Source organism: Ranitomeya variabilis, chromosome 4 (assembly GCF_051348905.1).
Source record: "Ranitomeya variabilis isolate aRanVar5 chromosome 4, aRanVar5.hap1, whole genome shotgun sequence".
NCBI lineage: Eukaryota > Metazoa > Chordata > Amphibia > Anura > Dendrobatidae > Ranitomeya > Ranitomeya variabilis.
The window spans coordinates 388,167,269-388,231,735 of NC_135235.1; the positions used below are offsets into that span (position 1 = coordinate 388,167,269).

General features: G+C 42.6%; 1 protein-coding gene across 1 annotated transcript; it reads left to right on the plus strand.

The window, feature by feature from the left end:
* The first annotated feature begins 26,228 nt into the window (after positions 1-26,228).
* LOC143764861 (gastrula zinc finger protein XlCGF66.1-like) lies at positions 26,229-59,505 on the plus strand. Its single transcript, XM_077250910.1, has 7 exons — positions 26,229-26,763; positions 37,085-37,222; positions 39,128-39,310; positions 39,390-39,513; positions 39,893-39,987; positions 40,106-40,217; positions 55,264-59,505. Exons 2-7 carry the CDS (start codon positions 37,145-37,147, stop codon positions 56,037-56,039), a joined length of 1,368 nt encoding a protein of 455 aa, XP_077107025.1. The 5' UTR covers positions 26,229-26,763; positions 37,085-37,144; the 3' UTR covers positions 56,040-59,505.
* Positions 59,506-64,467: the final 4,962 nt, after the last annotated feature.

Consider the following 64,467-nt stretch of genomic DNA (forward strand, 5'->3'; position numbering starts at 1 on the left):
AATCACCCATTTTCACAGATTTGAATAAGTAACAGCTATTTTTAAGGGGTTAAATGCCTTTGTGCCACTAATCTAACACCTGATTTACATACCTACTGATGCCCCACATGAAATCCATGTCACTCCAGCCTGGCACAAATGGGTTCTGGGCATTAAAACTGGCATCAAAGTACTCAAATCACCAATTTTCATAGATTTGAATAAGTAACAGCTATTTTTGAGGGGTTAAATGCCTTTGTGCCACTAATCTAACACCTGATTTACATACCTACTGGTACCCCACATGAAATCCATGTCACTGCAGCCTGGCACAAATGGGTTCTGGGCATCAGAACTGGCATCAAAGTGGGCAAATTGCACATTTTCACAGATTTGAATAAGTAACAGCTATTTTTAAGGGGTTAAATGCCTTTGTGCCACTAATCTAACACCTGATTTACATACCTACTGATGCCCCACATGAAATCCATGTCACTCCAGCCTGGCACAAATGGGTTCTGGGCATCAAAACTGGCATCAAAGTGGACAAATCACCCATTTTCACAGATTTGAATAAGTAACAGCTATTTTTAAGGGGTTAAATGCCTTTGTGCCACTAATCTAACACCTGATTTACATACCTACTGATGCCCCACATGAAATCCATGTCACTCCAGCATGGCACAAATGGGTTCCGGGCATCAGAACTGGCATCAAAGTGGGCAAATTGCACATTTTCACAGATTTGAATAAGTAACAGCTATTTTTAAGGGGTTAAATGCCTTTGTGCCACTAATCTAACACCTGATTTACATACCTACTGATGCCCCACATGAAATCCATGTCACTCCAGCCTGGCACAAATGGGTTCTGGGCATCAAAACTGGCATCAAAGTGGACAAATCACCCATTTTCACAGATTTGAATAAGTAACAGCTATTTTTAAGAGGTTAAATGCCTTTGTGCCACTGATTTAACACCTGATTAACATACCTAATGATGCCCCACATGAAATCCATGTCACTCCAGCCTGGCACAAATGGGTTCTGGGCATCAAAACTGGCATCAAAGTACTCAAATCACCAATTTTCATAGATTTGAATAAGTAACAGCTATTTTTGAGGGGTTAAATGCCTTTGTGCCACTAATCTAACACCTGATTTACATACCTACTGATGCCCCACATGAAATCCATGTCACTCCAGCCTGGCACAAATGGGTTCTGGGCATCAAAACTGGCATCAAAGTGGACAAATCACCCATTTTCACAGATTTGAATAAGTAACAGCTATTTTTAAGAGGTTAAATGCCTTTGTGCCACTGATTTAACACCTGATTAACATACCTAATGATGCCCCACATGAAATGCATGTCAATACAGCCTGGCACAAATGGGTTCTGGGCATCAAAACTGGCATCAAAGTACTCAAATCACCAATTTTCATAGATTTGAATAAGTAACAGCTATTTTTGAGGGGTTAAATGCCTTTGTGCCACTAATCTAACACCTGATTTACATACCTACTGATGCCCCACATGAAATCCATGTCACTCCAGCCTGGCACAAATGGGTTCTGGGCATCAAAACTGGCATCAAAGTGGACAAATCACCCATTTTCACAGATTTGAATAAGTAACAGCTATTTTTAAGAGGTTAAATGCCTTTGTGCCACTAATCTAACACCTGATTTACATACCTACTGATGCCCCACATGAAATCCATGTCACTTTAGCCTGGCACAAATGGGTTCTGGGCATCAGAACTGGCATCAAAGTGGGCAAATCACCCATTTTCACAGATTTGAATAAGTAACAGCTATTTTTAAGGGGTTAAATGCCTTTGTGCCACTAATCTAACACCTGATTTACATACCTACTGGTACCCCACATGAAATCCATGTCACTGCAGCCTGGCACAAATGGGTTCTGGGCATCAGAGCTGGCATCAAAGTGGGCAAATTGCACATTTTCACAGATTTGAATAAGTAACAGCTATTTTTAAGGGGTTAAATGCCTTTGTGCCACTAATCTAACACCTGATTTACATACCTACTGATGCCCCACATGAAATCCATGTCACTCCAGCCTGGCACAAATGGGTTCTGGGCATCAAAACTGGCATCACAGTGAGCAAATCACCAATTTTCATAGATTTGAATAAGTAACAGCTATTTTTGAGGGGTTAAATGCCTTTGTGCCACTAATCTAACACCTGATTTACATACCTACTGATGCCCCACATGAAATCCATGTCACTCCAGCCTGGCACAAATGGGTTCTGGGCATCAGAACTGGCATCAAAGTGGGCAAATCACCCATTTTCACAGATTTGAATAAGTAACAGCTATTTTTAAGGGGTTAAATGCCTTTGTGCCACTAATCTAACACCTGATTTACATACCTACTGATGCCCCACATGAAATCCATGTCACTCCAGCCTGGCACAAATGGGTTCTGGGCATCAAAACTGGCATCAAAGTGGACAAATCACCCATTTTCACAGATTTGAATAAGTAACAGCTATTTTTAAGAGGTTAAATGCCTTTGTGCCACTGATTTAACACCTGATTAACATACCTAATGATGCCCCACATGAAATGCATGTCAATACAGCCTGGCACAAATGGGTTCTGGGCATCAAAACTGGCATCAAAGTACTCAAATCACCAATTTTCATAGATTTGAATAAGTAACAGCTATTTTTGAGGGGTTAAATGCCTTTGTGCCACTAATCTAACACCTGATTTACATACCTACTGATGCCCCACATGAAATCCATGTCACTCCAGCCTGGCACAAATGGGTTCTGGGCATCAAAACTGGCATCAAAGTGGACAAATCACCCATTTTCACAGATTTGAATAAGTAACAGCTATTTTTAAGAGGTTAAATGCCTTTGTGCCACTAATCTAACACCTGATTTACATACCTACTGATGCCCCACATGAAATCCATGTCACTTTAGCCTGGCACAAATGGGTTCTGGGCATCAGAACTGGCATCAAAGTGGGCAAATCACCCATTTTCACAGATTTGAATAAGTAACAGCTATTTTTAAGGGGTTAAATGCCTTTGTGCCACTAATCTAACACCTGATTTACATACCTTCTGGTACCCCACATGAAATCCATGTCACTGCAGCCTGGCACAAATGGGTTCTGGGCATCAAAACTGGCATCAAAGTGAGCAAATCACCAATTTTCATAGATTTGAATAAGTAACAGCTATTTTTGAGGGGTTAAATGCCTTTGTGCCACTAATCTAACACCTGATTTACATACCTACTGATGCCCCACATGAAATCCATGTCACTCCAGCCTGGCACAAATGGGTTCTGGGCATCAGAACTGGCATCAAAGTGGGCAAATCACCCATTTTCACAGATTTGAATAAGTAACAGCTATTTTTAAGGGGTTAAATGCCTTTGTGCCACTAATCTAACACCTGATTTACATACCTACTGATGCCCCACATGAAATCCATGTCACTCCAGCCTGGCACAAATGGGTTCTGGGCATCAAAACTGGCATCACAGTGAGCAAATCACCAATTTTCATAGATTTGAATAAGTAACAGCTATTTTTGAGGGGTTAAATGCCTTTGTGCCACTAATCTAACACCTGATTTACATACCTACTGATGCCCCACATGAAATCCATGTCACTCCAGCCTGGCACAAATGGGTTCTGGGCATCAGAACTGGCATCAAAGTGGGCAAATCACCCATTTTCACAGATTTGAATAAGTAACAGCTATTTTTAAGGGGTTAAATGCCTTTGTGCCACTAATCTAACACCTGATTTACATACCTACTGATGCCCCACATGAAATCCATGTCACTCCAGCCTGGCACAAATGGGTTCTGGGCATCAAAACTGGCATCAAAGTGGACAAATCACCCATTTTCACAGATTTGAATAAGTAACAGCTATTTTTAAGAGGTTAAATGCCTTTGTGCCACTGATTTAACACCTGATTAACATACCTAATGATGCCCCACATGAAATGCATGTCAATACAGCCTGGCACAAATGGGTTCTGGGCATCAAAACTGGCATCAAAGTACTCAAATCACCAATTTTCATAGATTTGAATAAGTAACAGCTATTTTTGAGGGGTTAAATGCCTTTGTGCCACTAATCTAACACCTGATTTACATACCTACTGATGCCCCACATGAAATCCATGTCACTCCAGCCTGGCACAAATGGGTTCTGGGCATCAAAACTGGCATCAAAGTGGACAAATCACCCATTTTCACAGATTTGAATAAGTAACAGCTATTTTTAAGAGGTTAAATGCCTTTGTGCCACTAATCTAACACCTGATTTACATACCTACTGATGCCCCACATGAAATCCATGTCACTTTAGCCTGGCACAAATGGGTTCTGGGCATCAGAACTGGCATCAAAGTGGGCAAATCACCCATTTTCACAGATTTGAATAAGTAACAGCTATTTTTAAGGGGTTAAATGCCTTTGTGCCACTAATCTAACACCTGATTTACATACCTTCTGGTACCCCACATGAAATCCATGTCACTGCAGCCTGGCACAAATGGGTTCTGGGCATCAGAACTGGCATCAAAGTGGGCAAATTGCACATTTTCACAGATTTGAATAAGTAACAGCTATTTTTAAGGGGTTAAATGCCTTTGTGCCACTGATTTAACACCTGATTAACATACCTAATGATGCCCCACATGAAATGCATGTCAATACAGCCTGGCACAAATGGGTTCTGGGCATCAAAACTGGCATCAAAGTACTCAAATCACCAATTTTCATAGATTTGAATAAGTAACAGCTATTTTTGAGGGGTTAAATGCCTTTGTGCCACTAATCTAACACCTGATTTACATACCTACTGATGCCCCACATGAAATCCATGTCACTCCAGCCTGGCACAAATGGGTTCTGGGCATCAAAACTGGCATCAAAGTGGACAAATCACCCATTTTCACAGATTTGAATAAGTAACAGCTATTTTTAAGAGGTTAAATGCCTTTGTGCCACTAATCTAACACCTGATTTACATACCTACTGATGCCCCACATGAAATCCATGTCACTTTAGCCTGGCACAAATGGGTTCTGGGCATCAGAACTGGCATCAAAGTGGGCAAATCACCCATTTTCACAGATTTGAATAAGTAACAGCTATTTTTAAGGGGTTAAATGCCTTTGTGCCACTAATCTAACACCTGATTTACATACCTTCTGGTACCCCACATGAAATCCATGTCACTGCAGCCTGGCACAAATGGGTTCTGGGCATCAGAACTGGCATCAAAGTGGGCAAATTGCACATTTTCACAGATTTGAATAAGTAACAGCTATTTTTAAGGGGTTAAATGCCTTTGTGCCACTAATCTAACACCTGATTTACATACCTACTGATGCCCCACATGAAATCCATGTCACTCCAGCCTGGCACAAATGGGTTCTGGGCATCAAAACTGGCATCAAAGTGAGCAAATCACCAATTTTCATAGATTTGAATAAGTAACAGCTATTTTTGAGGGGTTAAATGCCTTTGTGCCACTAATCTATCACCTGATTTACATACCTACTGATGCCCCACATGAAATCCATGTCACTCCAGCCTGGCACAAATGGGTTCTGGGCATCAGAACTGGCATCAAAGTGGGCAAATCACCCATTTTCATAGATTTGAATAAGTAACAGCTATTTTTAAGGGGTTAAATGCCTTTGTGCCACTAATCTAACACCTGATTTACATACCTACTAGTACGCCACATGAAATCCATGTCACTGCAGCCTGGCACAAATGGGTTCTGGGCATCAGAACTGGCATCAAAGTGGGCAAATCACCCATTTTCACAGATTTGAATAAGTAACAGCTATTTTTAAAAGGTTAAATGCCTTTGTGCCACTAATCTAACACCTGATTTACATACCTACTGATGCCCCACATGAAATCCATGTCACTCCAGCCTGGCACAAATGGGTTCTGGGCATCAGAACTGGCATCAAAGTGGGCAAATCACCCATTTTCACAGATTTGAATAAGTAACAGCTATTTTTAAGGGGTTAAATGCCTTTGTGCCACTAATCTAACACCTGATTTACATACCTACTGATGCCCCACATGAAATCCATGTCACTCCAGCCTGGCACAAATGGGTTCTGGGCATCAAAACTGGCATCAAAGTGAGCAAATCACCAATTTTCATAGATTTGAATAAGTAACAGCTATTTTTGAGGGGTTAAATGCCTTTGTGCCACTAATCTAACACCTGATTTACATACCTACTGATGCCCCACATGAAATCCATGTCACTCCAGCCTGGCACAAATGGGTTCTGGGCATCAGAACTGGCATCAAAGTGGGCAAATCACCCATTTTCACAGATTTGAATAAGTAACAGCTATTTTTAAGGGGTTAAATGCCTTTGTGCCACTAATCTAACACCTGATTTACATACCTACTGGTACGCCACATGAAATCCATGTCACTGCAGCCTGGCACAAATGGGTTCTGGGCATCAGAACTGGCATCAAAGTGGGCAAATCACCCATTTTCACAGATTTGAATAAGTAACAGCTATTTTTGAGGGGTTAAATGCCTTTGTGCCACTAATCTAACACCTGATTTACATACCTACTGATGCCCCACATGAAATCCATGTCACTCCAGCCTGGCACAAATGGGTTCTGGGCATCAAAACTGGCATCAAAGTGGACAAATCACCCATTTTCACAGATTTGAATAAGTAACAGCTATTTTTAAGAGGTTAAATGCCTTTGTGCCACTGATTTAACACCTGATTAACATACCTAATGATGCCCCACATGAAATGCATGTCAATACAGCCTGGCACAAATGGGTTCTGGGCATCAAAACTGGCATCAAAGTACTCAAATCACCAATTTTCATAGATTTGAATAAGTAACAGCTATTTTTGAGGGGTTAAATGCCTTTGTGCCACTAATCTAACACCTGATTTACATACCTACTGATGCCCCACATGAAATCCATGTCACTCCAGCCTGGCACAAATGGGTTCTGGGCATCAAAACTGGCATCAAAGTGGACAAATCACCCATTTTCACAGATTTGAATAAGTAACAGCTATTTTTAAGAGGTTAAATGCCTTTGTGCCACTAATCTAACACCTGATTTACATACCTACTGATGCCCCACATGAAATCCATGTCACTTTAGCCTGGCACAAATGGGTTCTGGGCATCAGAACTGGCATCAAAGTGGGCAAATCACCCATTTTCACAGATTTGAATAAGTAACAGCTATTTTTAAGGGGTTAAATGCCTTTGTGCCACTAATCTAACACCTGATTTACATACCTACTGGTACCCCACATGAAATCCATGTCACTGCAGCCTGGCACAAATGGATTCTGGGCATCAGAACTGGCATCAAAGTGGGCAAATCACCCATTTTCACAGATTTGAATAAGTAACAGCTATTTTTAAGGGGTTAAATGCCTTTGTGCCACTAATCTAACACCTGATTTACATACCTACTGGTACGCCACATGAAAATCCATGTCACTGCAGCCTGGCACAAATGGGTTCTGGGCATCAGAACTGGCATCAAAGTGGGCAAATCACCCATTTTCACAGATTTGAATAAGTAACAGCTATTTTTAAGGGGTTAAATGCCTTTGTGCCACTAATCTAACACCTGATTTACATACCTACTGATGCCCCACATGAAATCCATGTCACTCCAGCCTGGCACAAATGGGTTCTGGGCATCAGAACTGGCATCAAAGTGGGCAAATCACCCATTTCCACATATTTGAATAAGTAACAGCTATTTTTAAGGGGTTAAATGCCTTTGTGCCACTAATCTAACACCTGATTTACATACCTACTGATGCCCCACATGAAATCCATGTCACTCCAGCCTGGCACAAATGGGTTCTGGGCATCAAAACTGGCATCAAAGTGGACAAATCACCCATTTTCACAGATTTGAATAAGTAACAGCTATTTTTAAGAGGTTAAATGCCTTTGTGCCACTGATTTAACACCTGATTAACATACCTAATGATGCCCCACATGAAATCCATGTCACTCCAGCCTGGCACAAATGGGTTCTGGGCATCAAAACTGGCATCAAAGTACTCAAATCACCAATTTTCATAGATTTGAATAAGTAACAGCTATTTTTGAGGGGTTAAATGCCTTTGTGCCACTAATCTAACACCTGATTTACATACCTACTGATGCCCCACATGAAATCCATGTCACTCCAGCCTGGCACAAATGGGTTCTGGGCATCAAAACTGGCATCAAAGTGGACAAATCACCCATTTTCACAGATTTGAATAAGTAACAGCTATTTTTAAGAGGTTAAATGCCTTTGTGCCACTGATTTAACACCTGATTAACATACCTAATGATGCCCCACATGAAATGCATGTCAATACAGCCTGGCACAAATGGGTTCTGGGCATCAAAACTGGCATCAAAGTACTCAAATCACCAATTTTCATAGATTTGAATAAGTAACAGCTATTTTTGAGGGGTTAAATGCCTTTGTGCCACTAATCTAACACCTGATTTACATACCTACTGATGCCCCACATGAAATCCATGTCACTCCAGCCTGGCACAAATGGGTTCTGGGCATCAAAACTGGCATCAAAGTGGACAAATCACCCATTTTCACAGATTTGAATAAGTAACAGCTATTTTTAAGAGGTTAAATGCCTTTGTGCCACTGATATAACACCTGATTTATATACCTACTGATGCCCCACATGAAATCCATGTCACTCCAGCCTGGCACAAATGGGTTCTGGGCATCAGAACTGGCATCAAAGTGGGCAAATTGCACATTTTCACAGATTTGAATAAGTAACAGCTATTTTTAAGGGGTTAAATGCCTTTGTGCCACTGATCTAACACCTGATTTACATACCTACTGATGCCCCACATGAAATCCATGTCACTTAAGCCTGGCACAAATGGGTTCTGGGCATCAAAACTGGCATCAAAGTGGGCAAATCGCCCATTTTCACAGATTTGAATAAGTAACAGCTATTTTTAAGGGGTTAAATGCCTTTGTGCCACTGATATAACACCTGATTTACATACCTACTGATGCCCCACATGAAATCCATGTCACTCCAGCCTGGCACAAATGGGTTCTGGGCATCAGAACTGGCATCAAAGTGGGCAAATTGCAAATTTTCACAGATTTGAATAAGTAACAGCTATTTTTAAGGGGTTAAATGCCTTTGTGCCACTAATCTAACACCTGATTTACATACCTACTGATGCCCCACATGAAATCCATGTCACTCCAGCCTGGCACACATGGGTTCTGGGCATCAAAACTGGCATCAAAGTGGACAAATCACCCATTTTCACAGATTTGAATAAGTAACAGCTATTTTTAAGAGGTTAAATGCCTTTGTGCCACTGATTTAACACCTGATTAACATACCTAATGATGCCCCACATGAAATGCATGTCAATACAGCCTGGCACAAATGGGTTCTGGGCATCAAAACTGGCATCAAAGTACTCAAATCACCAATTTTCATAGATTTGAATAAGTAACAGCTATTTTTTGAGGGGTTAAATGCCTTTGTGCCACTGATATAACACCTGATTTACATACCTACTGATGCCCCACATGAAATCCATGTCACTCCAGCCTGGCACAAATGGGTTCTGGGCATCAGAACTGGCATCAAAGTGGGCAAATTGCACATTTTCACAGATTTGAATAAGTAACAGCTATTTTTAAGGGGTTAAATGCCTTTGTGCCACTGATTTAACACCTGATTTACATATTTACTGATGCCCCACATGAAATCCATGTCACTCCAGCATGGCACAAATGGGTTCTGGGCATCAGAACTGGCATCAAAGTGGGCAAATCGCCCATTTTCACAGATTTGAATAAGTAACTGATGTTTTTAAGGGGTTAATTGCCTTTGGGCCACTGATCTGACACTTAAAATACACAGAAAGTGATGCCCTGCATCAAACCCAGGTCCCTTCAGCCTGGCCCAAATGTTTTCTGGGAATCAGAACTGGCATCAATTTAGGCAAACAGCCCATTTTCGCAGATTTGAATAAGTAACTGATGTTTTTAAGGGGTTAAATGCCTTTGGGCCACTGATACCACAGTGTATACATATAAAACAGGGAGCCCCACATCAAAAACAGGTCTCTTCAGCCTGGCACAAATGGGTTCTGGGCATCAAAACTGGCATCAAAGTGGGCAAATCGCCCATTTTCACAGATTTGAATAAGTAACTGATGTTTTTAAGGGGTTAATTGCCTTTGGGCCACTGATCTGACACTTAAAATACACAGAAAGTGATGCCCTGCATCAAACCCAGGTCCCTTCAGCCTGGCCCAAATGTTTTCTGGGAATCAGAACTGGCATCAATTTAGGCAAACAGCCCATTTTCGCAGATTTGAATAAGTAACTGATGTTTTTAAGGGGTTAAATGCCTTTGGGCCACTGATACCACAGTGTATACATATAAAACAGGGAGCCCCACATCAAAAACAGGTCTCTTCAGCCTGGCCCAAATGGGTTCTGGGCATCAGAACTGGCATCAAATTGGGTAAACAGCCCATTTTCACGGATTTGAATAAGTAACTGATGTTTTTAAGGGGTTAAATGCCTTTGGGCCACTGATACAACACTTAAAATACACAGACAGTGATGCCCTGCATCAAACGAAGGTTCCTCCAGCCTGGCCCAAATGCGTTCTGGGCACCAGAATTGGCATCAAAGTGGGCAAACAGCCCATTCTCGCAGATTTGAATAAGTAACTGATGTTTTTAAGGGGTTAAATGCCTTTAGGCCCCTGATCTGACACTTAAGATACACAGAAAGTGATGCCCTGCATCAAACCCAGGTCCCTTCAGCATGGCCCAAATGGGTTTTGGGCACCAGAATTGGCATCAAAGTCGGCAAACAGCCCATTTTCACAGATTTGAATAAGCAACTGGTGTTTTCAAGGGGTTAAATGACTTTGGGCCACTGATCTGACGATTACAATTCACAGATAGTGATGCCCTGCATCAAACTCAGGTCCCTTTAGCCTGGCCCAAATGGGTACTGGGCATCAGAACTGGCATCAAAGTGGGCAAACAGCCCATTTTCACAGATTTGAATAAGTAAGTGATTTTTTAAGAGGTTAAATGCCTTTGGGCCACTGATCTGACACCATTATTACATGCATTTTGATGTCCTGCATGAAATTCATGTCACTTTAGCTTTTCCCAAATGGGTTCTGGCCGTGAGAATTGGCATCAAAGTTGGCATTGATTTTAATGATTTGAATAAGTAACTGAATTTTAAGGGGTTAAATGACCTTGGCCACTGATCTCACACCACTATTACATACACAGGCTGGAGACACACTAGCGATTTACACACTAGGAAAGTCTGACGAGTGCAATGCAAGTGTCATGTGAGTGTCAGGCGGTTTTTGTGCGAGTACAATCTGACTTTTCACACCTAACACCCGATCTACATCCGACTGCAGTGCGATTTTAACATGAGACTTTACATACAGAAATGTTATTAATCATTTACACATAGTTTTAAAACGTAATATTCTTCAAAATGTATATATATATTCTAGATAGATAGATAGATAGATTAAAAGCCGGCAAATGATCAGCCACGTACATTTTAATCAGAGTGACAGGTTAGATTACGATAGAATAGAGATATACACATAGAATAAATGTGTGGTGTGTGTGTATACATATATACAGTATATATATACAGTGGTGTTCAAAAGTCCTGCATAGGCATAGGATAAATTGATTTTTCAAGTTTTAAACGTTTTCTGTCGAATATCTTCAATGCTAATATGACATATTATATATGGTTTTGTTCAGAATACAATTTTGCATTCTCTCCCTGTAATATTTTTAGCTTTTGAAGCAGTTTTGCCTGATATTATTGCAACAATATGGGAATTGAAAGCACAACTAAATATTGTACAGCTTCAGATCCAAAATTAGCCAATCACAGATGAGGTTCTTGTGACCAATCATAACCTGGATATGGCAGCCAATCACATTACATCCCATCTGCTGCTTTGTTTGTTTGTTTTATCTGTTGGTCTATCTAGCTGAATCATACTGTAGAGTTTTATGATGGGAGCCTTCAGATTTTTGTCAGCGGAGGATCGTGTGTGAGTTGTGGTGCTACATGAAGAGGGTTATACTGGCCCCCAGATCGCAAGGAAGGTCGGCTGTAATCAGAGTACAGTCGTAAGAATTTTGCAGAAACATAAGCAGCTTGGAATTACCCAGGACAGGCCCAGATCTGGTCGGCCCAGAAAGTCAACTAAAAGGGAGGATAGAGTACTCATAAGAACATCCCTTGCCAATCGAAAACTCACCTCTCCTCAGCTTCTGCGAGAATGGCAAGAAAAGTGCAGTATTGAGGTAGCAACATCAACTGTTAGGAAGAGATGTTTGGAAGCAGGATTGAGAGGGTGCAAGGCCCGAAAGAAGCCATTGATGACATCCATACAAAGACAAAGGCGAAAACTGTGGGCATTGAAATATTTAAAATGGAGGAAGTAGGAGTGGGAAAAAGTGCTATTTAGTGATGAAAGCACTTTTTGCATTTTAGGAAATGATGGCAAGTCTTATGTGAGAAGGTTCCCACATGAAGAGTACAAGCCAGAGTGTTTGAGCTTCTCTGTGAAACATCCGATGAAAGTAATGGTCTGGGGCTGTATGGCAGCCAATGGTGTTGGAAGGCTTCATATTGTGGAGGGTATGGTTAATGCAAAAAAATACATAGACATCCTTAATAAGAAAATGCTTCCTTCTGCTCAACACCTCTTTTCAGGGGATTACATCTTCCAGGATGATAATGCTCCTTGTCACAGAGCTAAGACAGTAACGGAAAGGAAAAAAAAGAACAAGGTGGCTACTATTGACTGGCCAGCTCAGTCCCCGGACCTCAATCCAATTGAAAATTTGTGGCACAAGGTATCATTAGAGATATCTAGAAAACAGCCAAGGACCAAGAGTGAGTTGATTGAGGCTCTGATACAGGCCTGGAACCACATCATCACTCGTGAACATCTGCAGAAGCTTGTTCACTCAATGCCACAGAGATGCAAGCTGGTGCTCAAGAGCAAAGGCTGGCCAATAAAGTATTAGAAGCTAAAGATGCACTCTAAAGGCCCTTTTCAGGACTCTGAATTAAATAAAAAATAATAAATCTTAAAAAGTTAAATTTAAGTCTGTGTGAACTTGCATTGGAAGTTAATGAACTTAGAAACCTGTTCACCATTCTACACACTGTACTGGTGTAGGTATGGTTATGCTGTAAAAAAAATTATCAAAAATGCGCATACCATAACAATTTATACACTTGGGACATTCAAAAATGAGTATGGCATACGATGAGGGATTACAAAAACATATATGTCCCACCAGTTTCACTGTAGAGATGCAGAAGTATAAAACATATAGTTTTCTTCACGCCTATGCAGGACTTTTGAACACCATTGTATATATATATATATATATATATATATATTATAACGCTGATAGCGTCACTCTGTCCAAAGCCTTTATAGACTGCGCAAGTGCGACGCGTCTGCACAGTCTGGATCCCACAGTGTGACGCATCCGGGGAGGAGGATTGTGGCCCAGGAGATCGCGGTATGAGTAAGCACTGAATGCATACCGCTATCTCCAACGGAGAAGCAGAGACGCACCAGGAGGGTGAGTATGAAGGGGGAGGGTGAGCCATGCTATATTCACCTGTCCCCGTTCCACCGCCGGGTCTTCTGCATCCTCTGGCTGTGACGTTCAGGTCATAGGGCGCGATGACGTGGTCAGTGCGCGCCCCCTGCCTCAACAGTCACAGCCAGAGGACACGGATGACAGAGTGGCGCGCGGCGGTGGAACAGGGACAGGTGAATATCGCAAGTGCCGGGTGTGACGGGGCATGCGACAGAGCAGGAAGAGACACCACGCCAGTAATCAATCCAATAAAATTTATCGGAACAGGGAACTGGGACAACACAAATCAAAGTAATTCTGCAGCGTCCGTAATTAGTCTACAATGAGTCCACACAAAGGGAGCAGATCCGGGGGCGCCACCTGGCAATCCAAAGCCAGGGAAAAGAAAAATAATCCTGGGATGGGTTTACTGGATCCAGCAGATGAGGGACACAACACCATTCCACGTGGCAGCTTTTAATCCTCCACACACGGGCACCAGGATCTCGCCTCAGCATACGATCCCAGCCCTTCGCAAGTCACCACACAATTGAATCAGCCAACACATGAGTCTATTGTTCTGTGTCCTGGGATCCACCCCTCCATGGGGGAGGGCTCCCCCATACTGGTTGTTGACTCAAGCCTGATTACATAGCAGTCCAGGGACACAGGCCGGGGGAGGGACACGCTGTTACACCGGGGGCCTTAGCCAGCGGCGACTCCAGCACCTGACCCCCATAGTGCGCTGGTGTTCCCGCCTGCTTAGGCACTCGGCGCCCAGCGACGAGAGGTGAGTCTGTCATTTTTTTTTTTGAAATCGCAGCATCAGCATACGGGGCATATTATGCTATGGAGCATCTTATGGGGGCCATCAACGATGGGAGCAGCACATGACAGAATGGGGGCGCAGAATGGGTGCAGCACATTACAGAATGGGGCGCAGGATGGGAGCAGCACATGACAGAATGGGGGCGCAGAATGGTTGTAGCACATGACAGAATGGGGGCGCAGGATGGGAGCAGCACATTACAGAATGGGGGCGCAGAATGGGAGCAGCACATGACAGGATGGGGCGCAGGATGAAAGCAGCACATGACAGGATGGGGGCGCAGGATGGGAGCAGCACATGACAGAATGGGGGCACAGGATGGGAGCAGCACATGACAGAATGGGGGCGCAGAATGGTTGCAGCACATGACAGAATGGGGGCGCAGGATGGGAGCAGCACATTACAGAATGGGGGCGCAGAATGGGAGCAGCACATGACAGGATGGGGCGCAGGATGAAAGCAGCACATGACAGGATGGGGGCGCAGGATGGGAGCAGCACATGACAGGATGAGGGCACAGGAAAAGAGTAGCCCATGACAAGATGGAGGCGCACAAAACAGGATGAGGGCGCAGGATGGGGCTGCACATGACAGGAAGGGGGCGCAGGATGGGAGCAGCGTATGACAGGATGGGGGTGCAAGATGGTAGCAGCACATGACAAGATTAGGGGGCAGGATGGAAGAGGCGCATACCAGGATGGAGACCATATACCAATATAAATGCTCGCCACCCGGGCGTAGAACAGGTTCAATAGCTAGTGGGTGTGTGTATATATATATATATATATATATATATATATATATATCTAACGCCAAGAAGACCAAAAACGAACGGCACTGTCTGTGAAACGAGGTTATCCAAAAATGTCGGGTTCAGGTATTAATGAATAATAGTCCTAGCATCAGCCATGCATCAAGATCATAGGTGCTCTTCTGAAAATACACGAAAATCCATGACCATATGCAAGAAGAAAGACAAGGCACTCACCGATCTAAAATTCCCAACTTTATTTCATCTTCATGTTAAAAAAATACTGACCCGTGGAAGCGCAAGCACAAACGGCCGTCGTCTATCCCTGCTCACAAGAACTCCACTCCTCACTCCCCCGGCCATGGAATTTTTTTAACATTAAGATGAAATAAAGTTGGGAAATTTAGATCGGTGAGTGCCTTCTCTTTCTTCTTGCATATGGTTATATATATATATATATATATATATATATATATATACACTGTATATATATAGTCTTTATATTGCAGAGAGAGATGCATAGAAGAATAGCCGGTAATTCATTTGTCAGCCTCTCTAAAATCACTGCTGGAGCCGACAGGATAGAAGACATGGTTTACATACACTAAGTAGATGCAGAATAGTTAGATATGTACTGTATATGTCAGTGATCAATACAATTAGTATAGTGTGTGTGCAAATTAGAGGACATGTATGTAATTAATAAAAGATTATTTTGGGGGGAAAAAATGTTGCGGGCTCCCGCATAATTTTCCAATCCAGAGAGGGAAAGCCAGCGACTGGAGGCCAATGTTTATAGCCTAAGAAGGGGTTAATACCCATGGATCTCCCCAGGCTATGAATATGAGCCCACAGCTGTATTTTTAGTGTTTACTGGCTATTAAAATAGGGTGGCCCCCCAAAAATGACATGGGGTACCCTTATAATTAAATTCCAGAAAAAGCTATGCAGACAGCTGCGGGCTGATATTCATAGCCTAGGAAGGGGCCATGGATATTGACCCCTCATGGCTACAAACACTAGCTCTCAGCCTCCCCAGAAATGTCGCATTTTTAAGATTCACCAATTTCAGCACTTAGCCTCTCTCTTCCCGCTGCCCTGTATCGGTGGTATATGGGGTAGTAGTTTGGGGGTTGATGTGACCTTTATATTGTAAGGTCACATCAAGCCCGGCTTAGTAATGGAGAAGTGTCAAGAAGACACCTATCCATTGCTAATCCTATAGTTGTTACAGGTTCAATAAAGACGCAGCCAGGATAAAGTCTTTTAATGAAATAAAACACTAAACACAGTTTTTCATCCTTATTATGCAGCTAATACATACAACGCCCTTGTTCTCCTGTAATTAAAAAAAACCAAAACCAAAAACCCAACAATATACCATACCTGTCAGTCGTTCTGTCCCACGCAGTAATCAATATCTGGGGAAAATACAGTTTGCAACTAGGAGCGGTGCTGAAATGCAACCGCCATGGCTGCAAACTACTGGGGAATGAGGAGATGCTGCCAGTGCAGCTACAGAGACTAGTGCTGATGTCACATAGTCTGCCCTCCCTTCCGGCTTGAACTGCAATGAACTCTGCAGCGTGGGAAAATGAACTGGCATTTTCCCACGCTCCAGAGTTCAGCGCGGGTCAGGCAAGCAGGGAGGGTAGACTCAGTGACTTCACCGCTAGTCACTGAGGCTGCGCTGGCAGCATCTCCTCATTCCCCAGTAGTTTGCAGCTGGGCTGGTAGCATCTTAGCACAGTCCTGGTTGCAAACTGTATTTTCCCCAGATATGGATTACTGCGTGGGACAGAACAACGGACAGGTATATTGTTGTTTGTTTTTTTTTTATTCATTACAGGAGATCTATAGGATTAGTAATGGATAGCTGTCTTATTGACACCTCTCCATTACTAAGCCGGGCTTGATGTGACCTTACAATTCAAAGGTCACATCAACCACCCAACTATTACCCCATTGCCACCGCTACAGGGCAGTGGGAAGAGAGAGGCTAAGTGCCATAATTGCCATAAATCATGCAGCTGCGTCAACAAAAACTAAATCTCTGAGCAGTCACAAATACTCGGAGATTTCCCGAGCAACAAGTATATTCGCTCATCACTATTAACTACCTGCAAAAAACACTTGATGAACTTTCGATAGTAGTTTGCAAACCCCAAGAAGCGTTGCAAATAGTGATGAGCGATTATACTCGTTGCTCGGGCTTTCCCGAGCACGCTCGGGTGGTCTCCCGAGTATTTGTGACTGCTCAGAGATTTAGTTTTTGTTGATGCAGCTGCATAATGTATGGCTGCTAGCCAGCCTGAGTACATGTGGGGGTTGCCTGTTTGCCAGGGAATCCCCACATGTAATCAAGCTGTCTAGTAGCTGTAAATCATGCAGCTGCGGCAAGGAAAACTAAATCTCTGATCAGACATAAATACTTGGAGACCACTCGAGTGTGCTCGGGAAAACCCAAGTAACGAGTATACTCACTCATCACTAGTTGCAAACCCTTCAAGTCACGGGGCTGAACCCAATCACTAATAGCCTGCACCTTCTTGGGATCCATGCGAAACCCCTCATTGGAAACAATCAAACCCAAAAATGATAACTCCTGTACAAAAAATTAACATTTCAAATTTTGAAAAAAGTAGTTTTTCCCTGAGTCTATGAAGGATAGTACGCGAATAGTGAAAATGGGTTTCACTGTCAGGGGAGTAAACCAAGATGCCGTCAAGGTAAATAATCGCAAAGTGACCGATCAGATCAGCAAACACAATATTAATAAAATTTTGAAAAATGGCCAGGGGTGTTTGTTAGCCCGAAGGACGTAAAAAGATTCTCAAAAAGAACTTCTCACGTGAGAAACGCCGTCTTCCACTCGTCTCCCTCTCAAACACTTATCCAATTATAGGCTCCCCACAAATCCAACTTTGAAAATCATTTGGCCCCAGACAACTGGTTACACAAGTCAGGAATGAGAGGAAGTGGGTAAGTGTTTCTCACAGTGATTTTGTTGAGTTCCCGAAAGTCGAGGCAAGGACTCAAACCACCATCTTTTTTCTTTACAAAGAAAAAGCCAGCTGCCATAGGAGAAACATAAGGGCGGATATGCCCCTTACGAAGACTCTCGGCAATATACTCCTTCATGGCCAGCCGCTCAGGACAAGACAGATTAAATTGATGGCACAATTAAAAGATGGATGTGGCGGTAGAACCTCAGCCTCGCTTTCAGAGAACACGTCTTCAAAGACCTTCAGATACTCCGGAATAGCTTCCAGACCGACAGACAACACAGATACACACTTCAAGGACTTAGATAAGGACCATTGAACAATTTCCTCAGTAACCCAGTTAATAACAGGGTTTTGATGCTGTAACCAAGGCATTCCCGACACCAACCCACTATATGGGGGCTGTTTGCCCACTTTGATGCTAATTCTGGTGCCCAGAACCCATTTGGGCTAGGCTGGAGGGACCTGGGTTTGATGCAGGGCATCACTGTCTGTGTATTTTAAGTGTCAGATCAGTGGCCCAAAGCCATTTAACCCCTTAAAAACAGCAGGTCCCTATTCAAATCTGTTAAAATTGGCTGTTTGCCCAGTTTGATGACAGTTCTGATGCCCAGCACTAATTAGGGCCAGGCTGAAGAGACCTGGTTTTATTGTGGGGCTCCCTGTTCTATATGTATGCACTCTGGTATCAGTGGCACAAAGGAATTTAACCCCTTAAAAACACCACTTACTTATTCAAATCTGTGAAAATGGGCTGTTTGCCCACTTTGATGCCAGTTCTGGTGCCCAGAACCCATTTGGGCCAGGCTGGAGAGACCTGGGTTTGATGCAGGGCATCACTGTCTGTGTATTTTAAGTGTCGTATTAGTGGCCCAAAGGCATTTAACCCCTTAAAAACATCAGTTACTTATTCAAATCTGTGAAAATGGGCAGTTTGCCCACTTTGATGCCAGTTCTGGTGCCCAGAAGCCATTTGGGCCAGGCTGGAGAGACCTGGGTTTGATGCAGGGCATCACTGTCTGTGTATTTTAAGCGTCGTATTAGTGGCCCAAAGGCACTTAACCCCGTAAAAACATCAGTTACTTATTCAAATCTGTGAAAATGGGCTGTTTGCCCACTTTGATGCCAGTTCTGGTGCCCAGAACCCATTTGGGCTAGGCTGGAGAGACCTGGGTTTGATGCAGGGCATCACTGTCTGTGTATTTTAAGTGTCGTATTAATGGCCCAAAGGCATTTAACCCCTTAAAAACATCAGTTACTTATTCAAATCTGTGAAAATGGGCTGTTTGCCCACTTTGATGCCAGTTCTGGTGCCCAGAACCCATTTGGGCCAGGCTGGAGAGACCTGGGTTTGATGCAGGGCATCACTGTCTGTGTATTTTAAGTGTCGTATTAGTGGCCCAAAGGCATTTAACCCCTTAAAAACATCAGTTACTTATTCAAATCTGTGAAAATGGGCTGTTTGCCCACTTTGATGCCAGTTCTGGTGCCCAGAACCCATTTGGCCAAGGCTGGAGAGACCTGTGTTTGATGCAGGGCATCACTTTCTGTGTATTTTAAGTGTCAGATCAGTGGCCCAAAGGCAATTAACCCCTTAAAAACATCAGTTACTTATTCAAATCTGTGAAAATGGGCTGTTTGCCCACTTTGATGCCAGTTCTGGTGCCCAGAACCCATTTGGGCCAGGCGGGAGAGACCTGGGTTTGATGCAGGGCATCACTGTCTGTGTATTTTAAGTGTCAGATCAGTGGCCCAAAGGCATTTAACCCCTTAAAAACATCAGTTACTTATTCAAATCTGCGAAAATGGGCTGTTTGCCCACTTTGATGCCAGTTCTGGTGCCCAGAACCCATTTGGGCCAGGCTGAAGGGACCTGGGTTTGATGCAGGGCATCACTTTCTGTGTATTTTAAGTGTCAGATCAGTGGCCCAAAGGCATTTAACCCCTTAAAAACATCAGTTACTTATTCAAATCTGCGAAAATGGGCTGTTTGCCCACTTTGATGCCAGTTCTGGTGCCCAGAACCCATTTGGGCCAGGCTGAAGGGACCTGGGTTTGATGCAGGGCATCACTGTCTGTGTATTTTAAGTGTCAGATCAGTGGCCCAAAGGCATTTAACCCCTTAAAAACATCAGTTACTTATTCAAATCTGTGAAAATGCGCTGTTTGCCCACTTTGATGCCAGTTCTGATGCCCAGAACCCATTTGTACCAGGCTGCAGTGACATGGATTTCATGTGGGGTACCAGTAGGTATGTAAATCAGGTGTTAGATTAGTGGCACAAAGGCATTTAACCCCTTAAAAATAGCTGTTACTTATTCAAATCTGTGAAAATGGGTGATTTGCCCACTTTGATGCCAGTTCTGATGCCCAGAACCCATTTGTGCCAGGCTGGAGTGACATGGATTTCATGTGCGGCATCAGTAGGTATGTAAATCAGGTGTTAGATTAGTGGCACAAAGGCATTTAACCCCTTAAAAATAGCTGTTACTTTTTCAAATCTGTGAAAATGGGTGATTTGAGTACTTTGATGCCAGTTTTGATGCCCAGAACCCATTTGTGCCAGGCTGTATTGACATGCATTTCATGTGGGGCATCATTAGGTATGTTAATCAGGTGTTAAATCAGTGGCACAAAGGCATTTAACCCCTTAAAAATAGCTGTTACTTATTCAAATATGTGAAAATGTACGATTTGCCCACTTTGATGCCAGTTCTGATGCCCAGAACCCATTTGTGCCAGGCTGCAGTGACATGGACTTCATGTGGGGCATCAGTAAGTATGTAAATCAGGTGTTAGATCAGTGGCACAAAGCTATTTAACCCCTTAAAAATAGCTGTTACTTATTCAAATCTGTGAAAATGGGTGATTTGCCCACTTTGATGCCAGTTTTGATGCCCCGAACCGATTTGTGCCAGGCTGCAGTGACTTGGATTTCATGTGGGGAATCAGTAGTTATGTAAATCAGGTGTTAGATCAGTGGCACAAAGCTATTTAACCCCTTAAAAATAGCTGTTACTTATTCAAATCTGTGAAAATGGGCGATTTGCCCCCTTTGATGCCAGTTTTGATGCCCAGAACCCATTTGTGCCAGGCTGAAGTGATTTGACTTTGATGTGGGGCATCACTAGGTATGTAAATCAGGTGTTAGATTAGTGGCACAAAGGCATTTAACCCCTTAAAAATTGCTGTTACTTATTCAACTCTGTGAAAATGTACGATTTGCCCACTTTGATGCCAGTTCTGATGCCCAGAACCCATTTGTGCCAGGCTGCAGTGACATGGATTTCATGTGGGGCATCAGTAGGTATGTAAATCAGGTGTTAGATCAGTGGCACAAAGGCATTTAACCCCTCAAAAATAGCTGTTACTTATTCAAATCTGTGAAAATGGGCGATTTGCCCCCTTTGATGCCAGTTTTGATGCCCAGAACCCATTTGTTAACCTAAACCAAAACAAGAATTCCTAAAATTTAACCTTTATTATGGCAATTAAAAATTGACTTTATTATTACATAATTATAAAAGATTGGAGGTATAAAGTGTACCTAAGCCACCCTATATAGTGGGCTAGTAGGTCCTGCCTGACTGTGGAGGTAGGCACCCTACTTTACCGCGGTTGGTGCCCCCACTCGTCGGAGGCTGGCCCTATTAAATCCCTAGGGTTCCCTAGTATGTAGAAGCCCTAATGCACTCTAGCTGATACCTAGAGCTTGCCTTACCTAACAGTGGAGGTAGGCACCCTAGATTACTGCGGTAGGCGCCCCCACTCAGCGGTGGCTGACCCTAAGGTCCCTTACTGACCCTCTAATAAGGACAGATAAAAGATTTATGTCCCCATACACCACTAGAACCCGTGAAGAAAAAAGAAACAAAAGATAATAAATAATAAATTCAGAAAAAATTAGCAAAAATAAACCAAAAAGTACATTTCAGACTTATATAAGCCAGAAAGATCATCTTTTTAAGATACTAATTAGATAGATAATTACTTCCAATGGGAAATCTTGGGTGGCCCAAGTATAACAATGTGCCTTTGTTTGGATAGCTATATATCCCACAATCCAATGAAGAGAGAAAAAAAAAAAAACTAAACAGAACACACAAATTATATAGTCAGAAAAAATCAGCAAAAATAAACCAAAAGATGTAAGTCCATTTCAGACTTCTATCAACCAGACTGATGATTTACATAAAATACTGGTGTAATAGACTGTTTGACTAATATGTCCCATGGAAAATCACGGGTGACCAGGGTGTAATAATATGCCTTAGTTTAAGCAGATGATTATATGTATTTAAGGCATCTGAATACCTTCCATGATTAATTAAAACATCTGCATACCTTCCATAGTACTTGAAAGATATTATCAGACTTCCTCTATTATCTTAGAGAGATATGGTCTGGTCTTATCAAATATGCCCAATTTATTAAAAGGGCTGAGAGTTCTGGATCAATTGAGACTTTGATATTCTGCCTATTAGATGGCCCAATGGCTGGGGTCCACTCTATCTGTGCTCCTTTGAAATACACATATATCAAATGCAGAGGGGCGATTTAATAGACAATAAGGACAAAGCAATATCCACTCCCTTACACTTTCAGGGGAGTTGTACTAAGTTATCTTCCAAATATGCAAAACACTTAGTCACCCTGCTGATATATGCACATAGTTGTCATTTATACTTATCAGCATTTGGATGTTCCCATTTTGTCCACTCGACTCCCTCAGGTTGTCCCCATATAGTGCTTGTATGCAGATTATCTCAATAGTCCACTCTCACATAGTCCCCATATTTAATGTCCGACGCGTTTCCCCCCCTCTCTTTCTTCTGGGGTATTGCGGGGGTTCATCAGGGAAAGCACAGCCACAAGTGTCCGTAGAGAGATAGAGGAGCACATGGCGTGGCGTCCACAATGTGCAGTCCGATTATCGCTCCATGCTGTGACAAAACCGGAACTAGTGAACCGGAAGTGGGAGGTAAATTCCCCGCACTATGTCCTCGGCTCTAGACCTATCTATAGGACCTCTAGAGCCGAGGACATAGTGCGGGGAATTTACCTCCCACTTCCGGTTCACTAGTTCCGGTCTTGTCACAGCATGGAGCGATAATCGGACTGCACATTGTGGACGCCACGCCATGTGCTCCTCTATCTCTCTACGGACACTTGTGGCTGTGCTTTCCCTGATGAACCCCCGCAATACCCCAGAAGAAAGAGAGGGGGGGAAACGCGTCGGACATTAAATATGGGGACTATGTGAGAGTGGACTATTGAGATAATCTGCATACAAGCACTATATGGGGACAACCTGAGGGAGTCGAGTGGACAAAATGGGAACATCCAAATGCTGATAAGTATAAATGACAACTATGTGCATATATCAGCAGGGTGACTAAGTGTTTTGCATATTTGGAAGATAACTTAGTACAACTCCCCTGAAAGTATAAGGGAGTGGATATTGCTTTGTCCTTATTGTCTATTAAATCGCCCCTCTGCATTTGATATATGTGTATTTCAAAGGAGCACAGATAGAGTGGACCCCAGCCATTGGGCCATCTAATAGGCAGAATATCAAAGTCTCAATTGATCCAGAACTCTCAGCCCTTTTAATAAATTGGGCATATTTGATAAGACCAGACCATATCTCTCTAAGATAATAGAGGAAGTCTGATAATATCTTTCAAGTACTATGGAAGGTATGCAGATGTTTTAATTAATCATGGAAGGTATTCAGATGCCTTAAATACATATAATCATCTGCTTAAACTAAGGCATATTATTACACCCTGGTCACCCGTGATTTTCCATGGGACATATTAGTCAAACAGTCTATTACACCAGTATTTTATGTAAATCATCAGTCTGGTTGATAGAAGTCTGAAATGGACTTACATCTTTTGGTTTATTTTTGCTGATTTTTTCTGACTATATAATTTGTGTGTTCTGTTTAGTTTTTTTTTTTTTCTCTCTTCATTGGATTGTGGGATATATAGCTATCCAAACAAAGGCACATTGTTATACTTGGGCCACCCAAGATTTCCCATTGGAAGTAATTATCTATCTAATTAGTATCTTAAAAAGATGATCTTTCTGGCTTATATAAGTCTGAAATGTACTTTTTGGTTTATTTTTGCTAATTTTTTCTGAATTTATTATTTATTATCTTTTGTTTCTTTTTTCTTCACGGGTTCTAGTGGTGTATGGGGACATAAATCTTTTATCTGTCCTTATTAGAGGGTCAGTAAGGGACCTTAGGGTCAGCCACCGCTGAGTGGGGGCGCCTACCGCAGTAATCTAGGGTGCCTACCTCCACTGTTAGGTAAGGCAAGCTCTAGGTATCAGCTAGAGTGCATTAGGGCTTCTACATACTAGGGAACCCTAGGGATTTAATAGGGCCAGCCTCCGACGAGTGGGGGCACCAACCGCGGTAAAGTAGGGTGCCTACCTCCACAGTCAGGCAGGACCTACTAGCCCACTATATAGGGTGGCTTAGGTACACTTTATACCTCCAATCTTTTATAATTATGTAATAATAAAGTCAATTTTTAATTGCCATAATAAAGGTTAAATTTTAGGAATTCTTGTTTTGGTTTAGGTTAGTTTTTGTTCTAGGATTCCGCCATATCATAATTTGGTTTAAAGACAGAACCCATTTGTGCCAGGCTGAAGTGATTTGACTTTGATGTGGGACATCACTAGGTATGTAAATCAGGTGTTAGATTAGTGGCACAAAGGCATTTAACCCCTTAAAAATTGCTGTTACTTATTCAAATCTGTGAAAATGTACGATTTGCCCACTTTGATGCCAGTTCTGATGCCCAGAACCCATTTGTGCCAGGCTGGAGTGACATGTATTTCATGTGGGGCATCAGTAGGTATGTAAATCAGGTGTTAGATCAGTGGCACAAAGCTATTTAACCCCTTAAAAATAGCTGTTACTTATTCAAATCTGTGAAAATGGGCGATTTGCCTCATTTGATGCCAGTTTTGATGCCCAGAACCCATTTGTGCCAGGCTGAAGTGATTTGACTTTGATGTGGGGCATCACTAGGTATGTAAATCAGGTGTTAGATTAGTGGCACAAAGGCATTAACCCCTTAAAAATTGCTGTTACTTATTCAAATCTGTGAAAATGTGCTATTTGCCCCCTTTGATGCCAGTTCTGATGCCCAGAACCCATTTGTGCCAGGCTGGATTGACTTGGATTTCATGTGGGGCATCAGTAGGTATGTAAATCAGGTGTTAGATCAGTGGCACAAAGGCATTTAACCCCTTAAAAATAGCTGTTACTTATTCAAATCAGTGAAAATGGGCGATTTGCCCCATTTGATGCCAGTTTTGATGCCCAGAACACATTTGTGCCAGGCTGGAGTGACATGGATTTCATGTGGGGCATCAGTAGGTATGTAAATCAGGTGTTTAATAAGTGGCACAAAGGCATTTAACCCCTTAAAAATAGCTGTTACTTATTCGCATGTGTGAAAATTGGTTCTCTGCCCACTTTTATGCCAGTTCTGATGCCCAGAACACATTTGTGCCAGGCTGGATTGACAGGAACTTGATATGGGGCATCAGTAGGTATGCAAGTCAGGTGTCAGATCAGTGGCACAAAGCCATTTAACACCTTTAATACCATACCTCAGTGCCCACTTTGATGCCCATTTTTGTGCCAGCCTTCTAATATTTTTATCTGTTTTTAAGTGTATTCACAAGAGGGCACATGACCACATAATATTATATACTTAGAATGGTTTATTTTTATTGAAAAACCTGAAAAAACAGAAAATAAAAAATAGCCGAATAAGAAACTGAACGAATAAGAAACCAACTTCAGCATCGTGGGTGGGAGGAGATTATAATTGGGATGGGTAGAGCTGTGCTGCAGGCTGTCAGTGAGCCGGCTTACTACTATATCACCAGCCAGAGGGAAGCTCGCTATCACTGCACAGCGCAGCTCCGGGACAACCACCCGCTGCTAACCACACAGTGATCGCTCCCTGTCCCATCAGCCTCTTCCAGTTAACCTCTGACCCGGAAGTTTACGCCCCCACTATCTCGTTGTGGAGCTTTCTTTAGTCTGAGCCCCCCACTAATGTCCCGCACAGGACCCGCCACTGCGGCGCCCGCAATCCTCAACGGGACCGTAATGACCGGCGTCCGCGCTCGTAGGTGACGTCATTAGCTCTGGGCGAACACTAGGGTCACAGCCGTGTATGAGGAGCATTGATTGGAGTGTCCTCAGCAGAGCAGGCAGCCATTTTATTGTGGACAGACCTGACACATTCATACTGTGCGCGGTTCAGGCATCAGTCCCCAAAGCTCCTGATTGCAAGAATTGTGAGTCCCAGAATCCTCAGTGTCCATGGATGACTACAATCCCCAGAATGCTGCTTTTCTTTCAAATGTCCTGTGTACCAGGGCAGTAGCCCAGGAGCTGTGTGTCCCTCAGCCCAGAGCCTCCTGGCAGCAAGGTAACGCCTGGGCATGTGTGTCATTCATCAGTGCTCTGGGATTTAGCATGATTTTATTTTAGTTCTATATTTTTAGATCCATAGTTAGAACTAAAATGAGCTATAATTATAAAACAGCAGCCTGACGCAATAGGACAGTATTGTACTTCTGTTACAGGAGATGCTAAATAATAATATTCAGAATTTTCGGGAAGAAGCATAATTACTGTTATGATAAATGAATATTGTTTTGCACTAATATTTATCAGAGGTGAGAACCTGTTTTCCTGCTCTGGGCCATTTGGCCATTAATAATCTCATCCGGGGCCGTACAGAATTGTCAGCCTACAAATAATGCTGCTGTGTTTGGTCAAACAATTAATGGACTTGTCCCTAATGTGACGGCTGGAGCAGCCTCTGTTTGATGCCTCAGTATGTTAGGTGTTATCAATGATGGAGCTACTTTTAACTGCTTTTCCAGGTTTGCGTCGGTCTGGAGCGCAGTCGTCTCTTTGTGATGATAAGTTTGTAATGAACTGACCACTGCAATAAGTTGTACCAGACACAGATGTATATTACCCTGCCTCTCTTCTTAAAGTGTGAATTTCATTACATAACATTTATATATCTCAAGCAGTTGGAGATTTGCAGTATACACCGCATAGGAGATACAGAGAATGCTTTATATACATCACAAGGGAGACGCCAAGGCTGCTGTATACATCACATAACAGACGCCAAGGCTGCTGTATACATCACATAACAGACGCCAAGGCTGCTGTATACATCACATAACACGCCAAGGCTGCTGTGTACATCACATAACAGACGCCAAGGCTGCTGTATACATCACATAACAGACGCCAAGGCTGCTGTGTACATCACATAACAGACGCCAAGGCTGCTGTATACATCACATAACAGACGCCAAGGCTGCTGTATACATCACATAACACGCCAAGGCTGCTGTGTACATCACATAACAGACGCCAAGGCTGCTGTATACATCACATAACAGACGCCAAGGCTGCTGTATACATCACATAACAGACGCCAAGGCTGCTGTGTACATCACATAACAGACGCCAAGGCTGCTGTATACATCACATAACAGACGCCAAGGCTGCTGTATACATCACATAACAGACGCCAAGGCTGCTGTGTACATCACATAACAGACACCAAGGCTGCTGTATACATCACATAACAGACGCCAAGGCTGCTGTGTACATCACATAACAGACGCCAAGGCTGCTGTATACATCACATAACAGACGACAAGGCTGCTGTATACATCACATAAGACGCCAAGGCTGCTGTATACATAACATAACAGACGCCAAGGCTGCTGTATACATCACATAACAGACGCCAAGGCTGCTGTATACATCACATAACAGACACCAAGGCTACTTACACTGAGACTCTGCTGTATATACATCTCATAGGAGACACTGAGACTCTGCTGAACATACAGATGCTTCTCAAAAAATTAGAATATCAAAAAGTTAATTTATTAACTCCAGCAGCAGTCCACTCCTTGTGAATCTCCCCCAAATTTTTGAATGGCCTTTTCTTAACAATCCTTTCAAGGCTGAGGTTATCCCAGTTGCTTGTGCACCTCTTTCTACCACAATTTTCCTTCCACTCAACTTTCCATTAACCCCTTACTGACATCGGACATACTATTATGCCGATGTCAGTATCTCCCTCTGATGTGGACGCCGCCTCCTCTTGCTTCATTAGTGTCCCTGGCGCCTGCGCTGTAAGTTCGAAGGGCAGCGCAACTGCGCATGCCCGGAAAAATACTTACAGCGCAGGCACCGGGAACGCTAATGAAGCAAGAGGAGGCGGCGCCCGGAGTGACGGCTGTGCTGCGTCTGATTAGGAGGGAAAGACCCACCCCCGGGACCATTTCACGGTATGAGGGGGCACATTTTATAAGCGTTTATTTCAGCGTGTGCAGGGAGCATAACTAAAAGAGCCACCTTGTCAGAATGCAGCATTAGTGCTGCACAAGGTGGCTCTTTTAGTTACAAACGCTTGAGTGGTGTAACAGGTTCCCTTTAAAAATAAAACAATAAAAATAAAATCAAACATACACATATTTGGTATCGCAGCATTCACAATCGCCCGATCTATCAGTAAAAAAAGAAGGGGCGGTCCGATGCGATCCGGTCCGATGGGTGTCGCAGGTCCGGGTCCATCGCCTCCCATCTTCTTGCGACGCCGGCCTCCTGCTTCTTCATCGCTCCCCGGCATCGGTGCTCCTGCGCAGGCGTACTTCTCTGCCTTGTTAAGGGCAGAGTAAAGTACTGCAGTGTGCAGGCTCCAGCAAAGGTCAGAGAGGCCTAACGCCTGCGCACTGCAGTGGGAGGCGCCGGACACGGACCTGCGACACCCATTGGACCGGACCGCATCGGACCGCCCCCCGAGTGAGTATAATATGACTTATTTTTCTTCACTTGCAGGTCGGACCGGGGATTTATCTACAACATTATAGAATGCTGTAGATAAGCCCTGAAAGGCAGTGGCCGCATCTTATAGCGGCAAAATCTGCTGACCGGTTAACTTTAACAGAAACAAACACTTGAAATAGATCACTCTGTTTGTAATGGCTCTATATAATATATGAGTTTCACTTTTTTTATTGATGAACTGAAATAATTTAACTTTTTGATGATATTCTAATTTTGTCAGAAACATCTCTACATCACATAGGAGACACTGAGACTATGCTGTACATACATCAGATAGGAGACACCGACTCTGCTGTATATACATCACATAGGATACACTGAGACTCTATGGTATATACATTACATCATTACATAGGAATCACTGAGACTCTGCTGTATATACATCACATACGAGACTCTAAAACTCTGCTGTATATACATAACATAAGATATACTAAGACTCTAATTTATACATCACATAGGATACATTGAGAAACTTCTGTATATACATCACATAGGATACATTGAGAAACTTCTGTATGTATATCACATAGGACAAATTGGGTCTGATTTATCAAAGCCTAATGCCAGAAAAGTGATGTAAAAGCTTTGAAAAGTCTCTAGATTTTTGTGCATTGTGGAGTTGTTTGAAATTTTTGTATCTTTTGGTGTTATCATGCCCCTTTGAATCAGCTCCACCAAAATGTTCAAAGCTGGGGAAAAGGTGGGGCGGGGTGGGGCTGTCCAGTTAATCAAACGTGATTATGTTTTGTATGCCAGAAATGCCACTCCAGTCCCTGATTGGAAAATTTAAAATCAAAATTATAATGTAAAAATGATGATGTCTGTAATGTGCTGCAGAGATTAATAACGGTATAAAAATGAGGAAAATAAAGTTGTTGTTTTTTAATAAAAAGGTGTACGGTATATATTTGTTATCACTGTGTCAATTAGGTATCCTAGCCAATTAGATGTCCCAGACATTATTGACCGAAGTATCTAAGCAGTGAGACAGAGGTAGGAACCTTACTATGTCATTCTATCTGCCCCTAGGGATCACCTCTTTAACCCCTTTCCGACATGCACCCTATATATATACTGCTCTGCGTCAGCTGCGTTCCCGCAAAGAGAAGTTTATATACTGCGCCATGATCGCGCGGGCTCACGCTGAGCGCCGCAGCAATCAAATGCGGGTGTCAGCTCTATATGAGAGCTGACACCCTGCAAATGCTCGCAACTATCTCGGACTTTTAACCCCTGTGATGCCATTGTCAATAGTGACAGCGACATCGTGGGACATCGCAGAGGGAGGGAGCTTGCTCTGTGCTCCCATCGGCACAGTGCCGATGGTTTACATGGTGACATTGGGCCCAAATATGGCCGCAGGGTCACTTAGTGATGTGGCTTTTCAGCTCATGCTCAGAGCACAAGCTGACACGCCTCCTCCCTGCATGTCAGGCGTTGATCTAATGCTCTGCAATGCAGAAGCATTGCAGAGTATTAGATCAGCAATCTGTCAGTGTGAATAAGTGGATTTCCCGTCCAGGGGCAATGTAAAAAAGTTTAAAAAGAAAACTCAATGAAAATTGCGAAAATATTTTTTTTAAAAATAACAAAATAATAAAAAAAGAAAAAATATTAATCCAATTTATTTCTTAATGTAAAAAAAAAAGCACGTTTGGTATTAACGTGTCTGGAATGACCCGACCTGTGAAACCATTAAAAAAATAAATGAAAAACAAGACAAAGAACGATGCTTTAGCATCATACCACCGAACAAAAAGTGAAATATAATGCGATCAAAGATAAAAATGTAAATAAAAATGGTATCTCTGAAAACGTCATCTGGTCCTGCAAAAAAACCACCATTACAGCTCCATCAGCGGAAAAATAAAAAGTTATAGCTCTCCGAAGAAAATGATTATTTTTTCTATAACATAGTTTTTTATTGTGTAAAAGCGCCAAAACATAAAAAAAAGATATAAATGTGGTTTCTCTGTAATCGTACTGACCCGAAGAATAAAGCTGCCTGATCAATTTTACCACACACTGAACGGCATAAAAAAAGAAAAAAACTATTCCTGAATTGCTGATTTTTGTTCATTCTGCTTCCCAAAATCGGAATAGAAAGTGATCAAAAAATGTCATGTGCCTGAAAATAGCACCACTACAAACGTCAACTTGTCCTGCAAAAAACAAGCCCTCATGTGATTCTGTGGGCAAAATATGGAAAATTCTAGTTATCAAAATATGGTGATGCAAAAACAACCGTCTTTTAGTGTGTGACAGCAGCCAAACGTAAAACCCAATATAAATCCGGTATCGCTATAATCGCACCGACCCAATTAATAAAATCACCTAATAACTTATACCACATGAGGAACAGCTTAAAAAATAAAACCAATTCTACACCTGCTATTGATTTTTTCTTTCTGCCTCCCAAAGACTGCAGTAAAGTTTGGCTTACATTTATCCTGCACTCTGCGCTGATCTCTTACACTGGGATTTCCATGTAAATCTCTGAAATACGTAAACCAGACGGAATCCCCGGCAGAAGATTCCCTATAATGAGGCAGATTGAGGCACTGTGGACGTCATAATACCTGTGATCCGGCAGTATTTGTCTTGTTAGGTGTGCATAAAAGCGCAGTTTGCCACAGTTTTGAGCATTTCTGAAAAGATGGACACCACTAAAAAGAGGCAAGATGAAATCCAGAATAACTCTGCTGCTGCATTATAGTGAATAGATCCCTCGGGGGTTTCATCTGAATCACATCACTCAGAGATTTAGATGTAAACCCCAATGTAAGTGCTCAGCGTAGCACACTGGATCAATGTGATCCCAAAATGTTCCCAACAAAAGCTTCATCTCAATGCACAAAAAGAGCAAGTCTCCACTCAGATCTGTCATGTGTTTACAGAAATGTAGGGGACTGCCACGTTACTGGTAGCAAAAAAGGCTCTGGAAGAGCGAAATGGCTCGTTGCCCATCCCCCCCCCCCAAAAATAATTCAGCAAATTATGTGCTCCCAGATCCAAATGTCCCCCTCCCTTTTGAGCCCCAGTGTGCCTAAACCACATTTAGCATCCACATGATTGGCATTTCTGTAGCGATAACAGCCCACCAAATTTACGGGTGCATGTTTCCAAAAGCATCAGCTGAGCACAAAGTACGGGCAGCTAGACGTACTGCTGGTGACTACAACGTACTGGTGACTGCAACATAACTTTTTCACTCAGCAACATCCACTGCTGCTTGTTTCTGGAAAACTCCCATGAAGTCAAAATCGTCACTACATGTAGATAATTTCCCAAAGGGTTATCATTTTCAAAATGGGGTCACTTGATGGGTATTCTGTTTTTCCAGCACTTGGGGCTCTGTATATTGAGTCCGCAAACTATTCTAGCAAAATTTGCACTCCAGGAGGAAAATAGCGCTCTGTCCCTCCCCAGTCTCTCCATATGGCTAATGCGGAACTGTACATACATACATACTGTATATACATACATATGGGGTATTTCTACATTAAGCAGAAATTGTGGGACAAATTTTGGAGACATTTTTACCCATTTCCCTGTGTGAAAATGTAAAATCTGGGCTAAAACAAAATTTTGGTGGTAAAAATGTAATTATTTTTTCTCCACTGCCCAATGGTATAAAACTCTACGACACACCTGTGATGTTAATATGATCACTGCACCCATAGGTGAATTCATTGAGACTGAGGTGTAGTTTGTAAAATGGAGTCACTTGTGGGGAGTTCTGTTGTTCTGGCACCTCGGGGACTCTGCTAATGTGACATGGCACCCTCAAACCAGTCCAGAAAAATCTGAACTCCAATATGGAGCTTCTTCCCTTCTGACCTTTGTACTGTTCCTCAAAAGTAGCTTTTGACCACATATGGGGTGTTGGTGTACTCAGGAGAAATTACACAACAAATTTTAAGGTCTATTTTTCCCTGTTAACGTTGTGAAAATAAAAATTTGGGGCTAAAAAACATTTTTATGTGAAAATGTGATTTTGTTTATTTTCACGGCTCAACATTATAAACTTCTGTGAACCACATGGGGGGGTTCAAGGTGCTCACCACACATCTAGATAAGTTCTTTGAGGGGTCTAGTTTCCCAAATGGGGTCACTTGTGACTTTTTCCACTATTTAGGCACATCAGGGGCTCTCTAAACATGACATGGCATCCGCTAATTATTATAGCAAATTTTACATTCAAAAAGTCAAACGGCGCTCATTCCCTTTGACGTGATCAGGAGAAATAGCACAACAGCGCTGGCTCAAAAAAAGTCACAGACCACTCCTGCCGGCGATTCTTTTGCTTCACTTCCACAGAGCAGCTCTTCTACCATGCTGCTCTGTCAACAGAGCGTGATTGCCAACGTTATGTTGATTGACAGTTCTTAACAGGAGCGACTGTCAATCAGCATGACATCGGGAGTCACGTCCCCTCAACAGAGCAGATAGAAAGCGAAGTAGCTGCTCTGTCGGCATCATGTCAGCAGAAACTTACAAAACCTACAAGAGAAAAAATGAGGAAAAACCCTGCTGTAACTAAGTAAATAAAAAGCAAAAAGTGCATGTAAATAACAAGAGTTTTTAGTAATACTGTGTTTGATCAAAAATAGCATAAAAGCCATCCCACCACGACAAGATGATCCTGATCGGTGACAGTCCTACGCTGTCTAATATTAAAACCTTACCATGTGTCAGTGTTGACCTGAGTGTGAATAAGGGCAAACAAAAGAACCGGGTCCAACCAGTGTGGGGGAGCCTTATATACAATCTCTACCTTTTCAAAAGCTTCTGCCACAAAAAATGTGCTGAAAAACTCGGCTTATACACAAGTATATAAGGTAAGCTTTTTGAGAATAAAGTCTATTCTCATAGCTTTGCTTCAAGTGCACAAAATGCCCTATAAACACTGAAGCATACTTGCTGCCATTGTGCAGAAGCACAGTTTTCAGACTTTTATTGGGGATGAATCAATAACATCACTGCAATACACTAGAGCACTGTTTTGAGAAAAGTATGGAAGAAATTCCTTTTCTCTGCTTGGTCATGCAAAGGGGTCAAGGTATGGTGCAAGAAAAAGCCTATGGAGTCAGTGTTTGTGAAAAAACTGTTTGTGCTGGAATTTTTAAGAGATTTTTACTTAGTTCAGCGATCAAAAGTATATAAGAATCACTTCTTACTTTTCAAACAATTTTACCCTTGCAGACCTGTGTAATTAGAAAACTTTATCATTTTATTTACACTACACAAATTCTTAATATTTTGTGTTGGTATATCTCATAAAATATAAATAAAAAACATTTACGTTTATGGGACCAACGTGACCAAATGTGGAAAAGTTCATGGGGTATGAATATTTTTTCAAGGTACTGTGTATGTGTGCCTATATAATTATTTTGGTGAAGGATTAAGTAATATATCATACATGGCTGAGATTAGATCCTTAGGTGAGGATTCCGTTCTGCATATTCTTTCAAACTAAGCTGGAAATGAATCTCGGTTACCTTGAAATCAAGAAGTGGCAAATTTGGAAATACTGATATCAACTTTGGCTTACAAGGCTGAATTTGGATTGACGGTCCTCAAAGGAGTACAGTGATCCAGTCCTGTGGTTGATGATGTCCATGAAAGTATGCAGGCCTGCTTGAGACCATGGTCTAGACATAACGGGTATAAGGCTGTCAGGGAACTGTGGATGGAACAGGAAAGAGGTCACACGGTTTTTATTTTATATGGGGCATGGTTTTATGTAAAGAGGGACTCCCATGAAGATTTGTTTTTGGTTCTTGTGAATACTAGGAGAAGCTCTGAGATGTTACTGTTGACCAAATTATGTCACCGCACCATCATTCAGCCATGAGCCAGGAAAAAAGGGCTGTGTGGAAGCCTCCAACTTAAAGGGGTTGTTCACTACTTGGACAACCCCTTCTTAACCCCTTCATGACCTTGGGATTTTCCATTTTTCCGTGTTCGTTTTTCGCTCCCCTCCTTCCCAGAGCCATAACTTTTTTATTTTTATGTTATTATGGCTATGTGAGGGCTTATTTTTTGCGGAACGAGTTGTACTTTTGAACGACATCATTGGTTTTACCATGTTATGTACTAGAAAACGGGAAAAAAATTCCAAGTGCGGTGAAATTGCAAAAAAAGTGTTTATTGTTTGGCTTTTATGCTAGGTTCACTAAATGCTAAAACTGACATGCCATTATGATTCTCCAGGTCATTACGAGTTCATAGACACCTAACATGACTAGGTTATTTTTTATCTACGTGGCGAAAAAAAAATTCCAAACTTTGCTTAAAAAAAAAAAAAACATTGCGCCATTTTCCAATACTCGTAGCGTCTCCATTTTTCATGATCTGGGGTCGTTTGATGGCTTATTTTTTGTGTGCTGAGCTGACGTTTTTAATGATACCATTTCAGCGCAGATAAGTTCTTTTGATCGCCCGTTATTGCATTTTAATTCTGGTGTTTCGAATTTTTTTCTCGCTACGCCGTTTAGCGATCAGGTTAATGCTTTTTTTTTATTGATAGATCGGGCGATTCTGAACGCGGCGATACCAAATATGTGTAGGTTTTTTTTTTTATTATTGATTTATTTTGATTGGGGCGAAAGGGGGGTGATTTAAACTTTTATATTTTTTTTATTTTTTCACTTTTTTTTTAACTTTTTTAAAAACTTTTGCCATGCTTCTATAGCCTCCATAGGAGGCTAGAATCTGGCACAACGCGATCGGCTCTGCTACATAGCAGCGATCATTAGATCGCTGCTATGCAGCAGAAATGCAGGTGTGCTATGAGCGCTGACCACAGGGTGGCGTTCACAGCTACCGGCGATCAGTAACCATAGAGGTCTCAAGGACCTCTATGGTTACTCTGCAGAAGCATCGCTGACCCCCGATAATGTGACGGGGGTCGGCGATGCGCTCATTTCCGGCCTCCCGGCCGGAAGCGCCTGTTAAATGCCGTTGTCTGCGTTTGACAGTGGCATTTAACTAGTTAATAGCGGCAGGTGAATTGCGATTTCACCCGCTGCTATTGCGGGCACATGTCAGCTGTTCAAAACAGCTGACATGTCCCGGCTTTGATGCGGGCTCACCGCGGAGCCCACATCAAAGAGGGGGATCTGACCTCGGACGTACTATCCCGTCCGAGGTCAGAAAGGGGTTAAAGAAGCACTCACATGAAGAGTTTTTTTTCTTACTAAATTTGTGTATATATGTACAGTGTCTTGAAAAAGTATTCATACCTTGTGAACTTTTCCACTTTTTTCACGTTACACCATCAAAATTAAATGTATTATATAGGGATTTTATGTGATATACCAACACATAGTAGCAAGGATTTGTGAAGTGTAGAGGAAATGATACATGGTTTTCTAATTATTTAAAAAATATAAATCTGAAAATTGTGAAATGCATTTGTACTCAGCCCCCCAAGTCAATACTTTGCAGGGCCACTTTTCGCTGCAATTACTCTTGAAAAAATGTGGAAAAGTTCATGGGGTATGAATAATTTTTCAAGGCACTGTATGCAGTGTAGTGTGCCGTCTTCTCTGGGATCCAGCACCGTCCTGCTCCTCAGGGACGTCACCGCTCTTCAGACTATCCGGCTTACTCTACGCCTGAGCTGTCTCTTTTACAATGAAAGCCTTTGGAGCCTCCATAGATTTACATTGTAAAAGTCACTTCTGGCTCATGGCTGGATGGCGGTGCAGTGACATCACTAATGTCTTCTAAGAGCTTCTCCTGGTGTTCACAAACACGTGACTCCTTTGAGGAAAAGATTTTTTTCTGAAATGTGAAGTTTTATTGTCTACACACTTAACCATGCAGTTATTCTCATTTTTACATTGCAGAAAGTACCTCATGTTTGATTACATCCAAGAAGGCCTTGTCCTGTATTTCAAGTTTTAATAATGGAGGAGGGAAAGAGTCTCATGACTGAAAGAATATTAAATCTCACCTTGAAGATTATCTACCTACTGACTGGAGAGGTGAGGGATTCTGGGAGTAATTATTACTATAATAACTCCTTAAGAATGCAGCTTTTTTAAGCCTAAATAGTGTTGTCTGGGATATTTAGAAGACAACCCAAAAAGTGGAAATGTGTTAAAATAATAACATTATCAATAGTTCTTTAAGCTTGTTGCTCTAACGCTTCAGCCCCAGTGGTTCCCTCTGGTCCTTTCCGGTTGTGCAGTTATCACTGACCTTAGCGATCATATGCCTCACTTATATTCATCACCGTTGAAGCCAATAATAAATGTGCAGATATCGTTGCAAGATGATCATGGATCTCTGGAGTGGCAGAGATCAGATATATATGGAATTATTATTTTATTATTTGAACACATATTCAGCGCTTGGGAGTTAAAAAAAAATCAGCCAACTAATTTTTTTTTTAATCTCTGCACTCAGAAAAGCATACATTTTTTATTTTTCCATGTGGCAAGAAGAGAACAAGTTGTATTTTTAATGGCACCATTTTGGTGTACATATTAAGTATTATGGAACTGTTATTATTGTTTGGACAACTGTATAGAAAAAAATAGAATTATTTTATTGATTTTTTTTTTACTACTGCTCTTACCATACAGTGTAAATTGCAGGTTACCGTATTTTGCGGATTATAAGACGCACCGGATTATAAGACGCACCCCAAATTTTAAGGAGGAAAATAGGAAAAAAACCTTTCTTTTTTAATAAAATGGTGGTGCTTCTTATAATCCATGCGTCTTATTGCTTACCAAGAGTGTTGGCTGCGGTGAAGCGGGGTCCCAGGATCACTGCTAGAGGAGGCAAGAGGGGAGCATTGCTGCATGCCGCAGGCTGGTATGAGGGGGTGTTCCGATGTGCGCCGCTGCAGGTGTTCAGTGGTACGGGGGGCTCTGACAACATTTTGTGAAAGCCCAGAGCCCCCGCACTTACGGTACATGGTTTACTGTGCGGTGGACTCCGGGAAAATGGCTGCTAGGGGCGGTGCATGTGCAGATGGAGATCTCGGCACCATGATCTCGGGAGTTGAGATCTCAGCGCCGAGATGTCATCTCCCGACATCTTGGTGCCGAGATCTCCATCTGCACATGCGCCGCCCCCGGCAGCCATTTTCCTGGAGTCCACCACATAGTAAACCATGTAAGAGTCCCCGCACCACCGAACATCCGCAGCGGCGCACATCAGAACACCCCCTCATACCAGCCTGCGGCCTGCAGCACACTTGCCTCCTCCAGCAGCGACCCTGGGACCCTGCTCCACCGCGGCCGGTAAGGTAAATCCTCATTATAAGACGAACCCCCATTTTCCTCCCAAATGTGGGGGAAAAAAGTGTGTCTTGTAATCCGAAAAATATTGTAATTTTATGTAGCGTCTATATTTAGTAAATTTCCCTGCCTGTTTTATCCCAGTAGTGAGTGTCTCTGCTAAGTCATCAGTCTTGTGAATGCATCATAAATCAAGTCCGTGACATATATCCTCAGCATCTGCTTGATCTCCTACTTCACTGACTTCATTTATGATGAGCTCACAGGACTGGTGACACAGTACAAACACTCATTCCTGTGATTAAACAGGCAGGCAAATGGGTTACCTGAGAAAACAGCAGTTCCAAGCTGTAGCTGTTTTGTCTGTATACTCAGTTGTTATCAGTGAGTTATGTTATCCTCCCTGGCCAAGAGATGTGGTATGGCCCAACCATGAACTGTAGGAGCTGTGGCTGGTGGGACACAGGAAATAACAGTACACAGCAGGGGCACATTTATAATATTATCTCAGCACAGGAACATTTTTTTAACACATCCAATTGTGGACATTATTATTATACCAAGATCTATTGTCCCTCTAATGTAATCATGATAGATTTTATAAAAATATGTATTGCTATTTGTGTTTTTTTCAATCAGGATACAACTGTAGTGATAAACTCATCAGGAGAGCAGGTCATCTCCAGCAATGACTCACATGTGTCAGGAGGAAGTAGCAGGACAATGGGACCCACTATGGAGCCTCCAACTCACTCACTTTTACATCATAGAAAGAAGATCTTAGAACTCACCAGAAAGATAACTGAGCTACTTACTGGAGAGGTGAGCCCTGCTGGGAATGCAGGAACATTATAATGATAAAGTTAGGTATCTGGATGATGACTATATCTCTGTTTGTCAGGTTCCTGTAAGGTGTCAGGATGTCACGGTCTATTTCTCCATGGATGAATGGGAGTATTTAGAAGGACACAAGGATCTATATAATGATATCATGATTGGGAACCACCTACCCCTGACATCACCAGGTAATATTGAATGTAAAGGGGAGATTAATTTTTCAGATCACTAAAGACACCCATACTCATATACATTGCTCAGATCTACTAAATTCAGTGTGAACAGCTGACCATTTGTGGGGACTCTCCTTACAGATGATGCCAGGAGAGATAAAGATCAGGCAGTTTCATTTAAATGCCAAGTCTTTTGTTGTTCGAGTTGAAAAGACAGGGACCGATGACTCTGGCAGCAGCTTACACTGCTTTCTATCTAGAGAATACATGAACGCTCGACCGAGAGTCCATGTGTATGGGGAAGTTGAGGGACAACTGTCAAACAAACAAGCCATCATCTAATCATTACATATAGACACTGTATTAAATCAGCTTGTGTGTAATGAATCTACAGATGATACTAGTAAAATAAATCGACCCAAGAGATGTCTCAGTCTGAATTCCCAGGATGATCCAAATGAAAATCACAATGTCCCTCAAGATTATCAGGTAGACCAATAAACTTGTTAAATTTAAAAAATGAACCTCTTCATAATAAATGTGGAATTGAAGAATTAAATAACATTTATATTTTAAGTTTTAATCTCTGATTTTGTGGATTATCTAGGTTGAAGGTTTGGTTGGCATTAAAGTGGAACTTATAGAAGAGATGGAAGAGCCATATTTGAGCCATGATCTGTGGTGGTCTAAGAGGGAAACCCCTACAAATTTCAGCTTAAGTAAGTGATAAAAACACAGTAAAACAATACAAGAACACTTGTTGATCTATTTAAAGGGAACCTGTCCCCCTGTTTTTTCAGTATGAGATAAAAATACCATTAAATAGGGCCTGAGCTGTGCTGGACAATAGTGTATTTTGTGTACCCTGATTCCCCACCTATGCTGCCGAAATACCTTACCAAAGTCGCCGTTTTCGCCTGTCAATCAAGGTGGTCTGGTCAAATGGGCGTGGTGAAATCGCTTCTTCTCCCCCCAGATCTTGCTTATCTTTCCGTTGGTGGCGTAGTGGTTTGCGCATGCCCAACAGGGGAATGCACTGCGCAGCTGAAGAAAAAGAGCGCGATCTCCGCTTTTTCGCTGCGAACTCTGCTTCAGGAAAATGGCCGCCGCGATCCCCATCTGCGCACGCGCGGCATCCCGCGGCCTCAGGAAGATGGCCGCCGCCAGCGAAAAAGCGGAGAATAGCACAGATTGCGCTCTTTTTCTTCAGCTGTGCAGTGCATTCGGCAGTTGCGCATGCGCAAACCACTACGCCACCAACGGAAAGATAAGCAAGATCTGGGGGAGAAGAAGCGATTTCACCACGCCCATTTGACCAGACCACCTTGATTGACAGGCGAAAACGGCGACTTTGGTAAGGTATTTTGGCAGCATAGGTGGGGAATCAGGGTACACAAAATACACTATTGTCCAGCACAGCTCAGGCCCTATTTAATGGTATTTTTATCTCATACTGAAAAAACGGGGGGACAGGTTCCCTTTAAAGTGAACCTAACAGCCGATACATGCTGCATGATCCACGGCAACAGAGTGGTGTCTGCCTGCAGAGACCTACTCTGCCATCGCAAGTCATTACTGCTGATCTGAGGCGACAACAGAGTGTGCGCTGTCACTGTGCACAGTGCACAGCGTGCAGGGACTAACTCAACCCCTGAAATGAGCATCACTGATGATGCTTCATTTCAGGGAGGGGCAGGGACTGCAGCCTTTGTTCCCTGATGTCTCTTCGTTTGAGTATCTCAACATCCACTGGGATTCTCAAATGAATCATCATCAAAGAGGAAATTGGAAAAAACTTAGAAAAGCAGTTGGATAGTGTAGTTAGGGAAGGATTGGGAATTTTTAAATCCAGTAAATTAGAAAATAGATTATGGCACTAAATAGATAGGGATCGAGAACGAAAATTACTTTGCCTTTTGACTACCCTTTTAAAGTTTTGGATAGCAGAGAGCAGCTCCATAGAAGAAGAATTGGAATCAATCTTTTTGCTAATCTCCCAATGAATAGAGGGAAGAAGCATATTTACAAAGGTATTCCTTAATTTTCCAGGGATGATCGGAGTCCGGAAGAAGAATATTTTTCTTTATTATATAGATTCTCATAATACACTGTAAAAATGTTGTGGAAAAGATTTTCCCTCTTTTCTTACCCCCAAATTTGTAATATAGACGCTGAAGTGTGTTCCTAGCTTTTCTATCTCTCTGGTCTAATAAACAATGTAGGTCTGTCCACATTTCATTAAGTTCTGCAAGTGTAGAAGCAGTCGTTGAATGCTTTATGGAGGCACTCTAATGTATCAAGTTTTGAGTATAGTTTTTGCTTTGCCACTTGAGCTAAGTTTAAACCTTGTTGCATGTGAAATAAGTGTCCTTAATTCTTATGAGCTTCCCATTGTATTGGAGCTCAGTAGTGTTTAACCTATGTGTATTCAAGAAGATAGAGATATTACGTATATCAGCCTGACACATTGGGTCTTGAAAGATGATTCCGTGAATAGGATTTACTAAAAACACTCACCCCATTGGTTAGATGCCCACATCATAGCATGGTCTGACAGTAGAATTGGTTCTGTTTGCTTCGGGTAACAACCAAGGAGGAAATGAGATAGAAAAATCTAGTCAAGGAGGAGATATGAATTGTGAGGGGTAGAAAAAAAGGTGAAATCCTTATTTCTCTAGTCACCTTCCACGACGGCATATGGAGGTTGTCTCTTTGCCCTAATGGGGAACAGGAAACACAAGAGAGGTTAAAAGCACCTCCCACCTCCCATTCACCAGTGTCTTTCCTGTTCCCCATGGGACAGGGAGAGGTTCCATATGCTGTAGTGGCCGGTGGCTACAGTCAGTTTACAGGTCTTACCTGTATTTCAGCCGGGCAGCTGGGGTCGCCTTGTGCCTCTCCGTGGGCTGCTCCCGTCGTCCTGCTTGCCAGGTACCTCGGGACCCTTCCCGGCCTTCCTGCGCCCCCGTGAGGGTAAAGCAGGCCGGGATCCCCAGCCGGGATCCTCTCCGTAGCTTCCCGGCTTCCTCCCTCCATGCTGCCTGGTCGGCGTTCCGGAAGTGACGTCGGCGGTCGCGCGCGCGTCACTTCCGGTTTTCATATCACCCTGAAGCTGGCTCTTCCGGGTTCCGCCGGCGGCGGTGTCGGTGCAATGGCGTCCCACACGTGGATCCTGGAGGAGGAGGAGGGGAAATTCTACCGCTGGGACAGGTGCTAGGAGAGTTACTCCATAAAAGCCTGCTGAACCACCACTGAGGTAAGACTATAATCTCTTCAGTATGGACGGTTCTTTATGCCCTGCAACTGCAGAGCCCAGCACTGCCCCTGCTACTGTGAGTATGCAGGGTCTGGATCCGGGAGGTAGTTTTTATCTTAGGGGTAGCTCCTCATTCTTCTCTCCCTCTCTGTTTCAGGGAGAAAAATCTGCCCCTAGAGCTACTATTAGGAAGAAGTGTCCGGTCTGTTCTGCAAAGCTCCCTCATACCTGGGATAAAAAACTCTGCCAGCCATGCACTGACAGGATAGTTAAAGCAGAGCAACCATCTCTTCTAGATGAGATACGCTCTCTTGTTAAACAGGAGGTACAATCTTCCTTAGCAGCCTTCACTCCTCCACCCCCACCTCCGCCGCCACATTCCCCAGCTAAGAAGAGGAAGATTCAGGTCATAGAATCGGATTCGGATTCTGACCACTCTTTTTCTTCATCTGCTGGCTGGGAAGATCCAGCATCCCCTAGGGCTGAGGTCAGGAAATACCTCTTCTCTTCGGATTATATTGAGGACCTGGTGTCTGCTGTTCGTAACACCATGGGGCTTGAAGAGGAACCTGTACCACAGTCCATACAGGATCATATGTTTGGTGGGCTTAAATCGGAGAAAAAGGCAGGGTTCCCTGTTCATGCAAATGTACTTAATATGATTGAGCAAGAGTGGGATCTCCCTGAGAAGCGCCTTAATATGTCTTCCGAGATGAAACATAGATTTCCTCTAGAAGGCGACCTTGTTAAACTTGACATTCCCAAGGTGGATGTGCAGGTGGCCAGAGTCGCCAAAAGAACAGCACTCCCCTTTGAGGATGCGTCGCAGTTAAAAGACCCTATGGACAGGAAGATTGAGAGTCTCCTGAAGAAATCCTGGGAGTCGTCTTCTTCTGTTCTCAAGGCTAATATTGCCTCTACATGTGTTGCGAGGACCCTTTCCTGCTGGCTGGAGAAATTAGAATCACACATTTCTCAGGGTACCTCCAGAAGTGAGATGTTGGATTCCCTCCCTATCTTACATAAGGCTACTGGGTTTCTGGCGGATGCTTCTCTGGAATCCGTTAGAATTGCTGCCAGATCTTTAGTGCTCTCTAACTCTGCCAGAAGAGCCCTCTGGCTTAAATTATGGAGTGGTGACGTCACATCTAAGGCCAAGTTATGTGCCATCCCTTTTAAGGGAGACTATGTGTTTGGTCCAGCTTTAGACGACATTCTGGATAAAGCGACCGACAAGAAAAAGGCGCTCCCGGAGCAAAAACAACCAAGAAAACGGTTTTTTCGTGCCCCACTGTCTCAACCTTCTCAGCCGAGGGGTAAAGGCAAGACCGGCAGGTGGAGCTATGCTAAAGGCAGAGGGAAAAATATCTTCGTCCCGCAACAACAGCAGCAGCAACAACAGTCATTTCAGCAAGATAAACAATGACTCCGACCCAGTGGGGGGAAGACTCTCAAATTATGTGGATCAGTGGGAAAACATCACCAGCTCCCACTGGGTCCTCAATGTTATCAAGGAGGGCCTATTGATAGAGTTAACTTCTCCCCCCCCTCAGGGTCTAAAGATTACCACCCCCTCAATGAGGGATCACAAACTGCTAACATTGGGTCTCAGAGACCTTTTAAGATCAAATGTGATCTCTCCAGTTCCACAATCAGAATGGGGTCAGGGACACTACTCCCGCTTATTCATGGTACCAAAGCCATCAGGGGAAGTACGTATCATCATAAATCTAAAAGGTCTGAATCAACATGTAAAATATCGAAGATTCAAGATGGAGTCTGTAAAATCAGCCATTCCTTTAATACATCAGCACGCCTTTATGGCGACAATCGACCTGAAAGATGCGTATTTTCATATCCCTATTCACCCGAGACATACAAAATATCTCAGATTTGCGATTCAGGGGAATCATCAGGTGGAGCACTATCAGTTCGGAGTCCTTCCCTTCGGCATCTCATCAGCTCCGAGAGTGTTCTCCAAAGTGATGGCGGAAGTCGTGTCATTCATTCGGAGACAAGGGGTTTGTATAGTGCCTTATCTGGACGATCTGCTGATAGTGGCTCCCACCAAAATGACCCTGGTATCTCATGTATCAACCACATTAGAGATATTGAAATCTCTGGGTTGGATACCGAACATAAAGAAATCCCAGCTTCAACCCTCAAGAACCAGAAGGTTTTTGGGAGTAATTCTGGACTCGGAAAAGCAGATGTCCTTCCTTCCAGAAGATCACAGACTACCATTAGTAGTAAAGGTCAAGAAATACAGGGAGATGAGATCTCCCACACTCCGGGAAGGAATGTCACTGTTAGGCTCGATGACGGCCTGTATTCAGTCGGTGGCTTGGGCTCAAGCCCACTCAAGAATTCTCCAGACTCATTTGCTAAGCAATTGGGATGGTCATCCTGGCTCTTTAAACAAGAGGATTCACACTCCAGGTCGAGTGAAAGCATCCCTAACGTGGTGGATGAAGTCCGAAAACCTTCGCAGGGGTGTGAGTTGGATTCAACTCCCGTTAACCACGATCAAAACAGATGCCAGCAAGAGAGGCTGGGGAGCCATGATAAATCATGTGCCTTATCAAGGTCTTTGGGACCCGTCAATCAGAGAGAGATCGTCAAACTTCCGAGAACTCAAGGCTGTGGAAGAAGCTCTCCTTGCAACAAATCATCAACTCTCTGGACAACATGTCCAGATATGCTCGGACAACATGACCACAGTGGCTCACATCAGACATCAGGGCAGTACAAGATTCACCAGTCTAAAAAATATCTCTGCCCGAATCTTTGCCTGGGCCGAGAAACACCTACTGTCCCTGACGGCAACTCACCTAAAAGGTACTGCCAATTTTCAGGCAGATTATTTGAGCCGACAGGATATTCACCCAGGCGAATGGAGTCTGGATCGGCAAACTTTCAACTTACTGGTAAACAGATGGGGTCTCCCGGAGGTCGACCTCTTTGCTTCCCACCAGAACGCGAAAGTAGAAATATTTTTTTCCCTGGATACAAGAGGAAATCCCAGAGCAATAGACGCCTTGGTTCAAGATTGGCAATTTCATCTGGCATATGCTTTTCCGCCCATTCCGATTCTTGCAAAAGTGCTACGGAAGATTCGGATAGAAAAGACTCCAACTATTTTGGTTGCTCCATTTTGGCCCAAGAGAAGTTGGTTCAACCTGATTATTCAACTTCAGGTGGACGGACCGATAATGTTACCGATGAAGGCCAATCTCCTTTCCCAGGGCCCAGTTCTTCACTCGGATCCTCAGAGGTGGAATTTAGCGGCGTGGTTTCTGAAGCCAATGTACTAAGAGCGAAAGGGCTATCAAACCCTGTTATAGCTACTCTACAAAAATCCAGAAAACCGGTAACAAATGCTATTTATAATAAAATCTGGAAAAAATTTTCATCTTTTTGTCTGCCTAACCCTCCAGACCCTCTTAGGCCAGATATATCTAAGATATTGGACTTTTTACAAAGAGGCCTAGAAATTGGTCTGAAACCCAGTACTCTGAAGGTCCAGGTCTCTGCGCTTAGCTCCATCTTTGATCAAGATCTAGCAGGACATCGCTGGATTAAAAGGTTCATGACCTCAGCAAACAGAATGAACCCTAGGAAGCAAGTTATAGTTCCTCCATGGGATCTTAATATTGTGCTTCAAGGCCTTACAGGTCCACCGTTCGAACCTTTGTCTACCTGCTCCCCACAGAATCTCGCCTACAAGACTATTTTCTTGGTAGCTATAACTTCAGCTAGAAGAGTGGGTGAATTACAGGCCTTATCAATAAGAGAACCTTATCTTCTGGTTAGAGAGGATTCAATAGTACTCCGTCTTGATCCTTCTTTCCTCCCAAAAGTGGTCTCTGAATTTCATCGTTCTCAAGAGATAGTGTTACCAACTTTTTGCAGTAATCCTGCAAACTCTGAGGAAAGAAAATTTAATACTCTTGATGTTAGACGTATCCTGCTACATTATTTGGATCAAACCAGTGCTCTTAGAGTTGATCACAACCTTTTTGTCCACTCTTCAGGACAAAATAAGGGGAAGAAGGTAGCCAAGAGTACCATCGCTACTTGGATTAAAAAAGCCATAACAGAAGCATACCTTGCTCAAAATAAACTACCTCCAGTAGGAATCAAGGCCCATTCAACTAGATCTACGTCGGTCTCCTGGGCAGAGAGAGCAGGCGCAACTCCAGAGCAGATTTGCAGGGCAGCTACGTGGTCGTCACTCCATACCTTCTCCAAACATTATAGGTTGGATGTATTATCCAACAGAGATTTAGTCTTCGGCCGCAAGGTTCTTCAGGCCGTTGTCCCTCCCTAGTGCCAATTAGTTGGTATTCCTCCATATGCCGTCGTGGAAGGTGACTAGAGAAAATAGAATTATTCTTACCGTTAATTCGGTTTCTAGGAACCTTCCACGATGGCACTAATTTCCCACCCTCTATATTTCCTGGATTAATTCTGGGACTCAGAAGGTAACCGGTGCTATGGTTTCAGTTATAAGTCACTGGTGAATGGGAGGTGGGAGGTGCTTTTAACCTCTCTTGTGTTTCCTGTTCCCCATTAGGGCAAAGAGACAACCTCCATATGCCGTCGTGGAAGGTTCCTAGAAACCGAATTAACGGTAAGAATAATTCTATTTTTTCGGATGGAGAGGAAATTCTTTAAATATCAAAGAGATGCATTCTTGTAAGGTGTCAACCAACTCTACAGACTGCCCCAAAAGACAAGGAGGACTTAATATTTAAAGTGTCATATTCTGCTTACAATGGGAAATTGAATTCCTTACCCAAAATGGAAGGAAAATTCTCTGCACATTCCTCCAAAACCCCTAGAAATCTCTGTGCAAATTCCTCCTGACCACTGTTGAGTAAATACTACAGTTTTCTGGTATAGAGATAAGGGTTAAGGTACCGTTACACTAAACGACTTACCAACGATCACGACCAGCGATACGACCTGGCCGTGATCGTTGGTAAGTCATTGTGTGGTCGCTGGGAAGCTGTCACACAGACAGCTCTCTCCAGCGACCAACGATCAGGGGAACGACTTGGGCATCGTTGAAACTGTCTTCAACGATGCCGAAGTCCCCCTGCAGCACCCGGGTAACCAGGGTAAACATCGGGTTACTAAGTGCAGGGCCGCGCTTAGTAACCCGATATTTACCCTGGTTACCATTGTAAAAGTAAAAAAAAAACACTACATACTCACCTTCTGATGTCTGTCACGTCCCCCGCCGGCGGCTTCCCTGCACTGAATGTGTCAGCGCCGGCCGGCCGTAAAGCAGAGCACAGCGGTAACGTCACCGCTGTGCTCTGCTTTATGGCCGGCCGGCGCTGAAACATTCAGTGCAGGGAAGCCGCCGGCGGGGGACGTGACAGACATCAGAAGGTGAGTATGTAGTGTTTTTTTTTTTTTACTTTTACAATGGTAACCAGGGTAAATATCGGGTTACTAAGCGCGGCCCTGCGCTTAGTAACCCGATATTTACCCTGGTTACAAGTGAACACATCGCTGGATCGGTGTCACACACGCCGATCCAGCGTTGACAGCGGGTGATCAGCGACCAAATAAAGGTCCTGATCATTCCCTACGACCAACGATCTCCCAGCAGGGGCCTGATCGTTGGTCGCTGTCACACTATAACGAGATCGTTAGCGGGATCGTTGCTACGTCACAAAAAGCATGACATTGCAACGATATCATTAACGATATCGTTATGTGTGAAGGTACCTTTAGTTAAAAGTTTCAGTATAATTACAACTCAAATCCTCTTAAGTAAACAGGAGAAAAGGCTGACTATAATCCTGTGAGTAACCTGCTAAATTATGGGATGCTGGAAATAGAAGAACAGCATATCAAGTAAGAAACAGAACAATTGAAAACATAAGGACCTACGTTCCACATTTTGAAGGTTCACAGTAATTAGACCCCAGTTTTGAAATATGACCACTTATCAGACAAAGGCTAATTACATTTCAGGCAAAATTAATAAAAGAAATACAGAAAATCCATGTTAGGATCTGGATGAACAAAAAAGGAAATTAAGGCATTAAGGCCAAAAATCTATGTTGGAAAATCTTTGAAGGAATATAAGGACAGTCATCATCTTTTCAATTTAATCCAACAAGTCCAACCATACATCTTTTAATGGTACTTCCCAAGTACATACAAACAACCACAAGATGGCAGTCAAGTTACTGTCACCTTAAAGAAGCCAACCATAGATAAAAACTTGAATAATTTTTTATTAAAGAAACAAATCAAAACAATACATCAAATATTAAAAAGCTACTTCATTCTATCCGGGTAATACCCCATGGGAAAAACGGTGAGAGGCACACTATATGCTGTATCCAGAAAAATAAAGTGCATAAATCAAAGAGCTGCCCATACTTCATGACAAACACATAGATAATATATATGGTGCTATCAGCATCCCCATTCTAATACCAGTGTCTCCTGTTTTTAAAGCAGTCCTTTGTACTATTAAACCTTATCGTAACTTCATGAACTAACTATGTCACAGATCACAATATGAGGTAAATAAATAGTACAGATGTCATTACCTAGATTAGGTCATGGATCGTGTGCCTCCTCTCCTGATTATTCCCGGCGCCCCGACGCGCGTTTCGCCCTTGCTTCTTCCGGGGGCGTGTCTATACCAGGCAAAGTGACGTATATATAGTGCCCATGGACCAATCCCATACCGCTGTTTGTTTAAATTCTTACCGCCAATTCCGTAGATGACCGTCCGGCGCATGCGCAGATCCACTCTACCCCGGATATCATAACACTTCAGGACATCCGCCGGGTGGACCGCAAGCTGATACCACCTGTGGCGCTGTCCGAAATGTACGGAGAGGGAGACCCACGCATGCGCACTGTCATCCGGAACACAGGCTGAAATAGGGAATAGCAGAGAAAGCTTTTTCCGTACAAAAAAAGTGCCAAACCAGGAACGCCATCCTGCCGATTCCGGGACCATAAAAGTGCTTAGTGCAAAAAACAACAATTTATATCCGCCAAAAAATGAATTTAATCAATTAAAGTGCACAGTAAAAGAATTAATAAATAAATTAGTAAAGTGCATAGTGACAGGATTAATATCCTAATAATGCCTCTAAAGTGCATTAGTGCATACAGTGCCTAATCCATATATGATAATATTAATTAAAAAAGATACATGCGTGAAATAAAAGTTCACATAAGTGTGGACTTATTTTTGATAAATCATAAAATCTAAAGTGATGGAACTAAAGCCCAATATTAATAGAAAACTTGCAGTGCGTGATAATAATAATATAGACAACAGTGACCCAAATGACATTGTATATATTAAATATGACCCGTGTTAAATTTATTATTCTCTTAACGTATAAAAATGCATACTCTAGTAACAACCTTATCTTGTTCATAAGAACCATATAAATATGAATATGCGATATTATATCCCTATTATACATATATAAAACATATATCAAACACCCCATATGTGTGAAATATTCTCTAAAAATATCCCCTATATCATACCTATAACTCCTTTACTCTATATATACATATCTATATATAAATATATATAAATATCAAAAACCAGTATAATATAATACTAATAACAAGAATAACAAATAACAGCATCTGTTCTTTATTCTTGCTGCAAATCCATTAACGGAAATCGGCGTGGAGACAACCTCACATTCTCCGTAGTACAGCGGCAGGAAGAGGACCAACCAGGTATGTTTTTCTCTGAAATGCTCCACGGTTTCAGGGAAAACAGAATATGAAGATCCTGCACCATTCTAGCTGATTGACAGGTCCTTCCCAATATTCACAGCATGAATCAGCTGACAGATTACCTTTAAGTACTGGCAAGGGTTTACCATATAAGAAACCAAACTAAGTGCTACTACCTTTGACTTCAAATTTGTGGACATGGAAATACAGTTTTATACAGTTGCTTGATGTTGATGTATCGAGTTATGCATTGATCTAGTTCAATATATATGAGTTTTGTGTTATTGTATTACAAAATTTAAAGATGTCACCAGTTCTTAGCTCATCAAGACCTTCAAAGATGGTTACAGGATAGAATTCCCATCCTATCTGCCTGTAAGATTCCAGCCCAGTTGTAGAAAATTCCTTCTGTTGCCGATAGAAAGAGAGCAAGGCATTAGTTACTTATGAGATGTAGGATTTGTGATTCTTATAAACAGATGAGGCCTTCTGAAAGTAAATATCCAGAACAGGAAAGCTTCCAAAAGTTTCAAAGCAACGCTTGCAAACTCTAGAGCAAAGGGCTTGCTAGTGCATGATCCTTGCCTAGGAAACCGACCACCACTAATAAACTTCAGAGGTGGCTTGTAACCTAGTTAATGAACAGTAGAATTAACAATAGAATTAAAAACCCCTCTATTTTTGAGAATGAACAGGATTTTTTTTTTTTTTTTAATAGAAGCAACTTTGTAATATATTTTATAAGAATTTTTTTTTCTTTTACCTCCTGGCAGATACAGACATTCTGTTGAAAGTTCCCCTGCCTTGACAGTTATTATTATTACTAGATGGTGGCCCGATTCTAACGCATCGGGTATTCTAGAATATGTATGTCGTGCTTAGCACAGCCACGTAGTATATAACACAGCCACGTAGTATATAACACAGCCATGTAGTATATAACACAGACAGCCACGTAGTATATAACACAGCCGTGTAGTATATAGGACAGCCACGTAGCATATAGCAGCCACGTAGTATATAGCAGCCACATAGTATATAGCACAGCCCACTTAACACAGACAGCCATGTAGTATATATAGCACAGCCACATAGTATATAGCAGCCACTTAGTATATAACACAGCCCACGTAATATATAGCACAGCCCACGCAGTATATAGCACAGGCCACGTAGTATATAACACAGCCCACGCAGTATATAACACTGCCCACGTAGTATATAGCAGTCAGGCAGTGTATAACACAGCCCACGTAATATATAGCACAGCCCACGTAATATATAGCACAGCCCACGTAGTATATAACCCAGCCCACGTAGTATAGAACACAGCCCACGCAGTATATAACACTGCCCACGTAGTATATAGCAGTCAGGCAGTATATAACACACCCCACGTAATATATAACACAGCCCACGTAGTATACAACACAGCCCACGTAGTATAGAACACAGCCCACATAGTATATAACACAGCTCACGCAGTATATAACACAGCCACGTAGTATATAACACAGCCCACGTAGTGTGGGCACCATATCCCTGTTAAAAAAAATATTAAAATTAAAAATAGTTATATACTCAACCTCCTGCGTGCACCGAAGCTATCCCGATGCGCGCGATGCTTCCGCCAGCTTCCGTTCCCAGTGATGCGTTGTGAAATTACCCAGATGACTTAGCGGTCTCGGAGTAGGGAGGGGGCACTGACTTGAGGAGAGTAGGGAGGGGCCAATTCGCGGCCGGACTAAGCCTGTCGCTGATTGGTCGCGGCCAGCTGGCCCAGCGACGCGGGATTTCTGTAACGGAAGTTAGTTACAGACAGACAGACAAACAGACAGAAGTACCCCTTAGACAATTATATATATACAGTGCCTACAAGTAGTATTCAACCCCCTGCAGATTTAGCAGGTTTAATAAGATGCAAATAAGTTAGAGCCTTCAAACTTCAAACAAGAGCAGGATTTAGTAACAGATGCATAAATCTTACAAACCAAAAAGTTTTGTTGCTCAGTTAAATTTTTATAAATTTTAAACATAAAAGTGTGGGTCAATTATTATTCAACCCCTAGGTTTAATATTTTGTGGAATAACCTTTGTTTGCAATTACAGCTAATAATCGTCTTTTATAAGACCTGATCAGGCCGGCACAGGTCTCTGGAGTTATCTTGGCCCACTCCTCCATGCAGATTTTCTCCACGTTATCTAGGTTCTTTGGGTGTCTCATGTGGACTTTAATCTTGAGCTCCTTCCACAAGTTTTCAATTGGGTTAAGGTCAGGAGACTGACTAGGCCACTGCAACACCTTGATTTTTTGCCTCTTGAACCAGGCCTTGGTTTTCTTGGCTGTGTGCTTTGGGTCGTTGTCTTGTTGGAAGATGAAATGATGACCCATCTTAAGATCCTTGATGGAGGAGTGGAGGTTCTTGGCCAAAATCTCCAGGTAGGCCGTGCTATCCATCTTCCCATGGATGCGGACCAGATGGCCAGGCCCCTTGGCTGAGAAACAGCCCCACAGCATGATGCTGCCACCACCATGCTTGACTGTAGGGATGGTATTCTTGGGGTCGTATGCAGTGCCATCCAGTCTCCAAACGTCACGTGTGTGGTTGGCACCAAAGATCTCGATCTTGGTCTCATCAGACCAGAGAACCTTGAACCAGTCAGTCTCAGAGTCCTCCAAGTGATCATGAGCAAACTGTAGACGAGCCTTGACATGACGCTTTGAAAGTAAAGGTACCTTACGGGCTCGTCTGGAACAGAGACCATTGCGGTGGAGTACGTTACTTATGGTATTGACTGAAACCAATGTCCCCACTGCCATGAGATCTTCCCGGAGCTCCTTCCTTGTTGTCCTTGGGTTAGCCTTGACTCTTCGGACAAGCCTGGCCTCAGCACGGGAGGAAACTTTCAAAGGCTGTCCAGGCCGTGGAAGGCTAACAGTAGTTCCATAAGCCTTCCACTTCCGGATGATGCTCCCAACAGCGGAGACAGGTAGGCCCAACTCCTTGGAAAGGGTTTTGTACCCCTTGCCAGCCTTGTGACCCTCCACAATCTTGTCTCTGATGGCCTTGGTCTTTCTCCTTTGTCTTTCCCATGTTGACCATGTATGAGTGCTGTTCACAAGTTTGGGGAGGGTCTTAAATAGTCAGAAAAGGCTGGAAAAAGAGATAATTAATCCAAACATGTGAAGCTCATTGTTCTTTGTGCCTGAACTACTTCTTAATACTTTAGGGAAACCAAACAGAATTCTGGTGGGTTGAGGGGTTGAATAATAAATGACCCTCTGAAAATACTTTTCACAATTTAAAAAAAACAAAAACAAAGAAATAACATTCTTTTTTGCTGCAGTGCATTTCACACTTCCAGGCTGATCTACAGTCCAAATGTCACAATGCCAAGTTAATTCCAAATGTGTAAACCTGCTAAATCTGCAGGGGGTTGAATACTACTTGTAGGCACTGTAGATTATTGTACATGTTAATAGCGCCATTTATTCCATGGCGCTTTACATGTGAAAAGGGGGCAACAGTTCTCCATATAACTTTGTGAGCATTAAATGCAGCTGTGTCCATAATGGTAAAATCTATATTCACTGAGGTCAGATTTTTACCTGTGAATTAAAAATTTTGAGAGAGTGCACAGTCCAGGAGGAGTAAATAGTAGATTTCTCTGATAAGATACTACACAGTTACTTATTTTTATGTGTGTTAGGGTTGGCGGAACGCACCGAATATATTTATTAGATGGGATTGGTGCGTTCGCAACCTGGGATCCACCGTGCAGGAAACAACCTGCTGCTAAGTGAATGGCGGCACTATATGGCGTTATGAACCAGCTCTGTTAGCTTCACAGAGCGGCTGAGAAAGCAAAGCTCTGTGCCCTGTTAGACTTTCACAGAGGCACAGGCTAACTACCCAAATGAGAGCAGTCAGTGGTCATGCATGCACACAACACTCCTCGCCGGAGGTGCCAGCATTCTAGGGGCTTATTTCAGCCGGGTCCCTGAACACATACAAACACATGACCACACTGGCGCAAAGCACATAACTTAGGTAGATACTAGCGCATGGCCGTGCGGCCATGCGAGCCTTAAATAGCTGCAGCACGTACAGGACCTTCCTAGGACCAATGAGAGGCTGCTACAGAGCCTGCGCACCTACAGGACCTTCCTAGAAGGACCAATAGATTTGGCTGAAGTACCTGAGCATGTGACCCTTGATCTCCACTGAGAGATCTTACCCTGGGCATGCTCAGTGTGTGCAAAGCAGGACTTAGTCCCAGAAAAGCCTGCTCGCCGCTGATCAGTGCAGGGTACAATAGCAGAGCCTGGAGGGCAGCAGTAACCCTTTGCACAGTATCCGCCTTAGTGAGACGCTGGGACCGACGTCTCCTCTGAGCAGGCTCCACTGCGGCCGATGGAGAATGGGAGACCACAGCAGACACGGATCGAGATTCCCCCTGTGCAGCAGAGGAAAGTCGACTCCTAACAATGTGTACCATTGCATTATGAAATAAAACTGAAGTTACTATTTTAGATGTTCTTACATTTAATTTTTATGTTTGCTCATATTTTATATAATTATCGCTAATACCTTTGGGGAATATAGATTCCTATAAACACATCACTTATCAAAGTGAACAAACATAGTACGCTTTATTAAGTATGTCTGCATGTGTATGGCCAGCTTTGAAAATATTTGGTGACTGCTTCTATTTTTCACAAAACCTTTAAATGTTCATAATGACAAATTTGTATATCACCACAGCAGATGGACTGACACATCACAATACTTTGGAGGGCTGTCTTATTTTGCCTCAAGATAATGAAATAGAAGATATGGATAATATAGTTTCCGCAGAAGATGACATCATTTCGTCAGTTATTTATCCAGCGTTTCACAGCTCAGAGCTTTCATCTGATACCATTTTTCATGGTATACCTCATAGAGATAATCATAAGTTTTCCTGCACTGAATGTGGCAAATGTTTTACTAAAAAAGTTTGTCTAGCTTCGCATCTGAAGACCCACTTGGCAGAGAAACCATATTCTTGTTCTGATTGTGGTAAAACTTTCACTCATAAATCAGTGCTGGTCAGACATCAAAAAATTCACTCAGGGGAGAAACCATTTGTATGTTCTGAATGCTATAAGTGTTTTGTTCAGAAATCTGATCTAATTTATCATCAGAGACTTCACACTGGAGAGAAACCTTATCCGTGTTCAGACTGTGGAAAACGCTTCAGTCACAGATCGGTGCTTGTCCGTCATCAGAAAATCCATACAGGGGAGAAGCCTCATGTTTGTTCTCGCTGTGGGAAGTCTTTTATACAGAAAACTCATTTGAAGAGACATCAGAAAATCCATGCTCGAGACAAGTCATATATGAGCTTTGACTATGGAAAATGTTTCAGCAAAAAATCCAGCCTCATGGCCCATCCTTCAAATCACACAGTTGACTGCCGATCGCCTTACTGTGAATGTGAGAAATGTTTCCTTCAGAGATCTGAACTTCTATATCATCAAAGACTTCTCACAGGCTAAAATTATGTTTTTTTGGAGATACATGGTTTAGGCTGGTTTCACATTTGCTTTGGGCAGAGGTGCGGAGGGCTGCATAGCTCCTCCGTTAAGCCCCGGCCAGTGCCGCACCTCTTCCATTCAGCTCCGCCTACGTTGGCATGCGTCCTGCGTACCTATCTTTAACATTGGGTACGCAGGCCATGCGAATGTATGAGGATGCCTCCGCATGCGTCGTTTTGACGCTGCGCCAACCACAACAAAATGCAACATGTTGCGTTCAGCGCAGTTCACATGAAAAATGTTCTAGATAGAGACTTCATATAAGCTAAACTATGCTTCCATTTTTGTCACACAGACTTTAATTTAGTCCTAAATTAACTTTAACTTAAGTTCTACTTCAACTATGTCTGATAGTGTTTTCCCTACAAACACTTTGTTCTTGCATGTGATATGTATTAGACTCAACTCGAATGTAACACTGGTGCATGTGGCCCCACTGTGCCATGGGCTGGGCTTACCCTGGGGGGGTGTGGCTATGTGTCTGTCAGGTATTCACTAGAGCCTCTGATGGTGAGGAGATGCTGGGCCACTGGTAGACACCAGGTACCACTCCAGGGCAGTCCCCGGAACTGTAGCAGCTAGCCGGAGAGTCAGAGACTCAGGTACGGGGTACAGATTGGCAAGACAGAAGTGTATTCAGACAGTCCGAGGTCAAGGCAGGCTACACAGATTCAGAATTCGTTAGCAAGATCAGGAGTGGAGAGATCAGGATAAACGAAAAAGCAAGCTAGATCAATAACAGGTGAGACAAAACAGGAATACGCCAATGCAAGAAACTAGAGACTGAACTACTAGGAACCTAAATTCAGGCGAGGAGTTAAGGGTGGAGTTGCTCAAAATAGCATTTCTCTTCCTCCAAACATGGCGAGTTGAGTTAATGTCAAAGACCTCAATTTTTGTCTCATCTGACCACAGCACCTTCTCCCAATCACTCACAGAATCATCTAGATGTTCATTGGCTAACTTCAAACGGGCTTGCACATGTGCCTTCCTGAGCAGGGGGACATTGCGAGCACTGCAGGATTTTAAACCTTTACGGCGTAATGTGTTAACAATGGTTTTCTTGGGGACCGTGGTCCGAGCTGCCTTGAGGTCATTAACAAGATTCCCCGTGTAGTTTTAGGCTGATCTCTCACCTTCCTCATGATCAAGGATACCCCACGAGGTGAGATTTCACATGGTGCCCCAGATCGATTTAAATTGAAAGTCATTTTGTATTTCTTCCATTTTCTTACTATTCCACCAACAGTTGTCGCCTTCTCACCCAGCATCTTACTTATGGTTTTGTAGCCTATTCCCGCTTTGTGCAGGTCTACGATCTTGTCCCTGACATCCTTAGAAAACTCTTTGGTCTTGCCCATGTTGTAGAGATTAGTGTCTGACTGCTTAATTGAGTCTGTGGACAGGAGGTTTTCTTTTTATAAAGGTGACTATATAAGACATTTGTTTTTAATGCAGGTAACGAGTTGATTAGGAGCGTGTAACTGGTCTGTAGGAGCCAGAACTCTTAATGGTTGGTAGGGGATCAAAATACTTATTTCACACTGCAAAATGCAAATAAATTTATATAATTTATACAATGTGATTTTCTGGATTTTATTTTTGCTATTCTATCTCTCCATGTTAAAATTAACCTACCATTAAAATTATAGACTGTTCATTTCTTTGTCAGCGGGCAAACTTACAAAATCAGCAAGGGATCAAATACTTATTTCCCCCACTGTAAGGGGTATTGGAGTACTCAGGAGAAATTACATAGATAAATTATAGATTGTACTGTTTGTTTTCTCTTATCCCTTTTAAAAATTACAAATTTGGAGCCAAAGCAATGGTGACAATTTTTTGTGAAAAAAATGGTAATATTTCATTTGCTCAGTCCAATGTTATACAATTCTGTGAATCGCCTGAGAGTTAAAAATACTCAATACAACACTTAGATGACTAGGTGTAGTTTCCAAAGTAGGGTCACTTCTGGGAGTTTTTGCTGTTTTGGCATGTAAAGGGCTCTTCAAGTGTGACATGGCAACCTCAACCTTTCCACCCAAAATTGTGTCCCTTCCCATTTGAGCCATACCGTGCACCCAAACAGTAGTTTTCTACCACATATGGGGTATCAACATACTCAGGAGAAATTGCACAACAAATTGTATGCTCTATTTTCTCTTGCTACCCTTGTGAAAATAAAGGAAAATTGGGCCTAAAGCAACATTTTTATAGCAAAAATTGGATTTTTTTTTTATTTTCACGGCTCAACGTTATGAAATTCTAGTGGAAAAGGAATTCAGAGGTGCTTCACTCTTGTAGAAGGAATCCAAAACAAAACTCCGGCTAGTGTTCCGGAGTGACAATAGTACTCTTGCGTGCTTAAAATTAGATTTCTTCTATAAGTATTTTTTACGTGCTGGTAACAGTAACAGCATGAACATTTTTTAAAAAAACAACGTGTTTCTGCTCTGAACGAGCCTTCCTCACTTGTGTAGAACAATGTGGCATGTGGTGGGTGTGGTTACGACTTTAAACATTTTTTAACGCTATTACAGTGACCATTTTGGAACAAATACCCATCACAACGAGAAACAAAAAATCTAACCTTAACAATAAGGAGTATTTTTGGATATACGGTAGAAACTTGGCACCCTTTTTCCAGAAGGCTTGAATAAAACAATTGAAACGGTTTAATCTGAGCTCTTCATTCCCTCTGAATTTAATATAATGAATACCAAAAACAAAGATGACAATCTAAAGTATTAGTACTATCCACAAATAAGATCACAATTAAAATAACTGCTTTAAATGAATAGGAAGCCAAATAAAAATTACCTGACCTCAAGGTCTTCTTACTGTGGGGTTTTTTTGACACCATTCGTAATCCCTTCGGCGTCCGAGTAGAGATGTGCAGTTTGACCAGGGCAGTCCTCTACAGTTGAGCATTGCAAGTGAGTAGATGCGATTTACCTGCAAATGGAAGCTTAAGGATAAGCATTTGCATTTGATGAGTGCTCAAAATCATCAGCTCTCCCTCTATACTCTGTATATTGCTATACAACTAACAACAAAAAGACATAATGTAATGCTGCTTCAATGCAGGTAGGTCAGGCTCCACTGGGAGTAGTTTTTAGAATGGTTTCACGATTGGGTATTCTCTGTCATATAGGGCCCGCAAAGTCATTTAAAATGTGATGTGGTCTCTAAAAAATTGGTTTTGAAAATTTTGTTGGAGAAATTAGAAATTGCTGATCAACTTTTAATCCTTGTAACGTCCTAAAAAAACAAAAATGTATTTCAAGAATTGTGTTGATGTAAAGTAGACATGTGGTAAATGTTATGTTTTAACTATTTTGTGTGGCATACCTCTCTGGTTTAGAGGCATAACAATTAAAAGTTTGAAAATTGAGAAATTTTCAAAATTTTCTCCAACTTTCTCATATTTTCACAAACGCAAAAAATATTGTCCTAAATTTACCACTAACATAAATAATAACATAACAATTTGTCACAAAAAGCAACCTCAGAATCAGTGAGATACTTTGAAGCGTTCAAGAGATATTACCTCATAAAATGACTCTGGTCAGAATTGAAAAGATTGGCCTGGTCACAAAGGCAAAAACAGGCTTAGGAGGGAAAGGGTTAATGTTTCACAACTGCAAGTAGAGAGCTGTCTGTCACCACAAAAGCTGTCTGCCACCAGGAAAGCGATCAGCCACCAGGAAAGCGCTCGGCAACCAGGATGAAGGGGTCAGATAGACCTTGAAACGCGTTGAATAAACCACTAGAGTTTTTCATTACATTCAAATCTGTATTATTATGGCGGCGTGGACTTAATCCACAAACTATCCGATACAGGACTGATAGGCAGATCTGAGAGTTCTCATCTGTGGCCGGCAGGGCATTGACATGTAGTGGTCTCTCCGCTGCACACACTTTTTCCTACAGGATTGGTGGCTCAGAGCTTAGTAACCATTGCAGCGCTGGGGTTGTGGGTTCAAATTCCACCGTGGCCACATTTTAGGCTTGTGCTGCGCTTCTCCAATCTTCTAAATATTAACTCATTGGCTGAATGTTGGTCTATATGTTGGGTTTTTCATTCATTTATTTCCGAACGATCGCAACCAGCGGCTGTGGAATACTCCAATCCTCCACTCCTGCTGTCACTGTTATTTTGCCCCTAATTTTTTTTACTATGATGCAAAATTGCATGGAGGTGCCTGTATGAACAAAGTGCCAAATGGCATTTTGTCAATGATCCAGGGGTGTATTTAAAAATATATATAGCTATGGGGTTTGGTATCAATTTTTTTATTTATTATATATTTGGTCATTTAGATTTAATTTGTACAATAGAGCAAAAATTGTCATGGCTACAAGAAACACAAAATGTCAATAAACTCCTTGCAGCAAAAAGCTTAGCGGCCTTTATCAGCCTGTTTATGTATGCCATTAAAGGAAATCTATGAGCAGGATGAACCCTCCTAAGCCGTCTATATGGGCATGTAGGTCATAGCAAGCTGAATAAAATGATACAATGATATCTGCAATCCAATGTCTTATTCAGGAGAGATCCATGTTTTTCTTATATGTAAATGACCTGTTAAGATCTATGGGCGAGACATAGATCTCCATGAGAATCTTCCTCCAGAGATTATTTTATATGAAAGGGGGCAGTTCCGATGGGAGACAGGTAATGACTGAAAGTATCACCGGGGGTCATTCAGCAGACTCCTGACAGGTCCCCTATTTCATTCACTCATAGTTGGAGCAGCTATACCTTCACTATATGAGGTCTTGCCTTTTTTTTGTCGCTATTAGCTTTAGATTTATTAAAGTGCTATTTTGCCAAGCCCATTTGTAAGGCCATATGGCCATATTTACATATAGCATAAATGCTGCATTTTTTCTAATGCTTTTTATCTACACCAAACTGTGGGATAACAATCTTCTCTGGTTATTTTTTTTTTATGAATTTTTTATTTGTTTTCCCCCTTATTTGATGTGTTTGTAACAAGGTGACACGGGGTGGTAGTCATGACCGAGTACATTTAAAGCAACAGTCCACGGACACCCCGGCCCCTTGTACATAAAACAGACAGAACAGATGCAATCCCAGGCAATTTACTTTTTCTTCTGGGTCACTGCAGCATGACAATCAGGGTTCAGGAACACAGTTGTAATCCAACAGGGAAACAATTTATTGTAGAATAAAAGACGTAGAAAAAATGGATGCAGTAAATGGAACGAAACTTCCTGCTCTTTCCCTAGTATCCTTCACTGCCATATCAGAGGCAGCAACAGCTACGATCACAGTCCTCAAGCCGATTTCTGAACGCTTATAGTCCTCGGCGAGGCACTACTCAGTCCCGATGCCCGCTTTACTGCCCGTGGTTCCGGGGCAGCAGTTTTCTGTGCTCCTCCTGGGGTTTAGCAAGTTGCGATCATTGCTGAGCACCTGCCCGGGCAAGCCTGCCCAGGGCACTGACTGAGAAGCAGGAACTTCCTGCTCCTTTTTGGGGCTGTTAGCCCAACCTTCTGGGTTAACCCTTTCTGTCCCTGCCTCTAACATGTACATAGCAGGTATAAGATTTCACAATACATACATTACAAAACAATACACATCAACAGGTTACATACAGGGAAACCACAGCATCAAGACATTATAAGCACAGTACAGGAACACATCAAGACATTTAATAAACAGGTACACCATCTGGTAAAGTCCCTGCGGCTGCATGAGTCGTTGTTGTTAGCCGCAACACATGCAGGGATTGCCTAACAAGCAGGCACTGATGTGTACTGACAGCGCATGAACAGAATATGTGCTAGTCTTAATGAGCCCTAAATGAATTCTTTCTATGTAGCCATTTGGACATGACCATCTATCGGTAGCCAGGGGCTTCTAGGACAGTTTCTCTGCAGTTGGCTGGACAAAACCATAAATAAGTAGCAAAACAATACGTACAATTTAACCTCTTCATATTACATTGATAAGACATATTGTTTTTGTTTTTTTGTTTTTTAAGCAAGCATGAAATTTGGCCGAATTTGAACTCAGCAGAGGTATGCATGGTGGAATTTTTGTCCGGATTATCTGGTTTTGAGTCCAGTGGAGCAGGTATCATGGTAGGAAAAGCCTAAAGTTGAAAAGTTACTGGAAGTAAAGCTGGATGAGAATGCTGTCATTTTCAGGACCTTGTCTAAAACTTTTATGTCCCCCTCCTTTGCCCAAACTATCAATATGATTATGTAGCCCTTTAAAAGATAAGTCCGTCGATCCCTTAATGACCCCAAAGCATTGATCCAGCAGTGAGAAATTGCATTTTGAAGTTCAGTCTGGAAGATTCACTTACAGCTCCTGGGTCTTGGCCGTACTAATGAGCTAACAGCGCACTTCCGTGGCTGATTGACAGGTCGTTCGCTCTGGAACAATGGCAACTGACCTGTCAATCCATTTCATGAAAGTCCAGGGACCAGTGTAAGGGATGTTTCTGCTTGTGATTTTCTTTGGATGCTCTAATTCTAGTATGCTTGGAGGGATGGAGATACTTGCAGCCATAGTCTGGTGCTAAAGAGTCTTCCCCTTTAGGGGAAGCCCATTAGGCTGGCGGGTGTTAAAACTTGGAGGTCAGTGCTGGTATTTGAAGGGGTTGTCCAGTGCTAACATACTTGACGACCATGATGGCCTGCCCATGGTGTGGGCCATCAATATAAGATTGGTGCTGGTCCGACGCCAAGTGATAAACTGCTGGATGTAAACTGTGTATGGAGCTGAAGACTGTGCTCAGCTAGACTGACGCGTCTCTCGCTACACACGGATACGGAAAGATCTCTTTCTCTTGAATTTTAGACATTCAAATTCAGGCAGCGACTAATTCAACGCATCAGTCAAAACACGTTGCATCCGTTTTTCACTATTTTTAAGACATCCGTCGATGCGTCACATCGACGCATTCTGACGGCCGCCTGCCGACGGAAGTGTGAGAGAAGCCTAAAATGCTGCACCTTTCACAGTAAATCATAGATATTAGAAATAAGGGAGCAGCATTAATCTCCAACAGGTTCCCTGTAAATTGGATTCATCTCTTCCTGTTGTATTCCCCTTCACTTACACGCTCTTCAGATGATGTCCTACTGATGCCCCCACTGTCAGGATGGAGCTTGCAGCGGAGCATGGGGGTGAAGCCAAGGAAACGTACAGAGATCATGACTGCATTAAGAGGTTCTGATATGTACAGAAGTGTTTATATTAAAGGGGGTCTGATGTGGGAGATCTGATATGTACAGATGACAGGTCTATATTAAGGGGGTCTGATATGGGAGATCTGATATATACAGATGACGTCTGTATTAAGGGGGTCTGATATGGGAGATCTGATATGTACAGATGACAGGTCTGTATTAAGGGGTCTGATGTGGGAGATCTGATATATACAGATGATAGGTCTGTATTAAGGGGGTCTGATGTGGGAGCTCTGATATATACAGATGACAGGTCTATATTAAGGGGGTCTGATGTGGGAGATCTGATATGTACAGATGACAGGTCTGTATTAAGGGGGTCTGATATGGGAGATCTGATATGTACAGATGACAGGTATGTATTAAGGGGGTCTGATGTGGGAGATCTGATATGTACAGATGACAGGTCTGTATTAAGGGGTCTGATGTGGGAGATCTGATATGTACAGATGACAGGTATGTATTAAGGGGGTCTGATGTGGGAGATCTGATATGTACAGATGACAGGTCTGTATTAAGGGGGTCTGATATGGGAGATCTGATATGTACAGATGACAGGTCTGTATTAAGGGGGTCTGATAAGGGAGATCTGATCTATACAGATGATAGGTCTGTATTAAGGGGGTCTGATATGGGAGATCTGATATGTACAGATGACAGGTCTGTATTAAGGGGGTCTGATCTGGGAGATCTGATATGTACAGATGATAGGTCTGTATTAAGGGGGTCTGATATGGGAGATCTGATATGTACAGATGACAGGTCTGTATTAAGGGGGTCTGATATGGGAGATCTGATATATACAGATGACAGGTCTGTATTAAGGGGGTCTGATGTGGGAGCTCTGATATATACAGATGACAGGTCTATATTAAGGGGGTCTGATGTGGGAGATCTGATATATACAGATGACAGGTCTGTATTAAGGGGGTCTGATGTGGGAGCTCTGATATATACAGATGACAGGTCTATATTAAGGGGGTCTGATGTGGGAGATCTGATATGTACAGATGACAGGTCTGTATTAAGGGGGTCTGATGTGGGAGCTCTGATATATACAGATGACAGGTCTATATTAAGGGGGTCTGATGTGGGAGATCTGATATGTACAGATGACAGGTCTGTGTATAGGGGGGTCTGATCTGGGAGATCTGATCTA

Bases quoted from the DNA above. Each gene is read 5' to 3' on its own strand.
- LOC143764861 (XM_077250910.1), top strand. From the start codon at position 37,145: ATGGAGGAGGGAAAGAGTCTCATGACTGAAAGAATATTAAATCTCACC. The intron at 39,311-39,389 runs GTGAGCCCTGCT...TCTGTTTGTCAG, and splicing joins CTGAGCTACTTACTGGAGAG to GTTCCTGTAAGGTGTCAGGA. The intron at 39,514-39,892 runs GTAATATTGAAT...ATGAATCTACAG, and splicing joins CCTACCCCTGACATCACCAG to ATGATACTAGTAAAATAAAT.